The 68,066-nt window shown below is 53.9% G+C and overlaps 4 protein-coding genes across 8 annotated transcripts in view; 2 read left to right on the top strand and 2 right to left on the bottom strand.

The window, feature by feature from the left end:
* The window catches only part of DHRS7B (dehydrogenase/reductase 7B), a 9,854-nt gene extending 5,904 nt beyond the window's left edge, over nucleotides 1–3,950 (top strand). For all 3 annotated transcript variants that reach the window (XM_071571275.1, XM_071571276.1, XM_071571277.1), the window contains exons 4-7: nucleotides 1–25; nucleotides 352–444; nucleotides 1,747–1,899; nucleotides 2,231–3,950. The exon at nucleotides 1–25 is cut by the window's left edge and continues 186 nt beyond it. In XM_071571275.1, the coding sequence (XP_071427376.1) occupies nucleotides 1–25; nucleotides 352–444; nucleotides 1,747–1,899; nucleotides 2,231–2,436 (477 nt within the window). In that variant the 3' untranslated portion in view covers nucleotides 2,437–3,950. The remainder of the gene's footprint in view (nucleotides 26–351; nucleotides 445–1,746; nucleotides 1,900–2,230) is intronic.
* Nucleotides 3,951–5,229: 1,279 nt separating this feature from the next.
* On the bottom strand, nucleotides 5,230–14,294 carry TMEM11 (transmembrane protein 11). Its single transcript, XM_071571401.1, has 2 exons — nucleotides 14,211–14,294; nucleotides 5,230–6,148 (listed from the first exon to the last, which is right to left on the bottom strand). Exons 1-2 carry the CDS (start codon nucleotides 14,273–14,275, stop codon nucleotides 5,632–5,634), a joined length of 582 nt encoding a protein of 193 aa, XP_071427502.1. The 5' UTR covers nucleotides 14,276–14,294; the 3' UTR covers nucleotides 5,230–5,631.
* Nucleotides 14,295–17,043: 2,749 nt separating this feature from the next.
* NATD1 (N-acetyltransferase domain containing 1) lies at nucleotides 17,044–28,494 on the bottom strand. The gene is made up of 3 exons (XM_071570867.1): nucleotides 28,245–28,494; nucleotides 21,153–21,271; nucleotides 17,044–20,422 (listed from the first exon to the last, which is right to left on the bottom strand). Exons 1-3 carry the CDS (start codon nucleotides 28,339–28,341, stop codon nucleotides 20,306–20,308), a joined length of 333 nt encoding a protein of 110 aa, XP_071426968.1. The 5' UTR covers nucleotides 28,342–28,494; the 3' UTR covers nucleotides 17,044–20,305.
* Nucleotides 28,495–32,707: 4,213 nt separating this feature from the next.
* Nucleotides 32,708–66,397, top strand: MAP2K3 (mitogen-activated protein kinase kinase 3). 3 transcript variants are annotated; one of them, XM_071571102.1, is made up of 13 exons: nucleotides 32,708–32,837; nucleotides 52,355–52,387; nucleotides 52,656–52,725; nucleotides 54,527–54,575; nucleotides 57,458–57,571; nucleotides 58,046–58,165; nucleotides 58,625–58,741; nucleotides 58,882–58,933; nucleotides 59,471–59,598; nucleotides 60,174–60,251; nucleotides 62,318–62,457; nucleotides 63,160–63,205; nucleotides 63,648–66,397. In XM_071571102.1, the coding sequence occupies exons 1-13, from the start codon at nucleotides 32,822–32,824 to the stop codon at nucleotides 63,729–63,731; spliced, it is 1,047 nt and encodes a 348-aa protein (XP_071427203.1). In that variant the 5' UTR covers nucleotides 32,708–32,821; the 3' UTR covers nucleotides 63,732–66,397. The 3 variants fall into 3 exon arrangements, with proteins under 3 accessions (XP_071427203.1, XP_071427205.1, XP_071427206.1); XM_071571104.1 differs by lacking the exon at nucleotides 32,708–32,837 and adding an exon at nucleotides 47,487–47,839; XM_071571105.1 differs by lacking the exons at nucleotides 32,708–32,837; nucleotides 52,355–52,387; nucleotides 52,656–52,725 and adding an exon at nucleotides 54,359–54,377.
* The last annotated feature ends 1,669 nt before the right edge of the window (nucleotides 66,398–68,066 follow it).

Genomic DNA, 68,066 nt, shown 5'->3' with positions numbered 1-68,066 from the left:
TTTGGACCCGTAGCCCTCACCAAAGGTACCTGTGACCCACTGAGGCCTCTGCAGAGCAGCACAACCAAGCACAGCTTCACTCGTGTTTGTGATTGTACCTGGTGCAGTGCAGGGGGAGAGGGGAGGAAGGTTTTGGGTTATGGAAAGGCCTAAGGAGGTGCTTGGGCAGGACTGTGTGGGAAGTACCTGATCAGAGAGGATTCCTTGTTCCATGTCCTGACTCTAGTCTGGCAAGAGCTTGGGAAGAGATCCAGTTCACTTCAGCATCCCTGAATGCTCTGAAAGCTTTGATTCTTGACAGCAGCAATGGCAGGACTGTTGTCTGAATGGGTCTTTTCTGTCCTTTGCTAGCACTTCTCCCCTCCATGATCAAGAGGAGACAAGGCCACATTGTGGCCATCAGCAGCGTTCAAGGCAAAATAAGCATTCCTTTCAGATCTGCATGTAAGTACCTCCAGAAGAGATGGGAAAGACATATTTGGGGCACCAGGCTGAATAAACACTTGGCTCCTGCTTCCACATTTAGCTCTCCATGGAGCTGGCTGCGTGCAGGGAAGGCAGAGCTGTGCATCACCCTCAGTGTGCTCACAAATCATCTCTCAAATCACTCCCATCATCTCTCAAATACAAAATCTTAGTCCTGTCCTGAGGTTGTTAAGAGATGGGAAAGCACAGTATGTTTTGAGAATAGCTTGATAATCCTTTCTTAACACTTGAGAGTCGTTATGATTCCATAATTTTATGGTATTTTATCCTTGTTTGTCTGGTTAATCTATAAGAAAGTAGGAACTTCTTGTTTTAATAAGTTATGAAGTGCCACAGTACAACCAATGCCAAAATAAAAGCCTGAACAGTCATCTTGATTCAGGAAATTCTTCATGCTAAATCAGTTATGACAAGAAATACCAATGAGATTACTGGAAAAGGCCTTTTGAAAGATGGATGAGCTAAGAGGAGAGTGTTTAACACACAATACTGTAAATACTGAAAATAAACACCAGAAGGACAGGGTGATGGCAGAAGATGGGTTGGGCACAATGCTGAGTCAGGGAAACCCTGCAATGTCTTAGCCATGTGGTCTTGTAGGTCATGTGGGTCCAGGAAGTGTGTTCTGAAGAGCTCCCAGAGCCCTGGCCTGGGTCCTCACTGTGTGCAGCCTGTGCTGAGCTCGTGCTGCTGTGGAGAGGTGGTGGCAGTGACCAAGAACATGGGAAGGGAGCAAGGAAAAGGAGTCACTCAGCCATTTAATGGGGGAAATCCTGCCCTAGGCCACACTTCCCTGCTCCTGCCTGCTTGTGAGATCTGGTTTGGACTTGTGTGCAGCCAAGCTCTGAACCTGCTCTGCAAGTCCCCAGAGCTCTGCACCGTGCAGGGACTGCCAGCTCTGCCCTCCCCAGCCACAGCCTGTCTGACCACACATTTCCCACGCCAGCCCTTGGGTCTCCTTTATCAGGAGAGGGAGGCAGCTTGGGTTCACTCTGGAGTGCTTGGCAGGGCTGTGATAGTCAGCTCAGGATCCCAGCCAGCTTCCAACTTGAGTTTACATTTTACTGTCCTAAATTGCCTCTCACGCCCACTACCTGTTGCTGCCATTCATCAAACAAAACCAAACGTAGAAAATGGAGAACAGCTGCTGGGTTCTTGCTGAGAAGTGGCTTCATTGCAGTGAAAAAGCCATTTAGGGAGTGAATGTTCCTTCAGCCACGCTCCTTCTCCTTGGTGCACAGTCCCTTCCCTGTTTTTCAGATGCTGCCTCCAAACACGCTACCCAGGCCTTCTTTGACTGTCTGCGAGCAGAGGTGGAGCAGTATGACATTGATGTGACAGTTGTGAGCCCGGGGTACATCCAGACAAACCTCTCTCTCAATGCTGTCACAGCAGATGGGTCTCGCTACGGAGGTGAGATACAATTCTGTATGCAAAGCACCTCACTGAGTTACCACAAAGTGTGCTTGCAACACGTGGCCTCTGGTGGGGACACAGGTTGGCAGTGAAGGATCAAAAACCAACTTTGGATGCAGGGTAGGAACAGTAACCCCCAAAATTTATCCTTCCTAGACAGCAACTATTGCCTTCTGACCCAGCCCTGAGTTACACCTGCCTGTGCTCCCATACACAACGGGAGTAAGAACCAGTGCAAGCAGCCATGTACAGTTAGAGAACTCCTGGAGGGTACCTAAGTGTGGGTTTTCCTGCTGGTGTTGGTGCTCACTGGGCTTTCCCTTGGCAGTTATGGACAAGAACACGGCCGAGGGACAGACGGCGGCCGAGGTGGCTCAGGTGGTTCTCAATGCAGTGGGACAGAAGAAGAAGGAAGTACTTGTGGCTGGCCTGACCCCCTTCCTGGCTGTTTACCTGAGGAACCTCTGCCCCAGGGTCTTCTTCACCTTAATGGCATCTAGAGCAAAAAAGGAGAGAAAAGCAAAGGACTCTTAGAGCTCAGCTCCCCTGCGCAGACCTGCAGGGACAGGCTGAGGCCCTGCAGTTGGCTGGGACATTACTGGAGGTGCTCCTGCAGGAGAAAACCTTTCTCAGAATGCTAAAGTTTACTATTGCATGGAGAGTGGGAAGTGGTTTGCCCACACTGGTGGAAGACAGCACCTAAACCTCACCTGGAGAAGGAAGGGTGCTTGGACAACGGGGGAGAGCTGAGGCTGCAGGGGAGGTGACTCAAGGGACTGCAGCCAGGGAGGCCCCTGTGCTGGAACACCCCTCACCTCACTCCAGGCATGCTCAGATTGACTGGGCTGCTACAAATAAAACCCACCTGCTTTGCCTTCACACAGGCAGATCTTGGCTTTCCCCACACCACAGTCCCTGTGAAATGGAGTCCTGAGCTCTTGGGATCAGTGTCTCCTTCCCACCCCTTCCAATCCAATCCAGAACATGCTGCTGGAAGTGGGAAACTTCACAGACCTTCTGCTTGTTAACATGCCAAGTCATCTGATATGTTAAGCTCAAATCCACTGCCAATTTTAAGAGAGTAACTGATGTACAGTTGAAGTTTATTTGGCCTTTGTTTTATGTGTCTGAATCATGTCTTACTGACGTACAGGGACTCTGAGCTCTGCACAGCATGAACCCCCCGCAGCAGGGAAGGCAGGAAGGCCCTGAACAGGGAGAACAGCACAGCCAGGTGACAGAGCACACCTGGCCCACCTGCAGGCCTGGAGCACGGAGCAGGTGTGGCCCCGTGGATGGCAGGCCCTGCCTCCTGGATGCAGAGGAGAACCTGTGTGTGGGATGGACAGTAACCAGACAGCCCCCTAGTTCTCATTGCTTCACACCAATCACAGATGCCAATTAGGATCACATTCAGAGGGGAATGATACCTGGCTGTTGATGCTTCACAGGCTTCAGGCAGTGCCATATTCCATTCTTTGCCTGTTCTTCTCATGTGAGGGATACCAGCACCACCAGGAAAAAGGAATTGCTGCACAGAGAGTTCAGTAAGGACAGAAATAATCGTTTTTTCACTTGTAATGAAAATAAAGCCTACTAGTAGGAAAACCAAGGTCCAGACCCCTGCTGCCACCTCCATGCACTTATCAGCGTTTTCCATGTCCTGCCTCATGTTCTGTGAGTGATCATCTGATGACAAATAAATTACATTGCTATGAAATTACTCCTTTGTTCTACTCCAGCTCCTCGTAGCAGGTAATGTTAGAGGAAGGGAAGGCAGGAGGGTTTTATTTTTCTTTCCATAAATCCCTTACAAAAAGGTGCCAGGACCACAGTTTTGGTGAAGGAACTAAAAGCCCTGAGAATTACTCTGCATTGAGTGAAAAACAGCAGGGTCCTTCAGGGCCTTCTGCGGCAGTAATAGTAGCTGTGGTAGATGTGCCACTGGCTTCAAATCCATCCAGCAGACAGGACTTTGGAAACATGTCAGGATGGAAGGGCAGCTTGCCCAGCCTGGCCTAACCACAGCAAGATGAAGTAGTTGCATTTCTTCTCCTCCTCTCTGCCAAGGCAACTGTACATTGTTGCTATAAATAGATGCTCTGGATCCCAGCTTCTTTTAACCTTGGAGGGAGAGCTCAGCCACTGTACAAAGGGCCGTTGCCACCCAGAAATGTCTCTCTGCCACTCGAGCTTCCTCCAGCCCACGGGCCTGCTCAGGTCCAGCTGCCTGTGCAGGTGCTGAAAGCTGAGAACTCCCAGCAAACCCAGTTTGCCCAGCACACCCAGACAGGCTCTGTGTGCTGCTCACACCAAAGCTGCCTCAGCAGAAAGCACAAATCAGAACCATGGAGGCTGGAGGCCAGCACAGGGGGAGTTCTTGGTGCCTGCTGTGGAAATTTGGAGAGATGCAGATTGAAGGACTCAGTTTGGTGCCTGAACTCGTGAGACACCCTGCCAAGGTCTGTGTCAGCCTCAGAGCTCAGGCTGCAGCTGCCACTGGGGCAGGAGCACACCTGTGCATGGGCAGCTTTTACTGCAGGCTTTGCTCCTGGATCCCAACAGCTGAAGCTGTGCCAAGCTGGCCCTGCCAATGCCACGCCTGTTTTCCATCTGGTAGGAGGAGATTACAGACAGCCAGTCCCTATCTCTAAAAGTAACAGGCAGATCTGGCAAAACAGTAAATAACTCCCATTGTAAGAACAAGATTTTGAGTTTAGAGCTAAAAGATGAATTAATGCACAAGACTGAATTCTGAAGTTTCAGGTGATGCAGGTACAAGATGCAGTCACGAGATGCCTGGCAGCAGGAGCAGGCAGCTCCAGGAGCAGGAGTGCCAGGCAGGAGCAGTGGAATTGCACTCAGGGCACAGCACAAAGGGAGCACAGGTGGCCTCCCACCTTGGCACCCTCAGCTGCACATGGAACAAGACACTTCAGTGGAGACATCCACCCTAACAAGAACTGAGCAGAATGTGTAGCTGGAAACTTACAGTGGGCAGAGGAGTCGTGGCTGGAGGTGGCAGGGCTGGGACACCCTGACCCCAGCTATCAATGTTTAAGCAATTACTGAAAAGGATCAGCCTGAGGTAACAACTAAGGCTCCTCCAGGAAACATAAGGAAGAGGGAAAGCAACACCTGCAGCTGTTCCTTCAGCAGATGGTTGCTGTGAGGTAACACAGGCACTGCTGCCTTGTGCAAGGGACAAGAGGAGTGTCAGGTCTGTGTGTGAGAGGGAATAATAATTACCACCACTGCAGCAAAGCCTCCACCCCCTGGAAGCACAGCAGCAAAGGAAACTGTGATAATAGTGACAAGAGAACAAAAGCATTTGAAATTCTCATCCTTTAATGGTCAATGATAACTTCTGGCTGGTTCTGTGTAATACAATTAAACAATATACTTAAATGTTTCCAAAAAAAAAAAAAAAAAAAGAAAGCAGCTCTCACCCCCCCTCTTTCTATTGCTTTATTTCATTGACATTCCGCTGCTGGATTGGACTCCCCTGGCCTAACATACTGATTCTCGAGCCACCACACATCCACATCTCAAGTGTAACGAAGAACTGAAAAACCTTGGTGCACCAGTGATGTGTTATTTGAAAAATAACAGCTCTATTAAACCAAATCCTTCCCAGTCTCCACTGCTTCTCAAAGAGGAAAAAACAAAATGTTACTGTGGGAGTCTTAATACACTTGTCTTTGTGGGTTTCTCTCTTCCCTGCTGAAGTCATACAGCATAGAGTTCATAGATCTTCTTTACACAGTACACCAGGGCAGCGAGTGCTATCGTGTTGTGCAGTCTCTTTCTGTGCAGGTCGTCCTTCCTCACCAGCACCACGGGGGTGGACGAGGTGAGCGTATGCAGGGGCAGGCGCGACAGTTTATAGGCATCGTACTCCACCTGGTACTTGCAGCAGGGATCGAACTGCCACGAGATCCCGTAGAGGGTGCAGCAGGCCACGCTCAGCACTCCAGCAGGCAGGGAGATGTAGTGAGAATAATCTACTGGAAGTGCCAGGGGGGTGAAGAGGCAGGTGGTGCCCGCCAGCACGGCTGTCTTGTGCAGGCAGTTCCCCACCGTGATCCATCGCGCCGTCTCGTCCCCGATGCGCGTGGGCTCGATCACGATGTACTTGTACTGCGCTTCCAGGGCCTGCTCCAGCTCGTACTCAAACTGGTCCTGAGCATTCTCCCCGTTGTAGATCTCGTGCACAATGTAACAGTCCGTGGAGGACAAGGTGACCCTGTTAACGGGAAACTCGGAATTAAAACGACAGAGTTAAGGACGGGCTGTTTGCCCACCCGGCTGTGAGAGTGCCCCGAGTGAGGGCAGCCCCTCAAGGTCAGGCACTGCCTCTGCTCCACAACCAGCAGCTTTTTCAACTCAAGCTTCATTTCACATTACACCTGCTGTACAATAATTCATCCCAAAATAAGCCAATGTGTTTCTCTTACCTTTTCCTGACTTGGAGGATATAAAACAACTTGAGAAACAGCATCTTGTTCACAGTCCTGAAATGGTTCCCCACACTGATACCCAAACAGTTTCTTGGGAGACACTGCAAGTGTCACTCACAGCTGAGTGACCACAATGCCCCACTGAAAAAAACCACACAGACTTGAGGAGTTTTCCCAGAAAACAAGACCAACAGCTCATCCATCGAGAGGACAAACTGCACTGGAAGGTTTTGAGGGAGGCAGCATCTCCAGATGAATCCATTTGCTTTCTCCCCCCAGTAATCACCTCCTTGCCACTGATGCAGCCTTGCTATTTAGTCCTCCATAGCAAACCCTACCTAGTCAATCCATAGCAAATCCAACAAGGATGGCCAACAGACGTTGCTGAAAGGTGAAGGTAGCAGAGCACTCAGTTCATTGCAGAACAATTCACTCCCTCTCCTGATGTAGGATGCAGCAAAGAAAGGTTTTTAACTCAGACAGGCTTGAGCAGTGCAGAAAATGGTGCTCACATTACCTGGGAGCACATTCCTACTGACAGGGGGTCATGGGACTTTTATTGGAGCAGAGCTTTTAACTACCTGAAGTCACACCAACTTCCACCTTCCCTCCACCCTCCTCACCACTTAACTGAGCTGCATTCATGTACAGACTGCTAGGAAAAAGGATTATGACTGTTCACCTGCTCTGAGAAAGGGTAAAACCCATCCCTTAGGACACAGCAAAATCCTCCCTTCTAAGCAGAAATGAGCATTTCTGACATCCTTGTGCTTAACCAGAGCAAAACTGAGCACGTGGCCTCTTAAGGATAAAAATATCTCCCAGATTCCTTTAGCAGAAAGAGAACAAATCACACACACATTTGACCTGATCACAGCAGACAAAACAGCCTCATCCCAACAGCATCTAGACCCTCCTGACATCAGGAGGAAAAGACACTGCTGATGTGGAGAATGGAACGAGCACTTTTGGCTCCATTAGTACACTGGTACTTATGTGCATGGACTGGAAAATAAGGGAGAAAAATACACATTCACAAGCTGCTGTTGCCAAACATTATCCTTAATGTGCAGCTCCACTCGTGCTGCAAAGGGGATTGAGCAGTGGCCAGCTGTAATCAAGAATATTGTTAATTACAAGCTGTTGCCAGAAGTAGCTGCAATTGTAACAGCAGCAAAAGTCCACCGGCAGGACCCGAGAGGCACCACCCTCTCCCAAAGCAGAGTAATAAGCAATTCCATTAAAAGTCTGGATGGAATTTATATAACCCACAATGAAAACTCAACTTACAAGGTAGTTATTGAGTTCTCTGCAGTGCATTTCCCCCTTGGACTGTTCATGGGTGGAAAGGAAAATAAAAGTCCCCCTGAATTCTGTGTGTGCCAGGGGCTTCTTGGGGGACATCAGCCTGTCAAACGTTGTTTGGGAAATCACCATTAACTCTTTCAGCACAGGGTGTGGTGGGCTCTGAAGTTCTGTGGTGAATTTGAAGGTACTTAGAGAAAAAAAAAGGAGTTTCTAAGAAGGAACCAGCTAAGCAGGTGTTACATTAAGGACACTGCTGGTCGTAGCTTCTGCCAAGGACTCTTTTTCTTGATGTTCCAAGTACAGCTTCTCTCAAATCAAAAACTCCAGTTTCATTCCAAAGAGAGGCTCGAGGTAACTCTGCACACCAGGACTGTGAGAAACCACTTTCTAGGGCACAATGACTTCATGGAAAAGCTACTGCTGAAAGGCATTTCCAGCCTGGAAGCAGACCCAGTGCTAACACAGCCCTCCAGGTGAAATTTGTATCTCCTACCAAGGAGCACTTTCAGTGTTTTGTAATAATTAGGAACATATAGATGGGTCTGCAAAAGAAATAAGAAATTTAACCAAGAACTTCCCAGAGGCTCAGGAACAGCTCAGTGGTCTTGTCACTCCAGGATCTCCTGCCAGCACTGGGAAAACACTGAAGTGAGGCTGTTCCTTCTCTGCCTGTGCAGGAGCTGTGGGAACTGAGCCTCAAACTGCAGGAACTCGGTAACTACATGGCATGGGATTGTTCCAGGCTCAGTAACAGGACAGGTGCCATTAACCCCTCAGCCTCCTTTCTCCTTGCTCAGATCTTGCCTGTTCTTCCCTCTGAACAGCCCTTTTTGCTTTCACCACCATTGCCAAGCAGAGCCACACCATGAACACCTGTCAGAGAGCAGGAATCCAACAGACTGGCCACAGGCAGCACTGTCCAGCTCTGGAATCTTCTGGCTTGCCAGACCCTGGGGCTTTGTAACAATAAAGTCAAGAAAAGCACAATCCCCCTACGCCACAACAAGCAGAATTTGAAGTATGTTCTGCTGGAAAAAAACACCACTGAGAACTAAGCTGTACAAAGGTCTCATCCCTGAAAAAGTCTGCCCTCCTCATTGCTGTTTCTCCAAATTAGTCCTCTAAAATCCAAATAAACGTGAATCACAGTGCTGAAGCTGCAAATGGCAAAACAGACAATTCAAAAACAACAGCAAAGAATGAAAAATTAGCTGCTCAAACAAGAGGACGTGTCAAGGATCAGCAAGGCTCCATTTCTGTGGGTTATCATGTACTATTTGCACACAAGAACTGGCTGCCCCAGAGCAAGAAAAGCTGACAAGTGGTTTGATTTCAGCTGATACAGAAATAGACAGAGATGAGGTCCCTGGGGCCGGGGAGGTTCAGCCGAGGGGGAGCCAGGACCTCCCTGCACAGAGCCAGCCTCTCTGACACAGCCTTTCAATGCACACCAACAAAGCCAGGCAGAGCAAAGGGATTTGCCTTTTGGAGCTTGTCACCCACCCCCCAGCCACGACAAACACAAATGCAGAGCTGTGCAAGCAACTCTGGGCTGGCATCCACTCCTTAGCAAGTATGGGGACTTTGTATAAACTCCATTTTACTTGAAAGAATAATAAATAACCAGAGAGCACCAAGTTCCAGAAGATATAAAATGCTGCCAGGTGTTCAGAACATCAGGCTGGTTACTGGACAGACCAGAACCTAAAGGCAGTTCACAGTATTACTCAATCAAATTAATTTTCATGATCTGTCTCCCCACCCCAAAAAGAAGGACTAAGTTAACAAGTTGTCCAGCTGTTCTGTAACAATAATTCTGGACCTTATATCCAAATATTTGTTCTATTGCAGCTTCAGGCTGTTTATACTTGAGAAATTTTAGTGTCTCATTCCTGGTGCCAAGTGAGTGCCTGGATGGGGGAATGTGACAGAACTCTCAACTATTTGGGACAGCAAGATGTAAATCACTTAAAAATCACCAGTGTCAAATTTTGGTATTGCCAAAGTTATAATTAAGGAATCCATTGTTAACAGGGCTGCAGCAGCCAGGAGGGGCAGAAGTGTCTGTGTCAGCCACAGGACAAGGTTCAAATTACATTGGGATTGTCTTCCTAACATGGGAATATCAGAGAGCACCAGAGAGAGGGGCTGCAAGTGCTGAACAGCAGCAGCTCCAGCAGTTCAGACCCCCAGAACCATGGAATGGTTTGGGTTGGACGGGACCTTAAAGATCATCTCATTCCACCCCCTGCCATGGGCAGGGACACCTTTCACTATCCCAGGTTGCTCCAAGCCCCGTCCAACCTGGACTTGGATACTCCCAGAGCTGGGACAGTCACAGCTTCTCTGCCCAACCTGTGCCAGGGCCTGCCCACCCTCCAGGGAAGGATTCCTGCCAAAGTTCCAGCCCTGGGAGCAGCTCCATCTCTCTGCCTCCAGCTCAGAAGTCCTGCAAACAGCAACTTGCCTGGTAAATGGAAGTTTCGATTGGATAGTCTATGGATGGGGACATAAATAATGTTCCAAAGAGGAGGCACAATGTCAGTCCATGTGAAATGACTTTCAGCTTTGCCAGGAGCCAAGTGGCAAGAGGAGAAACAAAGGAAGAGAGTGCTGAGGACAGGGCAGGTAAAACACCCTGGGAGAACCCCCAGCATCCTCCTGCCACTGCTCACCTGCAGGGAGAAGGGCTGAGCCTCTCAAGTTTGTTCCTCTCAGCCTGTCAGTCTGCCAGACAGACTTTTGGTGAGGGTTTCAAGTCATCCAACCATCTCAGTTCTGCAAAATCACACTTAGAAACAACCTCAAGCTGCACAAAGTGCAGGTACAGTTCTGGGCAAAAATAAATTCTTTTTGAACGCCCCTATAACACACAGGTCAAGTTTTGTTAAAGTTTTTTTTAAAAAAAGAATATTCCTGGGCAACAGGATTGCTCAGAGCACCAAACAATCAGATGAACTGCAAAGGAAGAGCAGTTTGATTAGTAGTTAAAAAAATAAGAAAGGAAAGGCTTGCAGCAGTGTGATAAGATGTGTCACAAACAGCACACAGAGTCTACTCCAGCAGTGCAAGAGGGGCTTTGTGCTGGTTGTGCAAATGATCTCAGAAAAAGGAGATTCCAGGTGGCCAGAGCATGTCTGGGGGCACTGCCAGCCTCTCACCAAGCTGGAGGAAGCCAACAGTCAGGGCATGACAAATTCAAACACTAAACTTCCCTGCCTCCAACCTAAATCCTTCCTGAAACTTAATTTAATTTCAAGATTAAGGAACGAGCCGTGGACTGGCTTTAATTCTCAGTGGAAATATTCCACCTTCAAGTCGTATTCACCAGAGTGTTTCTACTCAGATGGTGCATGGAAAGCACTGACATGTCCCAGCTCAGACACCTGGGGAATTGTTTCTCTGCTGAGTGTCCTCACAACCCACCAGGCCCAGGGCTGTAAGAAGGGCATCAAAGCAGGGGAACAACAGGAAAAGCTTAGCAATAAAGCAAGACCTTAGTTCAGAAGATACACCTTAAATACAAATAGGAAAAAGGACAGGAGAACATCATCAAGAAGCCTCAACAAGGGACCAGAACATTCCCTGAACACTAAAGAAAACATCATAAACCATAACAACAAACTGCAGCCCCTGGACAACGAGGAGGTGTCAATTTAAGTCAACTAATGATTAGCCAGGCTGATGGAAGTAGGTCAATCATTGCTGCAAGCAGAGTAGCAGAAATCTGAGCAGTGCAGGTAGTGAGGGCTCTGTGAGGGCACAGAGGAGCCAGGGCAGGCAGCGGTGAGGACATGAAAGCTGCTCTTTCCAGAGTTTGTCAGAACATCTCCCAGGGGAACAAACGACATGCTGTCCACTGCCTTTTATACAAAAACACCCAGCACAATCCAGTGTCTGTTCTGCATGAAAAAGTTGTTTTGGTCTACAGATCAACAATTCCCTTTACACAGTCTCCATTAAAGAGTTTATCCAGAATGAAGAAAAACAAATATTTAGTTGGTTCCCTTCAGTGTTTTTGGGTTTTTTTTTGTTTAATGTTGTTATTTCACCACCAGAGCCAGCTGGAGTTCACAGTCAACATCCTTTGAAATTCATGTCCTTACATTCACTCCTAGTGAGGAAAGCACTTTCTGACCAACTACAGACTTCTCTGTATGAATAAAGCTGTTTATGAAGGGATTCAGTCTCCCCAGATACAGTTTTATATATATTTTTAAATGAAAGCTGCTCTAGTCTCACAGCAGACAGGATTTTATTCAGCACTGAGTCTCCTCCCACCACCTCTGACACAGAGATGCCTTTTAGACCGTCTGGCTGACAACTACAAACACTCCTTGGAGCAGCTCAGTTGGGAGGAAAACTGGATCAGCATATCCAGTTCAAAGGAACGTGTCTCTGGACAAGAATCCCACCCAGAGTAAGAAAACTGTTCAGTCTATAAAAAGCAGATGTCATCATGTGATGACACCACGTCTGTCAGCGCTGCCCGCACCCAACCTGGGCTGCAGCACCAAACCAGACAGGCAGGTGTGGCCTGGGAGCAGCTCTGATGGAGAGAGGCAGAGCCCAGTCATGCACATCTCCTGCTCTGCAGCTGCCAGGAATCATAGAATCATAGAGTGGATTGGGTTGGAAAAGACCTCCAAGATCATCAAGTCCAACTCTTGATCCAACCCCACTGTGATCACCAGCCCAGGGCACGGAGTGCCCTGGGCTGGTGATCACAGTGAGGTTGGATCAAGATGTGGTGGATTCTCACTCAGTGCCACATCCACAGAAACACAGAATCATAGAATGGATTGGGTTGGAAAAGCCCTCCCAGATCATCAAGTCCAACCCTTGGTCCAACTCCAGCCCCTTTACCAGATCATGGCACTCAGTGCCACGGCCAAGCTCAGCTGAAAAACCTCCAGGGAAGAAGCAGCACCTCCCTGACATCACCCCAAACCTACTGGAATTATCACTCCCTGTCACACTTGGACAGTGACACCTCAAAAACCACCATTGTTTAATGGAGATTGTGGATTGCTGCTCAGGGCTGGATCTGTTCTCTTCCATCTCCTTCTCACTGGCAAAGGAAAAATAATAAATGCAGCAGGTTCATGAAGGGACTCGTGTTTATGGATATTATTTCATCCTAAGATCAAGAGCAATCACAGCTTTGAAAACAAGATCACCTCAAACAACAATTACATCATTGTACAGTTCACAGATGAAGTTACACTGTTAGAACTCACTTTTAAGTCTGCGTCAGTTTTCACCCTGGAAAAATAATTTTTATTCAAGTCATTAAGTGCTATTTTCCATGATTTTTTTTATCCTTTCCCTCCTGCTGGGAGGACACATGAAAAATCCCCATGAAAACTCCCCACCTCCCGTGCTGGGGCAGTGCCAGCTCTGGGTGCAGAGACAGCTTTGCCCCTGTGGTATTCTTAGTTGTTTATGTGAACCACAGTGATGCAGAAATTCCATTGGCTCTTCCAGTTCAATTACTTTTGAATTCCCTGATCACAGGCAGCATTCCTGCAACTCATCTTAGCGCCAGAATTTTAAGGGCTACTTGTGGCTCTCCTTTGACTGTGTAGATTCCACACCATCAAAGCAAACAGTGTTGAATTACAGCGAGGGAACAAAGCGAAGGAAAAGCCACAACAAAAATTAAGAGGGGATATCACGGTTTCTAATTAGAGGGATATCAGAGTTTCGAGGTGAGGCAGCAGGACAAAAGAAAACTCGGAGAACGCTGCAGCAGCTGCCGGTTACATCAGTCAGCCCTGGGGCAGGGCAGGAAAATGCCAACGTCAGGCACTGCGGGATAAACCCAGACATTTTCGGCAGGTGGAGAACTGTGCACACAGGTTTTCATGTAGTTCATGTCTTGAGCTGTGCCAGGGGAGGTTTAGGTCGGACATTAGGAGGAATTCCTTGACAGAAAGGGCGATTGGAAGGGGCTGCCCAGGGGATGGTGGATCACCGTCCCTGGAGTGTTTCAGGGCTGGGAGAGGCACCGAGTGCTCCGGGCTGGTTATCGAGGGGGTGTTCGCTCACAGGTTGGACTCGACGATCTCAGACGCCTTTTCCAACCTAACTGATCCTGTGATATTTCCCTCTTGTCTCTTTTCCCCATTTTAAAGCTAACGATGCCCAAACCTCCCCCGCCGCTCCGCGGGCAGTGCCGGAGCCCGTCCCGGCGGCGGCTCCGGGCGGTACCGAGTCCCGGCACAAGGAGGTCACCCTGGAGGACTCGCCGCTCCCTCCCCGCCTTTAAAAATAGCCGTGGACGGAAGGAGCCTCCCGGGGCCGGCCCTCCTCCATCTCCGGGCCGCCAGCGCCGCTCCCGCCGCGGGCAGCGCCGCCGCCCTGGGCCCTCAGCCCGCGCTGACCTTCCCGGCCCGCGGCCTCCGCCCCGGGCCCGGCCCCGCCGGGCGCCCCCCGTCCCTCTGCCCGGCCGCATCCCGCCCCGCCCGGCCGCGCTGCCCCCGCGCTGCCCCCGCCCCGGCCGCGGTGGGTGCTGCGGTGCCGCCGCCGCCGCCTCACCTGTCCCGGCCGCCGCCGCTGCTGGTGCCGCCGGGGCCCCCGCGCCTCCTTCCCCACGCCGCCATCTTGGACACACTCGGCTCGCAAATGTCTCCGCCGGCGGCCCGCGGCCGCGCCGCGGTGCCTGATGGGAGATGTAGTGCGCGGGGCGGCCGCGGCCGCGGGGAGAGACGGGGCCGAGCGCGCAAAAGGACTACAGGCCCCGCAGTGCCCCGCGATGCCGCACGGCCGCGGGGGCTTCTGGGGCGTGTAGTCCCCTGAGTCGGAGCGGGGGCGGTGGGGCCGGGCGGGCACCGCGGCGGGACCCCCTGGAACACCCCCGGGAGCAGCCCCGGGAACACCTCCGGGAACACCTCCGGGCACCGCCGGCGGGGCGGCCCTGCAGGGCTCGGCTCGGCCCCGCCGCCCGGGTTCTGCCGCCGGAGCGGGCCGGCCGTGGGAGGAGCGCGGCGCCGAGTCCCGGCCTGCCCCGCGGCCCCGCCATGAGGGCCGGCACCGCTCGGCCGCCTCAGCATCGCCTCGTGTTCCTGCTCCGAAGCAACCAGGAGGTTCCCTCCCTGCAGGATCCCCTCGAGCAGCGCCTCGCAGAGAGGAGAGGATGGGCGGTTTGGGCTGAATTTCGCCCCTGTAATCAATCCCGAAAGAGGAGCAGGGAATGGGGAGGTGCCCCTGCTGCGTCTCTGAGGAGGAATAAACCACAGAATCACGGGATCACTTAGGTTGGAAAAGACCTCTGGCATCATGGAATCAATATAAAGTTTATGACCAGATGTTTCTCTAGAAGCGAAGTGCAGGTGCTGCCAGAGGTTTCCCAGCTCCTGTGGATGCAGCAGAAGGCGATGCTGAAGGTTCTGTGGGGCTGTCCCAGGCCCCCCCTGCCCTCAGCCTCTATGCCAGGGTGCTGGGAGAGTTCTCTCCAGGATCCTTGTGCCTCTGCAGGGCCCCCTCTTGCTCCCAGTCTGATTCCTCCCAGGAGGGGAACCTTTTTGTTGGGAATTCCCTTAATAAGTTTCCCAGCTCTTGGGGACAGGCCTGTCCTTGGATCTCGGCACCTCTCAGGAGAGAGCAGTGCTGGCTCTGCTGCTCCCAGTCCTCAAAAAACCCTCTTTTTGACAACATGGGATGTAAGGTGACAAAAGAACCAACCCCTGGCTGCCTCCACCTTCCCAGCAATCCCAAGGCTGCTCTTCCATCCTGCAGGGCCCTCCCACATTGCTGCGTTCAGCTGGGATTTGGGGGGCAGCTGTTCTGCTGGAGGTCCAGGGTGCATTTGCAGGAACAAGAGGTGTTTGGGATGCGTGCCCAGCCCGGCAGAACGTGCTGCACTGCTGGGACAGGCCGGAGCATGGACCGTCTGGAATGTGGAATGTAAACAGAGTGTGTTCCCAGCAACAGCCCAGCTACAGCCCCAACCCCACCATGCTGTCCCTGGGGAGCAGCACAGCCCACACTCCTCCTGCTTTTCAGCTGCAGCCCTGGGGCCACTTGTCACTTTGGATCAAATTTTAACTGTAAATAAGATCTCCTTCTCCACAGCACCCTCCCTGGCACGCCGAGTTATCCAAACTCCAGCCTCTATCTTGCACTCAGCTTTAGGAAGTGGCACAGATGCTGTGCTGCATCCTGGGTGCTGAGTGCTGGGGCTGTGCTCCCAGGAGGGAAGTGCTCTGTGTCCCTGTGAGTCACCTGCCTGCCCACCTGGCTCTGGACAAGCACAGCAGCTGGAGATTTAAATATTTTCACGCCTTAATGTTTTCAAACATCTTAAAAATACAGACACAAGCACTGAGTGTGGGCTCACCAGAGGCTGCATTGCAGAGAACTCCCAAAGGCTGGCCTGGAATCCCAAGAACTGATGGGTGTGAGCTGACAAAGGAGAGGACCCAACAGTGATCCTGCCCACCCCAAGCTCTGCACAGTCATCACGGGGCAGCCAGCCCTGTGACCTCAAATAAAATTCAACAGCTTCACCCCTTGCCTATGTTCATTTGCAGTGGGAGCATGTGGGGCTCACCAGGCATCTGGCTCTGAGGTGTTCCATGATGGGAGAAAGGGATTCAGGCACTGTCCAGCTGATGGAAACGCTGCCTGCAAGCCACAGGAGCGATGGCCAACACCAGGCCTGGGACCCAGACCCCTCTGTCCTGCTCCTGGTGAGGGTCTTACCTATTAGAAGAGTAGGTGTTAAGTAGACCAAGGTGCAGACCTGACAGTTTCTGCGCTTTCTCTCACCTCCTCCAAAATCACAGAGTCATTTAGGTTGGAAGGACCTCCAAGATCATCAAGCTCAACCTCTGACTGATCCCCACCTTGTCAACTAGACCAGAGAACTGAGTGCCACATCCAGTCATTTCTTGAGCACCTCCAGGGATGGGAATTCAACCACCTGAGGACCTGAGGTGCCCCCTGAGCCCCCTTTTCTCCAGGCTGAGCCCCCCCAGCTCCCTCAGCTGCTCCTCATGTGATTTACTCTCCAGACCCTTTCCCAGCTTCATTGTCTTTCTCTGGACTCACTCCAGTACGTCAATGTCCTTCCTGAAGTGAAAGATGCTGACAGAGGCACAGTGACTACAGTCCCAGAGACCTGGGGTTAGATTTGTTAGGGAATGTGAAAAACCCTCTTTCTATTTACATAGAAAACAAATACACACCAAAAATCACACCCTGGGCATGGGCTGGAGAGCAGAGTGGTGTGACAGGACCTGTGGAACAGACTCTCAGCTGACAGGACCCAGCCCAGAGGTGACAGTGACAGAGCTGGGGGTGCCCAGTGTCCCCTGGGTCCACAGGCACCTCCTCCCACCTGCCCCCAGCACGGCACAGCCACTGCTGGTCAGTTAAACCACACTTTTATTGTATTGTATTCCATGCATTATGTTCATGTCTTACAGTATGACAGAGGGAGGGATAAAGATAAATGTTAAACATAAACAAGAGCAGAAAGGTCATTTGTAACAGGTCCTGAGAAGGAAAGGCACATTGTAACCACCGAATCCAACAGAACGGAAACCTTGGACAGAGGAAGACAACGCTGGAGAGTGGACGAGGGAGGGGGTTTCAAGTTGGGTGCTGTGGGAGCAGGTTTGAGAGCAACCTGCATTCCCCCACCCACCAAGGTCTGTAGTTCAGATGGGTTTGGGGACCTCAATATTCAACCAAACCACTTTTCCACACTCCTGTTGCCAGGGAGAGTTCAAAATTCCCAACTCCTCCAGGCTTAGTGAGCACCAAGGGGCAGCACAGGACTCAAAGCTCCTTTCTGCAGAGACCAGCTGGGAAAGGGCAGCTGGTGGGGAGGCAGGGAAGGGCTGCCCAGCACTGAGGGATCCAGAGCCATCTCCTGCCCAGCAGTGCAGGATCCCAGGAGCACCGTGGACTGTGGGCATCGCTGGTGACCTGTGGGTATTGCTATTCACCTGCATCAAAGACCACAGAGAAGGGAAGGCAGAGGATGGATACAGCAGAGGAGCGTTTGGCACAGACACTGGCACATGTCTCTGCCAGCTCAGACACTGGAGGGGTTGTAGCACCTCGAAGGGAAGCAGCAGCAAAACCATGTGCTGTGCCTGATTTAAGGCAGCGATTGCCACTTGAGATCCAGCGCTGGGAAGCACCAGGTTCCTGCTGGAGCAGCACAAAGGGCTCCAGAGCCAGGCTTGGATGCTGGGACACTGCTGGTGCAGTGACCACAGCACAACCTGCAGTGAGCTGGCACAGTGTGGAACTTGGGAACTGCCAGAATGTGGAAATGAGCACAAAACCAGGGCAGAGGCTCACATGAGGCAGCCAGGCACACACCTCTCCCAAGCACCCAGCCCCACTGTGACAGACACAACAGGGTCTTGTCTTGGCTTGCAGGGGAAGAGACCTTGAGAGCTTCACCTTGAGATCAAGAGCAGGGACGGTTCTGTTGTCATGGCTGTACCAGAACCAGCCTTGCTCCTCTAACTACATGTTGAAGGGTGTTTTGCATGTTAAAGAAGGAACATTTAGCAGCCCACATTTCTCACTGAGCCCCTTCAGTTTGTTACCTTTTCCCAGTCCCTCAAAGCCATCCTGAAGGTCACAGCCCAGATGAAATAAGGAGCAAGAGGGCAGAAACACGGGGCAGCAGCAGGGCTGAGCCCAAGGCCTTTCCTGAGCAGCACAAGGCAGAGGTGTGTCTGCTGCTGGGCACAGGTCCCTCCCCAGGCAGGAGGAGGGCACGGGCAGGGGTCTCACAGCCCTGTGCAGGGCAGGGATGGAGTTTGGGAGGTTTTACTCAAGCCTGAGAGGGCCACGTTATGCTGGTGATGGGCAGCCCAAAAGCACAGGCAGGCAGCAGGGCTCTGCCTCAAGCTGGTGACCAGGAGGAACAGCTCAGGGCCTCCCTGGCTGAGATCAGGCACGCGGTCTCCAGCTCTGACCATTCCAGCCAGGAAGAGAAGGTTTGTAGGTGCTTCTGCCTTTGCCACCATGGACTTTGTGCTGGGCTCTGAGAGAGGGCTGAGCTGCCTCTTGGTTGGGGCTTCAGTTACTCCGTGGCACAGATTGTAAACTTTAGTCCTTGCTGTGCTAAGCTAGGTCTGGATTTGGCCTCCAGGTGAAAGGCTCTCCACCTCCTTCTGCCTGGCTGCAGCCCACAGGGGCTGCTCAGGGCTGGGGGTGTTGGAAGCATCATCTTCCCCACCACAGCCCTGTCCTGGGACACTGCAAAATCCTGTCAGCTCAGTGGGAGATGCCCTGGGGTGTAGGTCAAACCCTGGAAAACCTGGGTAAGGCAGGACAGGCAGCAAGGTGGAACCAGGCAGTGTCCTGCCATCATGGTGTTACCTCTACATCCAACTGTGGCAATGCTGAGCTGTGCTACAGGGTCCTCATCCATGGAGGGAACAGCACAAAGTGAGGGTGTTCCTGCTGCTGGCTGAGGACCCCCAGTGTTGCCAGCACTCTGAGTTGAGAGGAGCCCAGTGAGCAGACAGGTAATGCCCTGAGCCAGGGCTTGTTTCTAAAGGCTGTAAGGAGAGGCCATCAGCATCCCTGTGGAGGCAGGTGGCTCCTGGAGACAGGCCAGGAGTGGGTCCTGGAGGCCTTACCCCTGTTGCTCTCAGGATGCAAAGATGGCTCTGATCTGGGGCTCAGATGGGGATGCAGAGCTGGAGTCGAGGGAGATGGGGGGAGCCTTCCTCTTCAGCTGCAGGAAACCACTCTGGTGCCCTGGCATGTCCCCTCCTTGCTTAGGCCAGGGCTGCCTGTGGGGGCTGGTCTCTTCTCCTGAGCAGGCTGTGTCCACACCAGCACAGTCAGCAGCGATGGCAGGGAGCAGAGATGGCAGTGACAGCCCGTGACCCTGAGGGATGGCACTCCAGAGCTGTGAACAGGAGGCTGGGCAGGAGCTGCATCTCTGGGGAGCAGCGTCTGCAGCTCAGACATCTTTCTTCCTCTGCACAGACTCTGCCACAGCCCCTGCAGCTGAAGTGTGCTCCTCACAAGGCTCCTGTCCCTTGGCTTGGAAGTGTCACTGTCCCAGTGTCTCCACAGCTGGTGCAGCAAAGCCCCCGAGGTGCCACCACAGTCCACATGTTGTCATCTGTACTCCACATGGGCTTGGGCACAGCTCAACAGAGGCTGGAGGGGATGAACCTGCCACAGGGCTGGGGCTCCTCCAGCACCTCCCTTTGTTCCACAAAGCTCAAGCCTGCAGCATCTCCCCCAGCTGCCAGAAGGAAAGGGGCTGGTAGCCCACGGCCACCCCTAACCAACATCCCCCAGCAAGTTCACAGTTGTCGCCAGGCAGAGAGGGGAGAACGAGGTGCAGCACAAGTCATCCCCTGGTCTTGTGATGGAGTTTGGTGGAAAAATCATCCTCTTCCATCCCCTGGCTTGGGAAAAGCACTGGGGGACACCACGTGTGCCCAGAGCCAGCCTGGCCCAGGGGCTGTGGCCATGCTCACACGTGGGCAGAGAGGAGGAGGTCGTGCCCACACTCACACCACATGGACACGCTTAAAAAAACGGGAATTGCGAGTGTGGGAGGGGTTTCCTGAGACTGCAGAGAAGCGAAGGCCGCGTTGGACAGTCAGGGACAGCTGTGCTGGTGTCGGAGCAGTCCTGCCTTAAGGCTGCAAGTGTTCCAGGTACTGCGGCAGCGGGTTCTCCTTGACGTACTTCTGGATGTACCAGCACGTCAGGTGAGCTTTCAGGTCCTCCTCCACCACAAAGTCCAGGGCTGCCTGGAACCAGCCAGGGAGAACACACAGGTTACAACCAGCACCCCCAGACTGTGCTCTCCTCTGAAGCCTCGTGGGGGTCTGGACTCTGTACCTCTCACACAGATGGGGAAGCAGCAGGTTGCCCTCAGGTACCCCCTGTGTAAGGCAGGTGGAGGGAGAGGGTTGTGGGGAGAGCACAGCCCTCCTGCCACAGGAGTCCCAGTTTAACCTTCAACACATCCAGCCTGGTGTGAAGGTGACACAGCCCATCATGTGAAGGTCACCTTTGTCACCCGTTTGCCCTGACTTAAGGGGCCAGGGAGCAGTTGTGACCCCAAAGCATCACCCCACAGTCCCTCCATCACTGTGTCTCCTCAGCTCTCCCTGCGTGGCTGCAGGGCCCAAGGCAAGCCAAGGGCTCACGAGGGCAGTGAAGGTTTGAGAGGAGGGGTCCAGCCCCTGGCGGGCAGTGATCCATCAGCCCCTGCATGGTGGGCACAAGGAGGAACAGGCTGAGCCTGGGTGAGTGGCTGGACGAGCTGGGCACTCACCCAGCCCCTCTCACCACCAAAACAGGAATGTCTGACCCCAATTTCCATCTGCCCCACCAGCCGCCCCATCTCCCATCGGAGCAGGGCTCCCACAGGGCACACACGTAATTCCAGCATGGCGGGGCCTGGCTTCAGCCAGGATCTTTACCCACAGCAGGGATGGCAACAGCTCTTGCCCTTCTGGGTGTCTGGGGTTGTACCTTTGCCAGGTGCTTGGCTATTCCTCTCCCTCGATAGGCATCTGGCACTTCCGTGTGCTGCAGGTCCACGATCCGCTTCCCCACGTACTCATAGAGCAGCACGGCCTTGTCATGGCAACCTGGGGGTGTGGGAGAGGGGTGAGCACTGGGGTGTCTCTGGGGAGTCACAGCAGGGGATGGGAGAGAAGGGTGAGGATTGGGGTGTCTCTGGGGAGTCACAGCAGGGGATGGGAGAGAAGGGTGAGGATTGGGGTGTCTCTGGGGAGCCACAGCAGGGGATGGGAGAGAGAGGTAAAGATTGGGATGTGTCTGGGGAGCCACAGCAGGGGATGGGAGAGAAGGGTGAGGACTGGGATGTCTCCAAGGAGCCCCAGCAGGGGATGGGCAATGGGCAGCTTTGAGATGGCTACAACAGCCCTTGTGCCACGGGAATGGCTGTGCCGGTGGGAGACTTTGCTTTCAAGTGACACCTGGATGTCCTTGTTGGTTCCCCCAAGGGGTGAGCAGAGCCAGGTCTGCTCAGCCTTTCCAAGCCCCTGGAGCAGGGGCAAGGTTTCTGCTCAGCCCTGAATCGCTGCTGCAAACACAACATGTTTAGGGTAGGAAAGCAGCTGTGGGAAGGGGTGGAATGTGTTGATGTGAGGGAGGGAGCAAAAAGAGCAAGGGGGAAACCAATTTCTTTGTCCTCCAGCAGAGTTTTTTGTTGTGGCACATAAAACAGGCCAAGACTCCTTGGTTTGGTGTTGCAGCGTTGTCTAGACACGTTTTGGAGAAGACGCTGGAGAGATGAATCCCACAAACACACAGGAAAGTGCACACAGGTGTGCAAGGGGGTTTGTGCACACAAATTTACATGTACACACACAGGTTTCCTGTTTCAACACCCTGACCTTTCTCACAACAGCTCAGTGACAGGAAAGAAGAAGTTTCAGTACACATGTGAATGAGAGGAGAGCTCATAACAGCTCTCTGGCTTCATCTGCAGAACCTGAACTTCTGCCTTTGATGCAAAACTAAACATTTCATTTCCAGAGGGTTTCTGTATTTAAAAGTGAGTTTCAGAAATACAAATCCAAGAGACAAGCTCAATTAAAACCTTCAATGGTTTTTGGAGGCTGAAGGGCTACAATGCCCACTTGCATTCAGTAATTGCTTTAGCTGAGCTCAGTACACTCTATTTCATTGCATTTCAGCTGACAACTCCAGCCCAGTTTGCCTCATCCCTGTATTCAAGACACACAAGAAATGAGCCCATTGGAATTTTTTGTTTCAAGAGAAGCAGCTCAAGTTTTTGTTCCTACTCCTTTAATGCAGACATTCAATTCTGCACTGGATGGAAACCTTTGCATTTCCAGCCCGAGTTTATTCCTGCTGGTTTCTACCCGTTCGTTCTCATGCCAACATTGTTCTTGGGTGGACATAAATAATTTCCCTCCCTGCCATTTCCCCAAGTATTTATAGGCATCAGTCCTGCCCTCTCAGCCTCTAGTTCACAAAAAAGCCACATTCTTTCAGCCTCCCCAAACACAAAAAAGGGAGAATTGCAGCATTTTTCCATGTAGATCCAGATACCCAAAAAGAGCCAAGGGAGCAGGCAAAGCCCTTCCCCAACAGCACAGAACTGTCTCCCTTGAGAGAAACCCACCCAGGTCAGGGCATGAGCAAAGCCAGGTGCCCTCACCCTCAGCATATTTGGTGGCAGCTCTCCCAGGGGTGGCAAGGCCAGAACTGGCAGCACTCAAGGCTGTAAAATGATCTTATAACAGCAGCTTTGACACGCTGCAGCCTTTCCATCCCACTCTCCTCCCAGGCCAAAACTTTCCACAGCCTCTGCCTGAAGCTTTGAGAAGTTTAAAACTAAATTGGTGACAGAGAAATTTTTTTAAAAATACACTTTTTTCTATATTATCTGTTTAGAAGTATCACATGCACAAATGCATTTTAAAGCAGAAGGTAGCACAGTGTTTAGAGGATCTCAGACCCATCCTGGGCAGGCTTTTCCTCGATATTCCCTGTACCACAGCAGCACCACAACCCCAGCCAGGACAGGAGCTGCAGGGTGCCCCCAGCACACAGATGGACACACACACAGGCCAAAGGATTTTACACCCAGCTCTGCAGAGAAAGCCACTGCTGTCAGTGCTGCAGGAAAGCTGTCCCAGTTCAGAAAAACATCCCCTTTCAGCCAAGTGTATAATCACATCTGTATGTGCTCAACTCAGTGATGGGACCCTGAGCCACACAGTGCATGGAGCCAGGGACACTCGTGCCACAGGGTTTGGTGTGGGCCCTGCAGGTGACAGTGACAGTGTGGGAGAAGCCAGTCCTGCTGTTACAGGGGCTGCTCCCAGGAAAGCTGGGGGTGCTGGAAGCAGTGCTGACCCCTCAGGGGAGAACCCAGCCCCAGTTTGCTGCATTCCCCCTCAAGGGCAGGGCACACAAGCAGAAACCCCACAAAAACATGGCACAAGAAATGCCACGTGCTGACCTCCCACCTGCCTCATCCCCTTGGACTTTGGGATGGGGATTTTATCAGCCTGCACAGACAGAGCTTGGCAGCCCGAGAGGTGCCCCAGGAGCCTGCCCATGGTGTTTGACTCGCTGACACTCCCCTGCGAGGCCACAGGGAGGGAGATGAGTCAATGCAAATCAGCACAGCAGAGCCAGGAGCAGGGAGAGGCTCAGCAGGGGCAGCACAGCTGGTGCCCTGCTCTGCCCATCCCTCCCTCCAATCACAGGGTGCACAGGGAAGGGGAAGCTTTGAACTTGCTCTCCATGGAGGGTTTCCACCAGGACCAGTCCTGGATTCCCATCCAAGCAGAGCAGGGGGCTCTGGGCAGCAGAGAGGCCCCTGTGCCACAGGCTCAGCTGTGACCCCAGGCTGGGTGGCCCATAAGCCTGGGGGGAAGAAGCAGAGAGCCCAGCCCCATCCTGAGCTGAGGAAGGGACACATCAGGCATCTGCAAAGCTCCAATCACCCTATTCCAGCACATCCTTCGCTGCCCCCTCTCATGGCATACAAGGAGTTCCTGCCTAGTGAGGGGATGCTCTAGCACGGCAAGACAAATCCCTCCAGCCCTTTTCCCTTCTCTCTGTCCCTCTGTGCCAGCCCCAGCCCACAATACACCTTTGGGTGCCCAGCACTGGAGCAGGGCAGGGGCCTGGCTGCTGCCTGCAAGGCCAATTTCTGCACTCCAGCCTTTGGAGCAAACCCTGAGCTCCAGCCTCCTCAGGACACTGCTGCAAAACCATTCCCCGAGAGCAAGGGAGGGAACGGACGCCAGCTCCATTTCCCACTCTCCGAGCCAGGAAAGCCAGAGGCAGGAGGCAGCTCAGCTCCTCTGCTGCTGAGCCAAAAAGTGGGGAAAAAAGCAAAAAAAGCAGAAGCTGTGTGTGGGGTGAGCCAGGAAGACAAGATGTCCTGAGGAGCTTGTGCATCCCAGGCTGCAGCCACAGGCTGGCCTCGCTCCCCAGGGAGCTCCTGGCACGTTACTACGGAGAGAAAACACAACAGAGGACAAGAGCCAGAGCAGAGACGGCACAGCCCTCACAGAGGGGCCTCACTCGCAGGAATGGCAGTGGGGAGGGCTCTGCTTTGGAGGAGTTTCCTGTTTAGGAGCTCTCCAGAGGCGACTGTGGCACAGGAGTAAGCGAGGACCTCTTTGATGCAGGGTCTGGTGACAGATCCCTTGGTCCCTGCTGCAAAGTCAGCACTTTTCACCTCCTGGAAAGGGAAATCAACCCCAGCAGGGAGGAAAGCTCCAAGGCACGACCTGCTCCAGTTTTTCCAATAAACCTGAGCAGGGGCCAAAGCAGGAGCTTCCAGCCACTGGATCCTGCCCAAACCCAGCCAGGGGGATTTGGGAAGTTTGGTGTGCTGCAGCCAGGTGTTGGATGAATGGGAGTCTGAGTGTGTGAGAAGTCCACGCATCCCCAAGGACCTGGAGCCACTCTGTGCATGTGGTGAGCCTGTCTCCCAACTGGAGAGCCTGATGGGTTTGATGGGCATCAAGAAATTACAGTGGTTGCTGCTAAAAGCAGTTCCCTTGCTACAAACATCTGTGCCAGCAACTGGACTGACCATCTGACACTTTGGGGTGGAGGGATTCTCTTTGGGCTTCTTGTTCTGACCAGAAATTTCATCTTGGACCCAAAAAAACCCCAACTATTCCTGACCAGAACAGCCTATATGATTCCCATGGAAGCTTCCAGCTTTGACAAATTGATGTTTTCCAACAGAGTTGCTGCTCAGGGAGGTTTCTGGCTGGCTCGTGCTGTTAGTCACATCCTAAGTGATTACAAATCCAGTTGGGCGTCTTTCTGCTCTCCTCTCGAGGGATAACAAAGCTCGGTGAGGTCTGGTTATAATCAGCTTTACTTTCAGCTTCTAAAGGCTCCTGCATTTGGGATGCAAGGGAAGAGGGAATGTGTGCCAGAGAAGCAGCCATTTCTGTCAGAACTGAGGGGAGAGGGGGAGAAAAGAGCAGAGGAGGGAAAGAAAGACGGGGCAACCCCAGAAACACCAAATGCAATTCATCTTCCTTGTGCACAGGGAGGAAGTCCTGACAGGAGGTTACACAGGGGCACAGAGGCAAACACAGGGTGATGCTGAAAACAAACACTTTCACAACTAGTTCACAGCTTTCACTGTCACAGGCCTCTTGCTACAGGGATTTCCAGAAAAGAGGTCACCACGGAAAGTTTTCTACTCAACATCACTCTACCCGAAACCACCAAGCCCAGAGAGCAGCTCTCAAAGCCTGGCCCCTTGGTCCCCAAGCCTGATGCACCCCTGTTTTCCCAGGATATCACCCACACTTGACATCCAGCAGAAATGAGGACTGAGACACCAGGGAAAAGCTGACCCTGGAGCCCACATGCTGCTTCTCATCTCTGCCACTCTGCAGCAACATGGGACAAAAGCACTCTCAGAGGGGGTCACATTGATGCCAAAATGTGTGTCTGACCCATTTCTTGTCATTCCCCATGGCTAGTAGGGAAAACCTGCTGGACATTCCACACCACTGATGCTCACTGTGCCAGCAAACAGGAGCAATGAACAGAGCAGTGCAGGAAATAAACACCCAGCCACGCACTCCCACAGAGATGGTTATCTCCTGACCGTCTTCCAGGGCTTGGCTGTTACCAGCAAACACCTCACAAGAAGGAGAGATGATCACCCACTCCCCACGGGTGTTAGTCAGCCCAGTGGCACGGATACTGTCACACCAGGATGCTGCTCTGTCTGTGGCTGGTCCTGAACTCACCAAAAAGGGCTCAATGTCTCTGAACCCACAGAAAAAACACAACCTTGATCATGGGGATCCACCTACAACCCAGGGCAAGACCATGGCAAGGCTGGACAGGGCTTGGAGCAACTTAGTGGAAGGTGTCCTTGCTCATGGCAGGGGGGGAATGAGATGAACTTTAAGGTGCTTCCAAACCATTCTGGGATTCTCTGGTTCTCTGATCCCCTCCTGAAGGAGGAGGCTTTGTGCTGATTGACACACAACTCCCACCACGGGTCCCACACTTTATTCTCTCACTCTCAAAGTTCACCCTCTCCAGTCACGACTCCTCCCTGCTCAGCCACCAAATGCTACTCTGCCCACGGTGTGGCTGGCAGAGGTTTTATCCAAAAAACCACAATAAAAGATCATGTTTCCCTAATAACTGTTGGCTCGTGGCTCTCCCCTCTCTGTCCTGCACACGGGAACAACACTGTGTGACAGCTCTGGCCATGGCAGTGGGGACCTGTCACCTGGGCCCTCGTTTGATCTCTGTCTAAAATGAGCAGTTGGTGGAATTGTTTTCTCTGCACCCAGCACAGTCTCCTCCTCCCCTGCTCCTCCAGCCTGCACTTTGTAATTAGTGGTTGAAATGAAAATGGGGGGTGGGGGGGAAGAGAGTCTAAAATAAAATCTGGACTATTCCTGTTGTTTTATCGAGAAAACCTCCTGCATTCCCTATGATTTCTGAACTACCCATTTTATTTATTTAAAAAAAAATAAAAAGCTACCCTGCAATTTCTGTAGGGCAGTGAGACAGCCTGTTTTACTCAGAGTGGTTCTCAGCATGACAAATGGACAGGGAAGAGATGTTGGGATCGTTGAATATTTGGGATTAACCATTAAGAGGATGGGGCATAGCACTGCCACATCACCCAAAGGCACCTGCTCCTGGGGGGGGCAAAGTGGTACCCCCAAAACTTGCCTGTGCCAGCACTGGGCTCCAACACCAACCCCAACCACGGGAGCCAAGAGACCCCCAGACCTCCTGGGAAGAGATTTTAGGGGGCAGGAAGGATGGGGGGACCTGCAGGAACCAGGGAGGATGGAGTGGGGGGGCTCAGAGGGGTATTGGGGGGCACTGGGGGGACAGGGCAGAGTGAGCAGGGGAAGGTGCTGGGGGACATGGCACGGGGGGAGGAGAGATGGGAAACGGAGGAAAATGGGGAGGAACGGGAGAAAAACAGGGAAATGAGAAGGACGGGGGAAAGAGGGGAAATGGGAGAAATGGGGGGAGTGATGGGGGGAAAGGTGGGAGTGGCACAGGGGGATGAGAGGAAGGGTGGAGGGAACAGGGGAGGACGAGAGGGAGCACGGGGAGGACAAGGGGGGGACAAGGAGGAGAAAAGGGGGGGAAGGGGGGACAAAAACGGGGATGGGGGGACAAGGGGGGGACAAAGAGGGGGACGGGGGGGACAAGGGAGGGACAAAGAGGGGACAAAGGGGGAAGAGGGGGACAAGGAGGGGGACAAAGAGGGGGGCAAGTGGGTGAAAACGGGGGGACAAAGGGGTGAAAAGGGGGGGACAAAAGAGGGGACAAGGCGAGGACAAAGAGGGAAAGGAGAGGACAAAGGGGAGAAAGAGGGGGACCAAGGGCGGGACAAACGGGGGTAAAGGGGGGGACAAAAGGGGGGACAAAAAAGGGGACAGCAGGGGAACAAGGGGAGTACAAAAGAGGGGACAGCAAGGGAACAAGGGGGGGGGACAAAAGGGGGGAGGACAAGGTGGGGGGAAAAGAGGGGGTCAGTAAGGGGGGTCTGGGGCGCCGAGCGAGGCCGCGCCAGGGGCAGAGGGCCCCGCTCACCGTTGAGCCGCACGGTGAACTGGCGGCGCTTGCGGTCGTGCTCCACCTGGATGGGGCAGCCCTGCTCCAGGAGGCCGAGCGGCGCCGAGTGCGCCATGGCGGGGCCGCGGGGCGGTGGCGGTGCCGATGGCAGTGCCAGTGCCGGTGCCGGGTCCGGGTCCGGGTCCGGGTCCGTGTCCGGTCGGTGTCGGGCCGGGCCGCGCCGCGCCGGGGCTGCACCGGCCGCAGCACCAGCCCAGCTGTGCGGCACGTGCCGCCCGCCGGCCAATGGCCGCGCCGCGCTTTTGTTTTGGTACGGCCGCGCGCCCCTTAAAGCGGCGACGCCCCGGAGATGGGGGGGGGGGCCCACTGGCAGCGCCCGGCGCCCCCGCGCGGGCGGGCACGGGGCCGGTTATAGTCCTGTACTGGCCCGGTACTGGTCCGGCGCGGGTCCTGCACTGGTCCTGTTATAGTCCGGCACTGGTCTGGCACGGGTCCGGCATTGGTCCGGTTACAGTCCTGTACTGGTCCGGTACTGGTCTGGCACGCGTCCTATTATAGTCCTGTACTGGTCCGGCACAGGTCCTATTATAGTCCGGTACTAGTCCGGTACGGGTCCTGCACTGGTCCAGCACTGGTCTGGCACAGGTCCTGCAAGGGTCCTGTACTGATCCAGTACTGGTCCTATACTGGTCCTGCACTGATGCAGTACTGGTGCTGCACTGGTCCATTACTGGTCCTATACTGGTCCTGCACTGATGCAGTACTGGTCCTGCACTGGTCCATTACTGGTACTATACTGGTTCTGCACTGATGTAGTACTGGTGCTGCACTGGTCCTGCAGTTTTCCTGCACTAGTCCTGCATGGGTCTCGTACTGGTCTAGCATGGGTCCTGTACTGGTCTGGCACTGATTTGGCACTGGATTACTGGGGCTGTGCTGAGAACCAGCACAGGGCATTGGTGCTGACCCGTTGTGCTGTCTTCACTATGGTAGAACCTGTACTGGGTTCTCTACCCCACCTGTACTGGTGCTGCTGGGCTGGTGCACTGGCCCTGCCCTGCTGTGCTGATGCTCTGCTGTTGCTGCTCTGCTGCACTGGTGCCAAACCAGCCTGTGGGAGTGGTGTCCCAGTGCTGTGCTGTGTCCCAGGCCACAGCCCCTGTGTGATGCTCTGACCAGGTTGCTCCAAGCCCTGTCCAACTTGGCCTTGGACACTTCCAGGAATGGAGCAGCCACAGCTTCTCTGGGTAACCTGTGTCAGTGGCTCAGCATCCTCACAGAGAAGAATTTCTTCCCGTTATCCCATCTAACTCTGCCCTCCGTCAGTGTGAAGCCATTTCCCCTTGTCCCGTCACTCCAGGTCCTTGTCCCAAGTCCTTCTCCAGCTCTTTGGGAGCCCCTTTAGGCATTGGACGGGGCTCTCAGGTCTCCCTGGAGCCTTCTCTTCTCCAGGTGAGCCCTCCCAGCTCTCCCAGCCTGACTCCAGAGCAGAGGGGCTCAGCCCTTGGAGCACCACATGTCATACACACATCACATCTCTGATCCAAAAGCTCTCAGTGGCAGGAGCTGAGCCTGCCCAAGGTGTCTGTGTGTGGGACAGGCTAGAAGCTGCCTGTGCAACAGGAAGAGCAGCAACATCTAAAATTAACCTGGAACTAGTAATAGTTCACCAGCAGCTGCTCTGCACCTAAACACCTTCATGTGCAGCCTGGGCTTTGTTTACTCATTCCTTCAGCTCCTGCTGCCCAGTCAGAGCCCTTCAGCTGAGGAATTCCAATTGGTTAGTTTGTGCTGCTTCATTAGTCAATGGTGGAGTTGTGCTTGTTGGGGTCTCCTCCTGTTTTCCCACTCCCATCGAGTTCCAGTGCCCACAGCACCCACTGACCCTCAGTGTCTGCAGAGAGAGGGTTTCCTTCCCCTCCTGCTCCATGAATATCAGTGGGGAGATGTTCTCCTCGTTCTCTCCCTGGCATCCTTTGCTCCACTGTGCTCCCACACCATATGGTGGTGCAGGAAGATACGAAACACCCAGAGCAGGGGGACACAGGGAATGCAAACAGGCTGCAATGGCCAGGCCAAGGATTGCTGGGATTTTGGAGGGAGGAAGGATAACTGGGGCAGGTAGAGAGTGGGGCTGAATCCTGCACCCTGATGTCCTCCAGTGCACAGGGATGCTCAGGAGACAGTCACTTTGCTGGGAAGCATTAGGAGAGAAGGGAAAGGAGAACCAGTTTTCACTGACAGAGGCTCCTTATTTGCTCCCTTGGTGATTATCCTGATCCAGAGATTGCACATCCAAAGGTTTACCTACAGCCCCCTGGAAACACAGGGAGGCTTTTGAGAGGTGCCAAAACTCCAGCACTCTTGCCAAAATTTCCAGGAGCACTGGATCTCCACGGGATGCTTTGCTTTGCCTTTGGATTTGGATGCTAAGTGTATCCCAGTTTCCATGTGGGCTTCTGCAGCTCTCCAGTGCTGGAAGGCCTGGGGAGCAGGTGACAAACCTGTGAGGTGCTTGGTGATTCAGGGCAGGTGAATCAGAGCCAGGTGGCTGTTTCACCCACCCCTCTATCATAGAATAGAATCATAGAATTGATTGGGTTGGAAAAGACCTCAGAGATCATCAAGTCCAACCCTTGCTCCAACTCCAGGCCCTTTACCAGATCATGACACTCAGTGCCACGGCCAATCTCAGTTTAAAAACCTGCAGGGATGGGGAATCCACCCCCTCTCTGGGCAGCCCATTCCAATGCCTGAGCACTCTCTCTGCAAAGAATTTTTTTCTGCTCTCCAACTTCAATTTCCCCTGGCAGAGCTTGAGCCCATCGTGCCCCCTTGTCCTATTGCTGAGTGTCTGGGAGAAGCAGCCAAGCCATGCCCTGGGATGCAGGAGGAGGGATGGTGCACATTGTCACGTGCCTGGGGACAGCAGGGTCGTGCCCTGTGCTGGCAGAGACCCCCCAGGTGCTGCCAGCAGCAGGGCTGGGTGTCCCAGCCAGTCCCACCGGTCCTCACAGCCCCACATTTGCAAAGATGCACCCCCAAAACATCCCCAGGCACTGCCCCAGCTCAGCTCTGTGCAGATTAGCCCATCTGGGGTTCAAACCTTGTTGTTGACTCCGAGATCCATATGGATAAACGCCAGGAAGGTCACTGGGCTCCCCCTCCCGCTGGCCCAGCCCGGCAGTGACATCCACACTGTTGCATCAGCGCTAATGACCCGCGGCTGGACTGGAGAGGAGTTTTTTTGGAAAGACTCCTCCTTGCCTGTGTTGAAAGACTTGAAAGGCGGTGAATCTACGACGTCTCTCAGGAAGGTAATTGCTATCCCTATTAAAAACCTGTAATTTATTCCCCATTTGAACTCTTGGAGCTCCACTGGGCAGCTGCCAGACCTTGTGCCATCGCTGCTGTGTCCCGGGTCTGCTCGAGGCACATCCCAGTCCATCCAGCTCCTTCCCTCGGCAGTGATTCCCTTGAACTGCCTGGGTTTGAGGAAGTTTTCCCAGCCCTCAAACTTACCCCAAATGCTCTGCAAAGCCCAAAGCTGAGAACTGGCAGCAGCAGAGCAGCTGTGATCTCACCAATGCTGTCAGCAGTTGCCACTCTCCAACCCCTCCTTTGTGTCTGTATGGATCACACTGGGGATTCCAGCCAGAAAATGGTACTTGGAATCTCCTTTTTGCTTGTTGAACTGCATCTCTCACATTCTGTCCAGCACTTCTGGCTGCAGCCCAGCTCAGGAGTTCAGGGGAGCATCCTCACCCCACCCAGGGATGTGCCCCCACACAGTCCAGGGCTGGAAGGGATCTGTTCTTCAGTGGCTCAGGAATAAATCATAGAATTACTATAATAATATCCTGACTTGGAAAGCACCCACAAGGATCATCCGGTCCAGCTCTTGGCCTTGCAGAGAACACCTCCAAAATTCCCCCCCTGTCCTTGAGATCGTTGTCCAAACCCTCCTGGAGCTCTGGCAGCCTTGGGGCTGTGCCCACTGCCCTGGGGAGCCTGGTCAGTGCCCACCACCCTCTGGGGGAAGAGCCTTTTCCTGAGATCCAGCCTAAACCTCTCCAGACACAGCTCCAGCCATTTCCTGGCGTCCCTGCCCATGTTCCATCCGGACCCACGGAGTTCGGGACCCACGGACGATGCGATGAGCTGACCGTTCTCAGCTGACAGCACCAGCCCCCCAGCCCAGCATCGCGACGCCAGGCGCGTGGGGCGAGGTGCGGCCCAGGACAGAGCTCCCGGGGCGATGCTCCACGCCCCAGAGTGTCGCGCGTGTCGCGGCAGGGCCACCGCGGTGACGGGGACAGAGGTGCCACCCTCTGGTACGGTGCAGCGCCGCCCGCCCGCCCGCCTCACTTCCCCGTTGCAACCGTGCCCGAGAACCGCAAAGCTGTTTGCGCGCGGACGCCTTAGCCACGCCCTCTCGGCCGCGCTGGCCAATCGCGGCGCGGGGGGCGGAGCCCGGCGGGCTGTGTTACCGGCGGGGCCGCGCCGGGCGGGACTCGCGGGCTCCGCTCAGCCCGGGCCCGCCGGGCCGCGATAGACACGGCGACAGCGACAGGCACAGCCACGGCGACAGCGACATGTCCCTGCCCAAAGGTACGGCCGGGGCCGGGGGGTGTCCAGGGCAGCGGGACCAGGATCGGGACCGGGGCGGGGCCGGGACCGGGACCGGGACCGGGGGTGTTCGGGGAGCGGGACTGGGGCCGGGATCGGGCCCGGGAGGTGTCCGGAGAGCGGGACTGGGGCCGGGGCCGGGCCCGGGGGGTGTCCGGGGAGCGCGGCTGTTGTAACCGCGGGGCCGGGGGTGTTGCCCAACCCGCCGGGCGTGGGCTCCCCTCGCGGCTTCCTCTGCACGGGCCCCGGGGCCGGTCCTGCATCCCCCGGGACGGCGGAGCCCGCGTGGGTGTGGGCGGAGGGGCCGCGGGGGATCCGCGGGGAACGGTGGGCGAGGCTCCCGCTGGCGGGGGGAGAAGCGCACGAACTGCCGAGGGCTGTGTGCGGCTGCGGGAGCCCTGTCCGGCGGGACGGGCCGCTCCGCGGAGCCGCAGGTGAGCAGAGCCTTCGGCTTGGCTCGTCCGGATGGGGAGGACAGGGCTCGTGTCACCCCGTGTCACCTCGTGTCACCTCCTGTCATCTCGTGTCACCTCGCGTCACCCCGTGTCACCTCGTGTCACCTCGTGCCAGGGTTTGGGGCCCGGTGCCGGCGTGTGCCGGGAGCGCCGTGTTGGAGTTTCGGCGCGGCCGGGGAGCGTGACCGTGACCGTGTGTCACGGGCGTTATTTGTAGAGCATGGCCGTGACTCAGGTGGCCTGTGCCCGTCCCGAGGGGAGTGCTGGCCGGCTGGCATCGCTCTGGGATGGAGGGACGGATGGCATCGCTCTGGGATGGAGGGAGGGAGGGATGGAGGGAGGGATGGATGGCATCGCTCTGGGATGGAGGGATGGATGGCATCGCTCTGGGATGGAGGGAGGGAGGGATGACATCGCTTTGGGATGGAGGGAGGGAGGGAGGGAGGGATGGCATCGCTCTGGGATGGAGGGAGGGATGGATGGCATCGCTCTGGGATGGAGGGAGGGATGGATGGCATCCCTCTGGGGTGGAGGGATGGATGGCATCGCTGTGGGGTGGATAGAGGGAGGGATGGATATCATCCCTCTGAGATGGAGGAACGGATAGATGGCATCGCTCTGGGATGGATGGATGGATGGATGGATGGATGGATGGATGGATGGATGGATGGCATCGCTCTGGGAGGGAGGGAGGGATGGATGCTTTGCCCGTGTCCCGGTGCCCCCGGGAGCCTGTTGGATCGGCGCCGTACGCGCAGACCGGACGGAGGAGGGAGCACACGGAGTGCGGCTGCTGCCTCTGTCTTATCACTGGAATGAAATGCGAGGGGTTTTCCCTGTGCGGGAGTGATGGGCTGGAAGGTCGGAGTCAGGAGCCATGTGAGCAGATGAACGCACCGCGGCGTGACTTTTTTCCCCCCCCCACTGCTTTTAAACGCTCCATGTCTTATCCGGAGGGAATGTGGACCTGAGTTTCCTGTTTGCTGTGTAAGCAGGGGGTGAATCAGCAGCGATTTGCGGAGCTGCTGACTCACAGGTAGGAGCACATGCCTCCAGCTGTCCCGAGCTGGAAGGGATCAACCGGGCTTCTTAAAAGGCTCTGCCTGGCACACCTGGGCCCAGACCTTTCCTTGGCTGCCTGTGCATGACCAGTGGATGTGTGGATGGAGGGACGAGGTGAGCCTGGCCCAGGGACCACTCCTGCCCTGTGGGAGGCGAGGCCCGAGCTGGGCTAGGAGGATTTTGGGGGAAGCAGCGTGGCTGATGCAAAAGGTGATGCCTGTGGGAGCACCTGGGAGCGTGGTGCTTTCCTTGGAGGAGGTTTGGAACTGCTCTGTGTCTCCAGGTTTCTGGTTGCACGGTGCTGTTGGTTGTGATGAACTGGTTCATTCAGTGAATTAATCCTGCTGTGCTTTGCTGGAGGTGTCACCCATGTGCTGAGTTCTCCTGAGCTCTGCTCAGCACCAGCAGCTGAGTCCCCATCTGACCCGAGCTCCTTTGCCTCCATCAGGGCAGCAGCAGCACAGGGGTCCATCCTGGGTGTGTGTAACACACCTGCCTCTTCACAACCCTCTCCTCTCATCCTGCTCACCATCCTTGTGCCTCCCCTTGGTCTGCACCTGCCTTGGCAGTGCCAGCTCTCCGGGTTTTCTTGCAGCCACACAGGGACATTCGCAGGTCCAGGTGTGTCCCACCCGCTGCTGGGACTGTGGATGCTGCACTTGGGGCACCTCCTTCTGCCTCTCCTTTCAGGCAGCCTGAATTTAAGCTAAATTTCCCTAATTTTCCTTAGGAAATTTCAGTGAGCAGTCTCAGGTTTCCTTTCCTGCTTCTTCTCAGCCTTGTGTTGATCAGGGCTGTACCCAGAGTCTGCTGTGTTGAAGCTCTGGGTTGGCTCTTTCCATGATAGATCCTTTCAAAACTCACCTCCTGTCACTTTGCCTTAGTCATGGGCTTGTCTCCTGCCTCAGGAGTTTTTGGGGATGTGCGTGGCTGGCAGTGACACGTGCCACAGGAATGGTGCTGAGCCAGGAATGGTGCTGGGCCAGGGCTTTGCCTGCTCTGCACTAGACATGCCTTGTGAGATAAACACCTTCTGGGGATTGTGTGGAGCTTAGTGAGGATTTTGGCTTTCTTCCTTTTCCCATTGCTCCTATCTCCTCCATCCAAGTTATCTCGCAGGATCAGGTGTGTGGGAGAACATCACTTGTGTTCTGTGTTATCTTTCACTGGTGTTTGCTAAAATATGCAAAATGTCTCAGGTCACCAAAGCTCCCTGGAGCTGTGTCTCTTGGAATGGGTGTTACTGAGGGAAGGAACTGGGAGCAAAGCTCTGGAGCTGCCCCTGTGTCCTTGCAGAGCTGTGCAAGGGACACAGCCTGTAGCTGCTTCTTGCAACACGTGCCTGGGTATGATTTTCCAGCAGGGTCTGCCCCATTTTTGGTGAATGGATGCTGTGAGGGGAGGGTGTTGTATCCAAGTGTTTGAAGCGGGAGGGGATAAAGCCTTGAGGAATTTGCAGCCTTTGGGTGGGTGCAGAAACATGGCAGGGGGTGTAAAGTCTGAGATTCTGTGGGTACAAATCCAGGCTGTTGCCTTTCCCCTGGGCCTCAGGGTGTATCTTCTGCCTGCCCTGAGTGTGAAATCCGTGTGCCTGTCCTGGTGGGTGTTGGCTGTGACTTGAGTGGCCCCTGATGTCTGGGAAGCCCCTCCTCGAGGGACAGGCAGGGGTGTGCTGGTAGAGAACCACTTGTTCCCCAAAATCATGGAGTTTACTGGAAAAAGCAGCCATGGGGAAGAAGGGCAGATGTGTGTGTGGGATCAGGAGGGAAAAGACCTGCTTGACCTCCCCTGGGCTCACCCAGTACTGATGCCAGAATGATTCAAAGGCAAGATTGTCCTCTGGGAATAGAGGTGTTGTTGGGGAGAGAGATCAGGACCCGACTGGAGCCAGGCTGTGTCTCTGGGAAGGCAGCTCTGGCTTTGCCACTGAGGCTTGGGAAAACCAGCAGTGAGGAATGCCAGGACCTGGGGATGAACTGGTGCTTGTTCTGGTGGCACATCTATTCTGGGTGGGTAAACAGGCGGTGGGGACGTGTCCCTGCCATGCCCTGGCTGTGCCCTCTGTGGGAGCACACCACTGTTACACAATTCAGTCTGTGAATCCTCTACTGTCTCGTGTGCCATTCACACTTTTCCTGCTGCCATCCCCAAACCAGGCAGTTCTGCCAAAAACACACGTGTGGGTCATGACCTGCAGAAGAGGATTTTGGCTTTGGGCAGAGCAGGCTGGTCTCCCCAGGCAGGGTGTGTGTGTGGTTGGAGGGGTAGGAGCTCTAATCCCACAAAGTCAGGTTTTTATTTAATTCTAGTTGAAGCATCAGGGAGCTCAAATCCAATTAATTCTAACGATCCTAGAGAGAACACAGTGCTTTGCTGCTGCCCTCCTCCTCCTTGTGCTTTCTCCCACCACAACAGTGGGCGCCTGGAAAATATCATGTTGGGTGTGATAAATATTTAGCAGTGCTTCAGCAATCACTTGCCCTCCCTGGAGGGATCCTTCCCTGCTTGTTTTTTCAGTGGATAATGTTTCTCCTTCAGAGTTGCTGCTTTTATTTTCCAGCTCAGAGCTGCAAAGGTGGTTGTTGCTGGAGGAAACTCACCTGTGCTTTGTACAAGTTCCCTTTGTGTGTCTGGGAATGGGAGCAGCTTTCTGGTGATTTTGTCACCCAAAGTGCCACCTCTGCAGTCGTGGGGCTCTGTGGGTTTTTGGATGGAAGATGTTTTTTTTCTGCTCGTGTTAATAAGGCTTTGCTCAGGCAGAGAAAAGAGCTGGGAGAGGAACTTGTGTTGTCTGGGGAGCTGATTTTACTCCATCAACAAAAACTTTGGGGTTTTACTGGCATGACTCAGGATGGCTTGTGGGCACATGCAGAGCTGGATGTACCAACTGCTTCTTGCTGACAAACCTCTGTAGAACAGGTCAAGTGTTAGTCAGCAATTTTGAGTGGGGGAGAGGGCAGAGAGGTTTTTTTTGGAGTGGAAACTGGAAGTTTTTGTTGTATTTTCCACCTGGGGGTTATTCCATCTCTCCACAGCCCCTTGTCTGTGTGGGGGTGATGCTGTGGCAGTGTTGTGAGTCCCAGTGTTCATTGCCCAAGGAACACTGGAATTACTGGGCATGGTGGTGCTGTGTGGCCCCACTGGGCCTCAGTTTGCAGTGGGCACATCTGCTCCTTTTTCTGGAGCTGGGACAGCATTCCCTGCCTGCTACTTTCTCTTGCAGCCTCTTCCCTGTCTGGAGCAGAGTTGCTGCAGGTGCAGGATGTGCTGGGTTATAATGTGGCTTAGGGGAAGGGCAGAGTTTGGGGGTCCCATGGTCCCAGTGTAGGGGAGGAAGGGAATCATTGCCTAACACTGGGAGAGGTCCTGGACCTGCAGTGGGGTGAAGGTGGGGGGAGTTGGACCCTCTCAGCACTCACTGACCTGCCACAGCCTCCATCCTCCTGCCTCCCTGTGCTCAGGGAGGGGCACTGCTCACTCAGCCTGTCTCCTGCTCTCAGCCTTAATTTCCTAATTTCAACTGAAATTATTTTTTTAAGATAAATTTCCATTAGAAAGGTAACTTGAGTGTAAGAGGATGCAGGATGAGGAGGAGACAACACTTACCAGAAGTTGTTTGTGGAGCATTCAGCCTTCCTCTCTGCACACCACCACCAAAGAAAAATCTGGTTTGGAAAGGAAGAAACCTCCGGAGTGCTCAGTACAAGTAATTTCCCATCAGAGGCTGTTAACCTTAGCTGTGGTTTGGCACTGGCATCAGCTGAACTGCTTGTATCTGATGGAGCTCTCTGAGGAAGGTAGTGGTGCTTGGACCCTCTTTTCTCTGGAAAAAAATTCTTTGCAGAGAGAGTGCTCAGGCATTGGAATGGGCTGCTCAGAGAGGGGGTGGATTCCCCATCCCTGGGGGTTTTTAAACTGAGATTGGCTGTGGCACTGAGTGCCATGATCTGGTAAAGGGAATGGAGTTGGACCAAGGGTTGGACTTGATGATCTCGGAGGTCTTTTCCAACCCAATCCATTCTATGATTCTATGAATCTGTCTGTTGGACACTGAGTTCCCCTTGTCATGGGTGTTTGCCCCTGCCATGATAGTTCCTTTTAGGAAACTCAAAACCTTCTTTTAATGGTTGTGTTTGATTCAGAAAGGTCAGGGAGGTTTCCAGTCAGGAATTCATAAATCCCTGAAGCTGGGATGGGGTCCATCTCTTTGGTGGTGCCACATGCCCTGCCAATGATGGGACTGGTGATGCAGGACAGAGGGGCAGCAGGGGAAGAAGTTGTCCTGCAGGGCTTGGCAGGTGACAGTCATGTGTGTGACAGATCATAAACACGCAGGGCTGGTTACGTGGATGGGCTGGGGGTGGTTTAGGGGAGGATGACGAGGTTATCTGGGGAGTGTCAGCTTGTCTGGGCTTGCAGGCCAGTTAGATACTGCTTTGTGGGGTGTGTGTGTATAAATTCCCTCCCAGCTGGAGTCCCACGGGCAGGGCTGACACAGCAGCTGTGCTGCAGGGGTTTGCTGCCGTGGATGTCTGCACTGCTGTGTGTTAACAGCAGCTTGGAGTTGGCAGCATTTGACCTGGCTTGCTGGAGGGCATCTGGCACAGCTGGAGCAGCTGTTCCCTCTTGCTGCACTCTTCCCTCCCTGCAGGAGACTGTTTCCTCCTTAAGGCAGTGAAGGGCAAATATTCTGTGTGATGGAGGCATTTTCTGCTGTAGGATGAAGATCTTGTTTTATTTGGGGTAGGAGTGGGAAAGTTGAGGCTGGAGAGGGAGATGATGGAGCAGGAGCAGCAAAGTGTGCAATCCCCGGGATGGCCCCTCTGAATCAGTCCTGGATGTTTTGGGCATGGCTGCAGGGGTGTGTTGTTCTGTAAGACATGAGATGTCTTTGCAGCTCGTCACTAGAAATGACGTGGCTCTTTGCTGAGAGCCAGATGTGCTCACTGGCGAGGCTTTTGAAGAAAGCTGCTCTGCATAGTTAAAAATCCATCACCGCTGCAGACCGCTCGGTTTATCTCCTGACAGGCTGCCAAGTTGCAGCTCAGCCAGAAATGAGGTGATCTTGTGCTGATACATGGCTTTGGCTGCTCTTTGTCATCTGCCAAACACCTCTGAGAGGTGCTCAGGGGGAGGTGACAGGCCCAGCCCCACGTGGCTGTTTGTAAAGCCCTTTACCTGCACCCAGAAGATCCCTGCCAGCACAGGGCAGGGCAGTGTGAGACACCTCTGTGTGTGTGCACGTGGGCTCAGCTGATTTCTGAGGTTTCCCTGTTCTCCTCACAAATAAAATCATCCAACCCTGTGTCAGATCTGCAGCTGGGAGCACCACGGGTGAAACAGTGACTGCCATCCCTGTGGGCAGTAGCTCAGTGGTCAAAAAAACTGGTGTAATGGTGCAGAAAGGAGGATGAAGGTGCCAGGGGTGGGAGGTGGGTGGTGGTGCTGCTGGAGGACCACTCTGGACCTGTCCCAGCCTCTGTGCTATGCTCTGTTTCTCTCTTGAGCAGATTTCCTTCAGTCTGGGAGCAGTTCCACACAGCTTTAGAAATAGAGATGTGGTGGATGTTTTAGATCTTCTGCACCTCTCAGTGTTTGCTCTTTGTTAGCATCTGCAGCCCATTTCCTCCAGGTTTTTCGTTGATCCCTGTGATTGTTTGGCTGTGAGCATCAGTGGTGAGCACCAGATGCCAGAGGATGGCTGGCACTGCCAGGGCTGGGGTTGTCCTTGGTGCCCAGGATACCTGCAGGGCTGTGCTGTGGTTTTTTTGCCTCTTGTGCTCTGCAGATTCTACTTTCTTGCTCAAGAGCAGCTTTTTGCAAGTATTAATTACCCCTGTCACTTCCTGGTTTCTTGAAGGACACCTGGGTGGTGCCAGTGAAGAAATCACCAGGCAGAAACTGTGGGTGAATTTGTAATTTCAACCCTTATCAGCCCTGTGTGTGCTTTGCTACAGTGCTAGAAAACCACTCAGCTTTTCCCCCAGCAGCTCCCTCTGCGTGCCATTCCTTTGTGTACCTTCCAGGTACCTGCAAGAGTTTACCCTGAATTTTGGATCTCCTGTTTGGTAACTGTGGGTTTCCCCATGGGGTTTTACAGCCTCATCTCAGCGAGGGAAACCGTGTGGGATGTCACAGGGACTGGAGCCAGCGCTGCCTCCTTTGATCTGACGCAGGGCTGAGTTCCACACTCTCCTTACAGCTCCTCTCCACATGTCACACTGCTCCTTCCCCCAAAACACGGATGTGAGCTCGCTCTTCTGGCATAAAAGGGATTCTTGGGAATTGTTCCTTGTTTAGATGGAGCCCTCCCTGAATGTGCCCCAGGAGAGCTGCAGCCTGAGCTGCTCTGAGTCACTGCCTGTGAGCTCCGGAGCCAGGACATGAGCCGGATGCGCCGGGACCAGCCTGTCTGCGAGACCTCTGTGTTCCTGGGACACAGGGGCAGCTTTTCATCCAGCTTTACTAGGAAAAGCCTCCAACACTCACTTCCCCGAACTCTGGAAAAACTGCAGCGCCTTAGGTGGATAGGAGAGAGTGACAAAAGGAAGGGAAAAGAGATAAATCCCACCCAAAGGGAGCAGCTGAGTGAGGCCGTGCCCTTCCTGCTGGGGCCACAGTGTTGAAACTCCACCGAGCTGTGGGCACATTTCCTGTGGAGCCCCTGCTTTGCCCTGGCATGAATGAAAGCTGCCCTGTGGGTACTGGGCAAATCCACCACAAAACAGGTGTTTTCCCCACACAGAGCTGGTGCAGGCTGTGATGAGAGCCTGTGGATGTGGGATGCTACAGGGGGATGCTGTGTGGTGGGGCTGTCGGTGTGCTGGTGGTCCAGCCTTTAACTCAGGGGGGAGATTTTTAAGCTTAGCAGCAAGGAGTATAGAGGAACAAAGGAGAAAAATGTTTACAGGTGATTTCTGCAAAATGTGGATTTTAAAAAGTATATGGTGCTTATCTATCTATCTGTCTGTGTGTCTGTGTAGGAGATACATATATATATCTTTACCTTCCTAAACCAGTGAGCAGCAGGAGCTGATCTCATGGACCAGCTGGACATGGGATGTGTCCTGAGAATGTGGATGTGTAGTCTGTCCCCTGGGGCAGAGGAACAGTGATGGGAGGACAAGGGGTTCACAGGGCAGGTGGTAGGGATGGTGTGGTTGGTGCCATGGAAAGAGGTGCCAGTCTGGCTTGCTGGGGCTGAGCTCTCCTGGGGGTTTTCGGAGCCAGTTCTCCCCTTCCTACCTCAGCCCTTACTTGCAGCCCCTGTTGCAAGCAGGTCACAGGGTCCAAAGGGGACACCTGCCACTTCTCTTGACTTGGGAGCATCACTGGTGACTAAGATTGGTGCTTTTTGGCCGAGTGCTGAAGTTGGAGTGCAGTAACAGGCTTTACATGGAGATAAGGCTGAGCAGTGGCCTGAGGGGAATTGGACAGTCTCAGTATTCTCTGGCTGCTCTCAGCCTGTGTTTTTCCTCTGCCTCATCCAAGCCTGGGCAAGAATCCTGGCTCCTCCTTCACCATGGGAATGGATTTTTCTGTCTATGGGGTCTCCAAGTGGCTGTGTCTGCTTTGCCTGAACTCCCTGGTGAGATGAGCCCTTTGCATTTGTGACTTCTGCCTGGTTCCCTGGAACGGAGAAGGACAGGGGGGAGAGAGGCAGGGAAGGCTTTAAATGTGCACCAAAAAGAGAAAGGAATTGGCATGGAACAGCAGGAGATGTAGGGAATTGTAGCCCAGCACTCACATACTGTTTTCCACAAGCCACCAGAGCAGTGCCCTGCTCCAAAGGAAATAATCAAAGATGTTCTCTGCTCCTGCACCCCAAGAGGTGGTGCTGGGGCAGTGCTGGAGAGCAGAGGTTTTCCTCTGAAGATGCACAGGTTTTGTCCACCTGAGCTGTGGTGGCATCCTGGGAGCAGGGAAGTGCTCCAAGTCCTAGAGGGATGGTGGCACTGTCAACCCTCTGCCTGCCCCATTCCCCAGCACAGATGCTGGACTTGAAAGACCTGCCTGAAGCCTCTGGGCCAGGGAAGCACCTGGGTCAGTCTCTCGTTTCTGCCTCTCTCTGTGGACATTGAGGCTTTCCTTGTTTTTTTTCCCCTCCATAAGTTCTGTTTTCAGAGCAGGTGCCTGCTCTGTCTTACATCATTTGCAGAGATGAAATCACTCTGTCCCTGCCCAAAGTAAACTGGAGGGAGGATGGTAGAAATCTTTTTTTCTAACCTTTTTTTTTAAGAATCTCCTTAGAAGAAGAGGGCAGAATACTTTGCTTTTTTAACAAGTTTACAACGTTTTGAGAACACTTGGAAGTACTTGAATTACGCCAATTTGGATTGATAAAGTGTCTGTTGACTCTGGAGTTGAGTTACTGCTGACAATTACAAAGTCAAATGACTCTTTTTTCTTTCCCACTGTGCCTCCTGTCAAGCTGATCTGTTCCAAGAACGGTTTGAGTTTTCTTTCCCATCAGAAAACCGTCACCAGACGGTCACATCAATTACAAACAGATTTAATTTTTTTCCTGGCTTTCCCTATGGAGTGAGAAGTCAAAGGGAGGAGTGATGCTCCGGGAGGGCTGGGTCCCTGCTGGCACGAGGTCAGCACAAGTGGTGGTGGTTCTGCTTCTTTCTTTTCTATTTATTTATTTGTTTTTAATAGCATGCTTCTTGCTCTTCTCTAAGCAGTCTCCTTTGCCTTTTCCTGACAATCCCAGAGGCAGGGCTGGGATTCCTTCCAGACCTTTGTCTCGTGGCGACTCGCCAGTGTCTGCAGCCAACTCGGTGCAGTCTGTGCTGGTCCCACGGGGTGGTTGATGGCTGGGGGTTTCACACTGGCCCTGTGTGTCCCTGTGCTGTCCAGCTCCAGGATTCCTGACGATCCATAGCTGGGTTCATTACCCATCCCAAGCATCTTCCCAGTCTGTTGTTAGTGTGTTCACATTGCCATTGTGCTGCAGCTGAGCTTGGAGGAGGTGCAGCCTCAGCTGCTGCTTTGGTTTTTCCTGTGGGAAAATCCAGTTGGAGCAGTGGATGCAAAGCAGGCAATGTCTGAAGAGGCGCCCCTGTGACTGTCCCCACCTTTGCACTGGGGTTTTGCACAAGTTGTGGCTCCTGGTGTGTGTGTGACACGTCCTGTAATGTCACTGTGTGAGTGTCAGCCAGACAAGGATTTGCAGCTTCCTGAAGGGAGTCTGTTCTCTGGTCATGTGTGGTTTCTTGGAGTGGAATCCATGTGCTCCATCATCACAGGGCTGGAGGAGAGCAAGCTGCCACGTGGGGACAGAACACAAAATGAAAGGCTTTTCCCAGCCCTCGGGGTTGTGCAGGTAACCTAAAAATACAAGTGGAATGTGCCTGGGCGGTGACATCCTCCCGGAGCTGCCGGCAGGGCTGTGTTATCTGCCCACTGCACCGAGCCCGGGCGTGGCTGGGAGCCCCACAGGTGGCTGTGCCAGCGTTGGCTCTGGCTGTCCCTGGCCTTGGCTAATGTGCCTGTCCCCATATTTGGCTAATGTGCCTGTCCCGGGTCCTGAGAAGAGCAACGAGGCTGGAGAAGGGACTGGAGCACAAGTGCTGTGGGGAGAGGCTGAGGGAGCTGGGGGTGTTTAGCCTGGAAAAGAGGAGGCTCAGAGGTGACCTCAGCACTGTCTGGAACTACCTGAAGGGAAGTTCTGGCCAGGTGGGGGTTGGTCTCTTCTCCCAGGCACTCAGCAATAGGACAAGGGGGCATGATGGGCTCAAGCTCTGCCAGGGGAAATTTAAGCTGGAGATCAGAAAAAATATTCTTTGCAGAGAGAGTGCTCAGGCATTGGAATGGGCTGCCCAGAGAGGGGGTGGATTCCCCATCCCTGGAGGTTTTTCAACTGAGATTGGCCATGGCACTGAGTGCCATGATCTGGTAAAGGGACTGGAGTTGGCCCAAGGGTTGGACTTGATGATCTCGGAGGTCTTTTCCAACCCAATCAATTATATTCTATGATTCTGTGATATTTGGCTAATGTGCCTGTCCCCAAATCCCTCACTGGGCACTGGGAGGTCTCACCCTTCTCCCTTGCATTGGTCTCACCCAGGTTTGGTGGCACTGTTGGTGTGACATCCTGCTCTGCTGGAGGACACGAGTCCTGCACAGTGTTGTGATTGGTCATCCCCAAACACTGTCCGAGGGTGTGAGAGATAACCCTGCTCCCTTTCCTACTGGATTTGGTCCAAAGGCTCTGCTTTAAAACAGAGCTGCAGAGTTTCCAGGCTGTGTGTCCTGTGCATGGCTTGGGCACAGGGGGCTTTGCCCTGGGGTGTGTGCCTTCTATGTGGAAAGGTGAGTGCATCCTATGCTTAGGGCAGTGGCTGCACTACAGATGTGGCCAGGAGAGCTGCTGCAGTTCCTGGCTGGAGGGTGAGATGTGATGGGCATCAGGCAGTGTGGTACTGGGATGGTGCAGCCAGCTGGTGCTTGGGCTTCTCCCTGATGAGAGGAAATGAGCCATTCCATGAAAATCACACCCTTTCCCTGGTTAGGCAGTGTCTCTTCTTTTGGAAGAGGTGAAGTCATTAGTTTTGTGCTCAATCCCAAACACACACATGCAGAAAGCTCCTTTCCAACCCCAAATGGGACATTTTGCTTTGGCTGCTCATGGCAAAGCAGCTCATCCCCATCCCTGGTCCCTGAGCAAAGCAGCTCATCCCCATCCCTAGTCCTGGCTGCAATGATGACCTGACCTTAACCAAAGTGGGCTTGGGAGAGGCTGCCTGAGTGCAGGGGAAGGGTGGGGAGAGGGGCCTGGCGCTGGCAGGGCACTGTTTGAGCTCATTGCTGTTTTTCAGGGTGTGCTCTTCCATTTACTCGAGCCAGCCCACTGGCAGGAGGGATGGGAGCCATCCTTGTCCCTGGCTCTGCCAGGGTGTGCCAGACCCTGTGCCGAGTGCCTGACTTCTCCCCATGGCAGGATTTGCTCCCCCAGCTTCCCTCAGCTGTCACAGGGTGACATCCCAGCACCGAGGTGTGGGGAGGCTTCATTAACACCAGTGAAACACCCCCTGCCTTTTGTTCCTTCGGAATTACCTGTGGCCTAGAAAGGAATGGATAATTAAGGGAGAAAGGTGCATATTTTTTGAGGGCGAGCAATTCCTACTGTGCTGACAAACTTTTGAAAGGGCTGCCAATGGTGAGGCTTGAAAGGATGCCTGGGTTTATTTTTGTTTGTTTTGTTGGTTTATTTGTTTGTTTGTTTTCTAAGATGCTTTTGAGATGTCGGGAAGCTCTTGCTTTACCCCACCCCTGGTCCTGGGGCGCTGAAACCCAACAGAACTAATTCAAAGAAAAATGTTTCCCATCCCACTTGCTGGGTTAGGGACTTTCTACTCCAAAGCAGCTCTGACTCAGTGGGTGTCTGAAGATGCTTGGATTGTCTATGTCTGGGTCAGGGGGAATTAATGTCAAGAGAGTTTGGGATGGGAGGACAATGCAGCATTGCTCTGTCCAGGAGTGCTGGGGATGGTGCTGGTGGCTCTCAGTGCCATCTGCAGTAGCAGCTCCTGCGTCAGCATCCTTTATGTGCTGATGATCTGTGCCTGAAACTATACCCTGGGAGTGGAAATGAGCCTGAGAAAATACCTTCCGCAGCCCTTCTGGGGCTTACATAAACACTATTTAAAATTAGAGCCACTCATTATGTTGGTATGTGCATTTACCTTGACCTCTGACTTTTCAGCCTGCAAATGTGCATGGCCCAGCACAGCCTGGAGTTGGGGGAGAGAGAGCTCAGGAGCAAAGCACCAGCAGATTTTCTATAATTAGTGCAAGGTAAAGAAGCTGGTACAGTTTCTGCCCTCCAGGCTGTCAGGGAAGTTGAAAACAAAACTGCAGCCTGTCAAAGCTGAGCCTGGCTTTGATCAGCAGCGACAGCTCTGGCTTCTGCCAGGCTGGTTCTGAGGAAAAGGGGAAGAGCAGCGAGACTTTGCCACTGCTTTTCTTACACGTGTTTGCACAGAAACGAATGCTTTTATTTCCCCACTCTCCCTTGCATTTCCCAGCCAAATCCACGTAGCCATTTATATTTTGCCACCAGAGATGCCTTCTCGTCTGGGTTGTCACCCTGCAATAGCTGCCAAGCTCCGTGCTGGTATTGTCATGGAACAATATTTCTACTATTTGTTGTGGTAATAGTTGTTAGTGGCAGAGCAATTAGCGTGTCACCTGCAGCACAACGAAATGTGACCTCTTTCCATCCCGGCGCGCGTGGGCTCTCCTCTGCCCTGCTGGATGGTGCCAGGGCTGTCCTGGGGCAAGGTGTGCTCTGGTGGGATGCTGGATGGTGCCAGGGGCACTCTGGTGGGATGCTGGATGGTGCCAGGCTGTCCTGGGGCAAGGGGCACTCTGGTGGGATGCTGGATGGTGCCGGGGCGCTCTGGTGGGATGCTGGATGGTGCCAGGGCGCTCTGGTGGGATGCTGGATGGTGCCAGGGCGCTCTGGTGGGATGCTGGATGGTGCCAGGGTGCTCTGGTGGGATGCTGGATGGTGCCAGGCTGTCCTGAGGCCTGGGGCGCTCTGGTGGGATGCTGGATGGTGCCAGGGTGCTCTGGTGGGATGCTGGATGGTGCCAGGCTGTCCTGAGGCCTGGGGCGCTCTGGTGGGATGCTGGATGGTGCCAGGGCGCTCTGGTGGGATGCTGGATGGTGCCAGGGCTGTCCCGGGGCCAGGGGTGCTCTGGTGGGATGCTGGATGGTGCCAGGGCTGTCCCGGGACCAGGGGTGCACTGGTGGGATGCTGGATGGTGCCAGGGTGCTCTGGTGGGATGCTGGATGGTGCCAGGCTGTCCTGAGGCCTGGGGCGCTCTGGTGGGATGCTGGATGGTGCCAGGGCGCTCTGGTGGGATGCTGGATGGTGCCAGGGCTGTCCCGGGGCATGGGACATTGGTGGGATGTGGGATGGTGCCTGGGCGCTCTGGTGGGATGCTGGGTTTGGATGAGTCAGTGTGTCGGAGGAAAGCGCGTCCCAGCAGGATGCTCTGCAGCGATCCAGCGCTCCCGGAGCTGGCTCTGGCTCTGGCTCTGGCTCCCCACCAGTTTCCTGTTGACGTCACCTGCTATTTCGCTGCTGCAGTTTTTACAACTGTTCAGCTTTCAAGGGTAATCGGAGCTCGTGTCCGGCCAAGCTCGGCAGCTGCCGATGCGGGAGCGCGGCTCTGCCTTCCCTGACTGCCCCCAGTCGCTTCCACTGCTGCTCCCAGCCTTGGGGACCCCCGGGAGCTGGGGACGTCGGGCAGGCAGAGCTGCGCGGAGCCAGCGAGCGCTTGGGGCCATGCATTCCCACTGAAAAGAATCATCAGTTCTTGCAAAGAAGTGCCGTGCGCTGGATCCTACGGGAATTCTTTTCCCCTCCCTCTTCCAGTCCGCCCCCATCCCTCTCTTCTGCCAGGCGTGCCGTTGCTGCGCTTCATTTCTGGGAAGCCATGGACAAGAAGCAAGGTAGATGTTGCAATTTCCAAAACACGTGCTGGGGGAGAGCAAAGAACTGGGTTTGGTGCTAGAAGAGGCTGTGCAACTTTCGGGGGTCAATCCATGCGGTTTTGTTTCTTTCTCTTTGCTTGGGAGGGGGTGTCGGTATTTGCAGCTGGAGATTTGTTTTTAAAGCACTGGAAACTTGCATGTTTTGTGTGGGGTTAAAACTCTGGCGTCTTAATTGAAAAAAAAAATCTAGCGTGTCTAAAGGAAAAAATGCAGAGGGTAAAAATGCATAGGGTAAAGCTGGCTCCGGTTGGAGTTGCATTCCTGGGACGCAGGGTTTTCCAGCAGCTCTTGCATGCTTGTCCCGCACCAAAAAGCCTGTTGCGTGGGAAAAGTGGGTGCCCACGACCCCGCAGTCAGCAGCTGTGATTCAGCACAGGCTCACAGGTTGGTTCAGGGCTGCAAGGGGCTTTTTGTGCAGCGTGTTTTTTCCTCCTCCTTGCCGGCAGTTTTTGCAGAAGTGAGGAGTGCGGCGCTGACCCGCCCGAGCCCCCTCTGCAGCCGGACCTCGGCGGGCTGATGAGTGATGGCTCTCGGCAGGTTGAGAGCCCTTTTTCCACTTCCACAGATAGCTTTTTCCACTCTCATCGGTGGAAAATAGCACAAAGTGTGCCTGCGAGGAGCTGGCTCTCATGACCAAGCACCCAAATTCCCCTCTCTGCTTTGCACCCTGCCTCAGATGTCTTTATTCCCTTTTTGTTTTCTTCATGCTTTTTTGTTCCAGCTCTTTCTTTGCAGCGGGGCTGGGATCCACCCTCCAGCCTTCTGCCTTATCCATGGCATTTGACTCTCCTGCTCTGACGGAGCAGAACCGGGATGCATCCCAAGTATTTCTCCCAGCACTAAGGAAGCCGAGCAGCCTCCCGTGCCTCAGCCGTCCCCAGGACTTCACCTGGGGCTGCAACCCTGGGGAGGCAGCGGAGAGGTTTCATTTCAAAGGTCGACTCAGGCAAATAGTTTTATTTGCAGTTCTTTAGATTGTCCTGCTCGTTTCTCTCCACCCACGCCAGTGGAGTGGGAAGGATAAACCTCCCGGGGAGAGGTGCAACTTAATAGGGCTGAAGTTGGTAGTGGCAAAGATGAGGATTCCGGTGTAGAATTAAGCAGTTCCAGGAAGTGTCTGTGGTGGTTCTGAACTGCTGGAGGTTATAGCATGAGAAAAAAAATTGCTAGGCTTTTTTTTTTCTTTAGGAGGAAATGGTGCCTTTCTTAGCATAAAGGATGCAGTTACGTGCCTGCAGCATCACGTGGGTTACAATTTCAGCCGCACGAGGAACTTCTGTCAGCTAATTTTCCCCTGCCCGGGGTGCAGGGTGCTGTGCCCTGTGTGTCCATGGCTGGCAGCCCCTTCTGCTGCCCAGAGCAGTGCCCTGCCATCCCATGGGCTCGGGGCTGGCAGCAGAGCCCTGGGTTTGCAGGGAGAACTGTGACATGTCCCCAGTCTGCCTTCTCGTGCTGCTGTGCAGCCTGTGTGGAGGGAGCTTTAGAGGGGAGCCCTGCTCTGTGCTTGCAGACACCCTCTGGTGAGAACCCCGGGGAACTGGAGTGTTCTCAGGTGACAGGCAGTTGTGCACATTCTAGCAATTCCTCCTGCACCGACCCTGCAAATGTGGGAGAGGCAATTCTGGGGCCCGCTTGTGGGAAGGAGCTGACAGCAGCTGCCTGTGGGGGCTAAAGGCAAATGCTGTCCTGGGACTGAAGGGCTTGAATTGCAGGGTCATGTTGTACCCATCCCACTGCCTTTCTGCTTCTTGCTTTTTTTCTTTTTTTTTTCCTCCCCTCCCCAGTCTTTCCTTCACTCTCATTCACTCTGAACAAGGCACTGGCTTTCCTTGGAGGGCTGTAAAGGCACTGGTGCTGCAAACAGCGAGAGAAGCTTCAGCAAGAAGGAGTTCAAGCCAGGCTGCAGGGGCTGAAAATCTCCTGGCAAATTTTAGGAAAGCCATAACAGGCAAATCCAATGTCTGCCTGAGCTCCCTGGCTGCAGGGCAGCATCCAGGCTGCCTTTGTTCCTGCAGGCATGGGCTGAGCTGGGTTTTCCGCCAACGTAGGTGGCCCAGGCAGAGCTGGGAGTGGTGGCGAAATACCTGCAGTTTAATCAGTGCTTTTTCAGGTTGGAGCTGGGAAATGCTCTTTGGGGCTGGGCTGGATGGGGTGGGAAGGGGGAAGTCGAGGGTGGTAGTTTGGGGGCACAGGGAAATGGGCTGTGATGTGCAGGGCCCCTGTTGGAGCAGAGTTCATGGCAATGCACGGAGGCATTAAATGTCTCCCCTGTATGGAGCAGGAGGTTTGGAGCAGGGATTCTCCATGTCCCTTGCTGCCCCTCTAACCTGTGCTGCAAATCTGCCTGTCTGCGAGCTTGGGTTTCACCACACAGTGCCCCCAATGATTCATGACTCCAAACTGGGTGCTCCCAGTTCCTTCCAGCCCTGCTCTTGCAGCTGGGGCTGAGGAAGGGCTGATGCCTGTGGGATGCCTGGCTCCAGGAGCCCCTGGACCCTGGTCCTGCCCTGTGAGTCACCCACAGCCTCGATGCCAGGGGAGCCGGTGGCACAGAAGGCGCTTTGTGCAGGGTTACTATGGCAACTGGGGAGAGGGAGAGCAAACAGATGGAGCAAAATCCCAGCCAGGACAGGGGTATTTCAGTGTTTCTGGTGAAGTTCTGCTTGGTGACTGCTGGGGGGCTGCGTGTCAAGCAGGAACTAGTCTGAGTTTTGGAGCAGGTCATGGGAGAGAAGTGGTTGGTGCAAGGCTCCTGCTCAGCACCAATCTAAATCCATCACCTGGGAGAGGATGGGATGTGTGCCCATGGGAAGCTCCCCAGCTTGCCTGGGTGCAGAGGGACTGTGGGGACTCCAGTTTTTAGGCTCTGTGCTTGACCTTCCACGCTGAATAGCAAGAGGCTGGCTGTGGAAGAGGAGGCATTTCTGAACCCATGGACAGCATCTTTCCTTTGGCTCCATTTTGTGTTTGCTCCCACTGTTACTTGGCTGGGCATTTTGCAAAGTGCCATCAGTGGATATGTGGGGCTATTTACAGTGCCCCTTCCAGCCCTGCCAGGTGGGCAATGAGCACGGGATGCTTTGCGGGCTCACAAATTAGAAGCTGTGATTGCCATGACATGGTTGGGTTTCCAGGGGTGGTTTCCATCCAAGAGGTGTCTGAGGTGGAGTGACTCGCTGGCTGATTTCACTGAGCTGGAAGTTCACATCACACACAGGAATTGTGCTGATCCCAGGCCTTACAGGCTGACTCTGATGCAGGAAAATTGGCACAAAAGATGTGGGCATGGACTCATCCATGCTGATTATTCCCCCTCAGCAGGGAGGGATGCTGTGGGTCCTGCAGTTGGGACTTGCAGGATGTTGCAGGCCAGCTCTAACCTGCAGACTCAGGAAGCTTTGCATTTGGGGAAGGACAGGACTGGAAAAGTGAGTTCTAGGCAGCTGTTTTATCTTGGAGCTGGCAGGGGACAGGGATGGGGGCTATCAGTGCTGAGAACATGCTGGACATGTGTTGTCCTTCTGTCTTGCTGCAGCTGCAGGAGCTTTCACATGGTGCTGTGTCTTCTGAAATTTCCAGCTCCTTCCCTCTCCCCTCCCTTCCCTGGCAGCCTTTGGAGTGCTGAACTTTGTCCACATGCCTGCTCCTGAGAGCCAGGCAGGTAGGAGCTGTCTTGAAGGGCTGTCCAAGGCCACTCTGAGCAGTCTGCTCCCATCCTGGTGCCTGGAGCACACCTTGATTTTCTTGCTTTTTAACGCATCTTCCAGCTCTGTGCAGCCAGGAGCACCTTCAGCTGCAAAGTGTAGCTGTCCTCTGATCTCTCCTGGGGGGATCAGGACCTCAATGCTCTCAGCTGCAGCACTTCAGCACCTCGGGGTCTGGGTGTTTTCCCAGTGCTGGGGTGGTCATTTAACCTGCAAATGTCTGGCCTGTTTCCCTCTGCAGCAGTGATGTTGTTATCCCAGTGCTGTTGGGAGAGCAGGAGGAGCGAATCCTCTTGCCAGTCATTCCTGCTGCCTTGTCTGGTGGGGCTCAGCCTCTGCAAGCCTGGGTTTGTTGTGAGTTTACTGTTGGCTGACAGCCAGTTCCTGTCTGGTTTTCCCCTATTTTCCCTTAGTTGTGTGTAGGGTGTCCCCATTCCTTCTGGGACTAACCCCTTGGTCTTGCTGGAGGTCTGGTGGCCATTGCCTTCCATGCCTGATCCAACCCTGGCTTTTCCAAGGAAGGCATGGCTGGGGGTTGGGGGACAAGGAACCTGTGGACAGGGAAGATTTTCGGGAGCCCTGTGCATCCCTAATGGCGTGGGGACCTCTTGTGGCTGGAGAATCGGGGATGGGGCCAGGCTTGGCTGGGCTCCCAAAGCCCAGCTGCCTCCCTCTTCTTGGCCCTGCGTGGGCCATGGGGGACACATGGCTGGTACCCGACTGGGCTGGGGAGTGAAGGCTGAGCTGGTGTCTCCTTTCTGTCTTTCAGATTCCAGAGGGTCTTTGGAGCCACACAAACCAGGTAAGTGCCTCACAGAAATCCCAGCTTTAACCCTGAAGAAGGTTTAACTCTCCAAAGAGGGGAGACTGTTAATGGCCATGGAGGGTAAAGAGTGTTTTTGGGATGCAGTGCTTGGCTGCAAGATCTGGAAGACAGTCTCTGTCACCTGGTTGTTTCCTGGTGAGGGAGTCCAAACCCTGCATTCCCTGCCTGGTGGCTATAGGGAACAGGGTGCTTGAAGGAATAACAGCAAATACCCAGTTGCTCACACGTGTGTCTTCTCTTCCAGTGAAAGGCAGGAAGAAACCAGATCTGAGGATAACATGTCCCCCCATTAAACAGCCTGTCGCCAACACAACGTAAGTATCTCTGCTGCTTGCAGATGTTCTCCAGAGCTGGACTTGGCACTTTCTCAAGAGAATGGCCTGTGAGGACTTCAGAAAACCAGCTTAGTTACTCTTTTTTCTTAAGCTCTGGCTTGTGGGTGATGAGAAGGGATTGCACATCCAGGCACATGCATGGCATGTGTCTCTCTGGGAGGTGCCTCTTGATTTTGAAATGATTGAAAGGCAAAGGCTTGGAGACAGCAGAGAAGGTCTCCTTAGTCTTTCTGCCATGGCTGTGCCAACGCCAGAGGGCTAAGATGTGGTGGAGAGAGCAAATCTGCCCAAGGGAAGAAGAGGGGAAGGTTTTTAATGCGGGGGAAGAGAAGAAGTGCCAACAGCTGGACCATGGCAGGATCAGGGGGTGAGGATTGGGGAATGCTTTGCATGACATGAGTATCAGGGATGTTTGGGTTGTTGGCAGCTCCTTGCCCTGGTCTGAGGAAGACACAGACATCTTACATTGTTGTGCTGTGTGGTGCTGGTGCTCAGCAGAATCTTGGGGCACTGGAATTTCTCCCTGCCCTGTTTGCTCCCTGCTGCTGCTGCTTGTTGTGCCGTGGGGCAGAGCCCAGGGTAGCAGTGCTTGGTTTGACAAAGAGCAGATGGCTAAAATTCCTCTTCCATGATGCTCTTCCAAAACACTTCAGGCTGTGTCTCCAGCGCTGAGCCTCGTTTGCTCCAGAAACCTGTTCTAGAGAACTCTCCCAGCTCCAGGAGAGCAGTGAAAGCCCTGAAGGGGAAATATCACTGCTAAAAAGCCCATGTAGAGAGGGCAGATCTGCTGCAGGGGGAGGCAGGAGAACTCCCCCAGTAATTAATGCTGTGCAGCCTCGCATGCAAGAGCCAGCTCCTTCCCCCATGGGTGCATCTGTCTCTGCTCCTGCCACTGTTTGAATTTCCCCTGGAGAAGGCCTCACGTTGGAGTCTGCAGGGTGTTTGCATGCCCTGGGCAGGTGCAAGCTGTCCACAGCTCCTTTTCTCTGTTCTGTTCAAGCTGCAGTGCAAATATTTGCACAGTGCAAGGCTTTTGCTTCGAGTCTTAAGTACTTCCTTGAAGCTGGAGGTTGCTGCGTGCCCTGATGGGAATTGAGAGTTGGGCAATCTCTGCCCTTGGCAGGTCCCAGGGGATGGGGAGAGCAGAGAAGTGAGGCAAGAGGGACAGAACTCTCATGATGGCTCCAAAAGTACCATGCTGCCCGTAATGGGAGGTGGGCAGCAATGAGGAAAAAGGCCATAAAGGATGACTTTCACCTGCCTGGTGTTGTGCAAAGGGTGACACCAAAGTGCTGCCTGCTCTGCCTGCCTGGCACAGGCAGTGAGTGCACACAAGTGACTCACAGGTGAGGAATTACCTGTTGTTCCCTCAGTGTGTGTTTTGGGCTATGTGGCTGTCCTGTTACAACACCTACCTGTCAAAACATGACAGCAAGAGCTGCTCTGCTGCAGGAAGGTCTCACCCCATGGGGCTCGGTTCCCTGGGTTTGTCTGCTGAGCAGGGATGGTTCTGTAGCCTGGTGCTTTGATGCCTGTCTCACCTGGCTGACTCCCCGGGGTTCTCGCTGCCTGTGTGCAGTGAGTGCCTCGTGGGTGTGGGCTGAGGTGTTCCTGGCACGATTAAAGCGTCTGTGAGTGTTTGGAGGGGGCTGGTTTGAACCCACGACAAGGCACAGCGAAAAGCAGCAGCTGAAAGTGCTCGAGGGAATGTGAAACCTGGCTCTGGCCAAGAGGGTTAGTGAAGCTGAGCTTTCTCCTGACTCTCTCTCTTTCCTTGCAGGCCCCCGAGGAACTTGGACTCCAGGGCGTTCATTACCATCGGAGATAAAGTACGTGCCAAAGGGATTTCTTTTTTGCTTGCTTCCAGTTTTGTTTGCCCTGTTCATGGAGAGCTCTGTGGATCATGCCTGGCAACCTGTCAGATCAGGCCTTGAGGTTGCAGAGCACACTGTGAGGTGGATGGTGCCCTTCTGGGGCAGCCTCGTGGCATGGAGCTTTGCAGGGATGAGACATCCCACAGCAGGACCTTTTCCCTGTAGAATAATGGGGTGTCTCTGTGTATTGAGAAGCTGAATGTGTCACCCTGTCTGCAGGATGGCTCATCCCTGACCCTCATGCACTTGCTGACTGGTCTGTCACCTGCAGGCAGTACCTGTGAGACAGGTGGGTGCCATCAAAGGCCATGTGGGCAGTTTGTCCATTGTGGGAGATCACAGCTATTCCTTTGACTGCCTCACCACCCACTGAATGGGTGGGGAGAAGTTCTGCCTGTCTCATCCCTGGAAGTGTTCAAGGCCATGTTGGACAGGGCTTGGAACAACCTGGTCTAGTGGAAGGTGTCCTGTGGAACTGGATGATTTTTAAGGTCCCTTCCAATCTAAACCATTCTGTGATCACACAGCCCGTCTGCCCTAAATCGTGGTGGCTTCACTGTGCCCACAGACTGCCCCAAACAAATTTCCTTTGTTCTGCATACCCACTGGTCTGTGCTACTGCCTGAGGCCCAGGAGAAGCTGGGCACAAAGCTTCTCTCCAAACCCTTTCCTATTGACCTGATGAAAAACACTGCTAGAAATAGCCACTCTCTTTTATTTCATTCCCTTGTTAGGGGCTCTCTTGGGGCTGCAGAAACTGTTTGCAAGGGAGCCAAAAGTACTCTGCATTGGATCAGCCCTATATGTAGTCTCCTCTAGGCTGGGAGATGGCTTGGCTGGTGGGATCTGGGTCCCTTGGCCTCAGTGCAAGGTTTTAGGGTTAGGGGAGAGGAGGGGAAGCTTTGGCTGGGTCCAGGGAGCAGTTCTGCTGCCTGTGCTGTTTTCTGACCATTGTATATTAGTAGCTTGGGGAGGAATGCTCTCTGTGACAGCCTGGGCATGGTGTGTGCAAGGGGACAGTGCTGCAGCTCAGGGAAAGCTCTCTGGAGTCAATTCTTTCCTGCTTCAGTGTTTGCAGGAAGGGTCTGATCCAGATGTTTTGCAGTGACATGATGGAGATGAGGACTTGGGCAGAAGGGCAGCTTTAGGCCGTGGGGGTGGATGATGACCTCAGGTCAGCTGGATCTGTGCAGGCCATTCTGTGCATCCCATTGTCCTGGGAGGGAAGCTGCAGCTCCGTCAGTGCATCCATCACCTCTTGTTGCTGGGCAGGGCAATGCTGGTTCCTGGAGTGTGCTGGGAACTGCCAGCATCTGGGGAAGCCTTAGGGCAAATGCCAGGAAAAGCAAAACACAATAACCTGGAACAACTGCAGAACACATGTCCATGGAAGCACCACCAGATCCTTCCTGGAGGCCCCTGCAGGCACTTGGAGCCTCTGCCAGCTGCCCAGGCTGGGAGGTTGGACATGTCTCCCTTATCCCTGCTCTGCTCATTCCAGGATCCACTGTCCTGCCCAGGAAAGGGCCGGCACCTTCCTGTGCTGGGCAGTGCAGAGCTCGGTGCTGAGCTCAGGCACAGACCTCCCTGCTCTGCCTCACAGCCACATCTGGCTCCAGTCAATGGTGGCAAGGTCCATTGGAGCTGGTGGCTGCTGGCCATGCTGTGGCCAGTGCCAGGTGCAGCTTTGCTGGCCAGGAGCCCGACAGCCACATCTCCCAGCTTGCCTCCTCAGCGCCAGAGGCTGTTTCCTCTCTCCCTGCCCTGGGCGTAGCTCGCAGGCACAGCATCCGGTGCTGGGCTGTGCTTGTTTCCCACCCTCACTGCCTTTGTGGCTACTGGGGCAATTTGGCATCCTGGTATTATTGTTGTTCCCTGGGACTGGAGGAAAACTGGAGGCTGGATAAAGCCTGGCTAAAAGGAGGGCTGTGACTTATGAGGAGCAATGAACTCAGCGTCCAAAAATAGCCCATGTCTCACCGGGTTCGTGCCCTGCCCAACAGAGCCAGCAATTACAGGGGAATGTGTCTTTAGGGAAGCTTGTTTGTGGGTTGTGCAGGAGCTCACTGGCTCCCTGATATGTTGGGCACTCACTGGGCTGAGCACTGGCCATGGGTTTTTTGCAATTTTAAGCAAGACTTAATGGAGTTGTACTTGCCTGAGCTCCATTGTTAGTGCTAACTCAGTTTTACTTTGCTGGCTGCTTTCTGGTGGTGGGAGGAAGTGTCAAAACCAGGTAAAACCCATCTAAACTCCCCAATAATTAGGAATCAAGTCATTGTGTGCACCGTTCCATCTGGCAGAGGCTTTGCACAGGTGTTGTTAGACACATAGTTGTATTTGTGACTGATGACTTTTGGGACGTGGGGAGAAGTGAGGGATCCCTGGCTGCACACAGGGATTTGGAGCTGTGGTGGAGGCTCCTGACTGCTGCCCATGTTGGCACAGGAGCTGTTAAAATCCTGCAAATAGTTCAGCAACTGCAGAAATACCCTTGAGTGGGTCATCCTGAGCAGGCAGTGAGGCACCAACCTTTGGTGCCCTTTCCAGTGGCAGTGTGCCCTGGCTTAAAGGATGAAAGTCCTGATCTCCAGCTGCAGAGGGGGAATTAAATGAGCCTTGGTGAGTATGGGGTGAGAGGGTCTGGGCTCTGATGCAACAGAGACAAAAATACACCCATGTTCTCTAAGTGTGGTGCCTCTGGTACGCACAGGAGTGGGTGGATCCTTTTGGTTCCATTGCTTGGAGATGCCCTGAGTGAGCTGTAAATATCAGATCTCTGCTGATGTCCTTGCTAAGTGTACTTGTGCCTGACTTTATTTCTTCTGTCTTTAAAGAACTTCGAGGTGGAGGCTGATGACCTGGTGGCCATTTCAGAGCTGGGCCGCGGTGCCTACGGTGTGGTGGAGAAGGTGCGGCACGCGCAGAGCGGCACCATCATGGCTGTGAAGGTGAGCACAGCCTCTGGCTGGGGGCATGGAGGGCAGGATGTGCAGCTCCAAGGGAGTGGAGACACTGCTGAGCTCCACTGATTGTGGCAAAATGGGGACAGGCTTATCTGGGTTTGGCAGCCTCTGGTGTTCCTGGTGAGGTTTGGCTGGTGAAGGGTCTGTGCTGATACCAGCTGTGGGGTTGATAAGAGGCTTTGTAATGCAGACTTGGTGCTTGCAGTGCAAGGTTGGGATGTCAAAGTGCCTGTCCAGGCTGCTGGCCTGGTCCTGCATTTGCCACAGAGGTTACCAAGGTTTAGCATTCCTTGAGGTTCTGTCTGGCAGAGGGAATCTGGGCATCTCCTGGGTGGTACTGGCTGCAGAACAAGCATTAAATGCTTGCCCTGGCCCCAGAACTGCATGGCCTGTGAGTCAGACTGAGGGATGATGTTACTCCACCTACACCAAACCTTCCCTTTCTCATGTTTGTCTCAGAGGATTCGAGCCACTGTGAACACTCAGGAACAGAAGAGGTTATTGATGGACTTGGACATCTCCATGAGGACAGTTGACTGTTTCTACACTGTCACCTTCTACGGAGCCCTCTTCCGTGAGGTACTGAGCTGGCGGATGCCTGGTGGGCACCTGGGGGCTGTGTGACTGTGCTGAGGGCATCAAACTGTGCCAAAGCCCCTCTGTGCTCTCCAGCCCAGCTGTGCTGCTTGAGGTGCTGCCGTGATTTAAAGTCAAAGGCTTCCCTTCTGCAGGCAGCATTGACCACATCCCATTCCATCCCATATGGCAGATGCCTGAGTGTGTTGTCCATGGCCTGGGCTGACTTTGGAGCAGACCCTCAAAAGGAGGCTTTGGTGGCACCTGGACATCTGTGCCCATCACTGTCCAGTGCAGAGCCTGTGTGCTGATGGTGTGGCCAACAGCAGCTGCATGGCAGGGCCTTTGTCTTCCCCTCTGTGGAAAGGGCAGTGTCCATTTGTCCATCCATCCCCACCACTCTCTTCAGCTCCCACAGACTTCCAGGAAATTCCCTCTCAACTGCTCTCTCTCCATCTGCAGGGTGATGTGTGGATCTGCATGGAGCTCATGGACACCTCCCTAGATAAATTCTACAAGAAAGTTCTGGAGAAGAAGAAAACCATCCCTGAAGACATCCTGGGGAAAATGGCTGTGTCTGTGAGTGCCTCTTGTGTTCTATGTGGGTTTGTGCATTCCCTGCCCTTGGTGGAGGTCTCTGAGGCCCATGTTGTGTTTGCAGGGGAAACCTGGTGCTGTGTGTGACTAATGGATGCTTTTTCCCTCTTCTTTGTCCCCAGATTGTACGAGCTTTGGAGCACCTGCACAGTAAACTGTCTGTAATCCACAGAGGTAGGTGCTGGATGGGTTAGTGGCTGGAGATCTGACCTTGGAATAAATTAGGGGAGGACTCCTTTCCAGGAGATAGGTGGTGTGCCCCTCTGGAATGCCCAAAGGGGGATCTGCTGGTACTTAGGGCAGTGGTGCACAGATCTAAATGCCCAGGGCTTGTCCCTGAGATGCATCCCTCATACCTCTGCTTGCAGGATGTTGTTCTCTTCCTCCTTTACAGAAGAATTTGGTAGAATTGGGCTTTTAAGACTGTTCTGGGCACATAAATCTTTCCTGAGGAGCTGGGCATTAACTCTTCCACATTGCATTTCAACCTTTTGACCTGTGTTTTTAGAGAAGAGGCTTTTTCTGCCAGGAGGACATGGTTATAGTTTATCTGGGAATGACATTTACTGAAATAAGACTAGTGGGGTTTTGTCTCCCTTGTGTTGGGGCTGGTCTGGTTCCCCCTTAGGGCAGCAGGGAGTTGTCCATCTTACCTCAGACTCTTCAATACTCCTGCAAAGACCCAATTTGCCCTCTTGTATTTTCTCTTAGATGTAAAACCTTCCAACGTGCTGATCAACAAGGAGGGACACGTGAAAATGTGTGACTTTGGGATCAGTGGCTACTTGGTGGACTCCGTTGCGAAGACCATGGATGCTGGGTGCAAACCCTACATGGCTGTGAGTGCAATCATCTGCAGCCTTCAGCCCTGACTCAGAGAAATCACTCTTAGTTCACCTCCATCGTGAGACAAAAACCAGAGAGTGCTCTGCTCTCCCTGGCTCAGCAGAGCCCTCTGAGCATGGGATTACCCTCCCTGTAAGCCCTGCTCTGTTAATCCTGCAGTGGACTCTGCCACCTTCCATTTGCAGAAGGATAAAAGACTGGCTGGTGCTGGTTGTGGTGGTTGGAATGGCTGCTCCTTGTTGGATAGAAAATGCTGAGATTTTCCTTGACAGGATTGTTTAATTTCATCCTCAAGTCAGGATGAATTTCCCTTTGCCCTCTGTGGCATCCATGTGGGTAGTTTCTGCTCCTGGGGCAGGATTGTGTTGCAGGGATAGTACAAGTCTCTCTCTCCTGAGAAGAGGGAGAGTTGATGCGAGTTGTGTAGAGCCAGATTTAACCTCAGACTCTGCCTCCATGGGGACATAAACCAGGGAGATCCACCCAGCCTGGGTTTTGGATCCTGTAGGGGTTTGTACTTTGGGGAAAACGAGAAGAAGTTACAACATCTTCCATTTTGCTATTACAGCCAGAAAGAATAAACCCAGAACTCAACCAGAAGGGTTACAACGTGAAGTCGGATGTCTGGAGCCTTGGGATCACAATGGTAACACCAAGGGCTGGGTCCTGCAGCTGCAGCCCTGGGCTTGGGGTGGGGTTTGGGCTGGTGGGACTGTACCCCTGCTGTGAGCAGTGGCAGCTGGGTGGGAACCCACCAAACAGGGCTAAATTCTGAGTGTGGTAGCTCAGGGCATGAAGTTAAACACTCAGGGCACAGGGTGGGGGCTGCCCTGACACACAGGGTGTCTCTGCCTAGGACAGGCAGCTCTGGGCTGGGATGTGCTGCCAGTGTTGCCACCACCGCTGTGGCTTTTTCTGAGTCACCTGGAAAATGTGCCAGGACATCATCCATCTTCTGTCCTGCTCTCCCTTCTTGCTCCTTCCTGATGGATTCTGGAGTGTTAATCCAAGGGGTTCCCTTGTACCCTCTGCTTGGTTCCACAGTTACCTGTGTGCAGTGCCAGCTCTGGAAAGCTCCATGTGGCTCTGAGCTGTGCTGGTGTGGGGTCAGGCTCCCAGGGGACAATACATGGATGGCAGTGGATTTAGTTGGGCTGAAAGTCTGCCTTTTAAAAGCTTTGCAGTTCCCTGTGTGCTGGCTGGAGAGGTGGTCAGTGCAGCAGGGTTTGCTGCAGCTTGGGCACAGCTTTCCTGCTTTATCCTTCTCCCACATCACCAGAGCCTTGCAGGGGGATCGGGACAAGTCCTGCTGTGCCGAGAGCTGCTGTGTGTGGTTTGCAGCAAATCCTGCCTGCAGGGTATCTCAGAACAGCCAACAGGAAGGGGAAACACTTTCAGTTCCAAAATCGCAGCTGCTCAGGATGGTTTATCCACCTCCTGCAAGAAATGGATCTTGCAGAAGGCAGCTGAGATCCTCTGGCGCCAGAGGACAGAGGAAATCCCAGCTGCTGGCTCTGAGGGATGCCGCCTGGAAACAGGGCTCTGCTTTCCAGGAGACTCTGGGGTAGATGATTCTCAGGAATTTTTCCTCTGCCCTCTTAGCCATGGCCTTTGTTTTGGGTGCTGCATTCCTTTGCTGCACAGTTCTCCTGGAAACCCTTCCCTCTTTCCCGGCCAGTCTTGTCCACAGTGCCAAACCCAAGCCCCTCTCCTTGGTGTCCCCATGCCAGTGCAGAGCTGGGCTGGCTGGCTGGAAATGTCATCAGCTGCAGGAAGCAGTGGGATGAGAGACTGTGAATGATGGAATATTCAAACCTTCCCGAAGCTGAAGGGGAGAGGGGACCTTGCTGAAAGCCAGCCAGCCTGCAGCTGAGTGGAGCTGTTTGATTCCCTCTCATGTCTTCCTGCTGGATTGGCTTCCTGGGGTTGGTTTTTTTTATTGTTTCTGAAGGAGTTGGATTGATTTCAGACTGGATAGTTTTTGGGCCATTGAGTTGCAGGGCTAATCCAGGCCTTCCTGGAATGGCTTCATTCAGTTTTCCAGCAGCAGGAGCTGAGCTCCCCTGACCTGAGACAGAGGCAGGTGAGGGCACTGGGCTCTGCCCCTGCTCTGTCCTTTCAGGTTTGTTATTCCTCCCATCCTGTCACACTCTACCAGGCAGCTCTGGAGGTTCTGTTGCCCATTTTGAGATCCTTGACATGAGGAGAAATGCCCAGGAGCTGTGACAGGCTTTTTCCTGCTTGCATGGTTGTGGAACAGAGGTGACTTGTAGGAAGGACCCAGTAATCGAGGTGGTTTTGGCAAAGATTTTGATAAGTGATGTTATAGCATTTAATTTGTCTCGGGTTTGTGGATTTTTTTGTGTGTTTAGCTCATACAGTTCTAGCCCAAGACCTCGAGGCTGCCTCAGGGCCAGCAGAGCACTTTGGAAGCCAGTGCAGAAACTGTGTGCTGTTACTATTATCTTTTTAAATAATCCCATTTTACATATCTTTGGTGGCTTCCTGTAAATGCATTAATATGCCAAGCCAGCCTCAAAAGGAAGTATTTTTGGCCTGTGGGTCTCTGTGTTTAAAAAAAAAAAAGGTATGACCCAAATTGAAAATGGTTTGTAAGGAAGGAGGGTTTGCATTGACTCTGAGCTGGCTCAGACAGGCTGTGTGGGGCTGTGCTCGTCCTGCTGTCTCAGGTTTCCCTGTCTCCATCCTCAGATTGAACTGGCCATTCTCCGCTTCCCATATGAGTCCTGGGGCACCCCCTTCCAGCAGCTCAAGCAGGTGGTGGAGGAGCCCTCGCCCCAGCTGCCTGCTGAGCGCTTCTCCAAGGAGTTTGTGGACTTCACAGCGCAGTGGTGAGTCCCCAGCAGGGACTGGTGGCTCCTGCCAGCCTGGCTGACGAGGGGCCCTGAGCCATGGGGGTTGGAGTGAAACATGGGGCTGGGTTTGACACCCTTTTGGAGCTCATTTCTCCCCACCTCTGTACCAGGGCTGGTGCTTGGCATGGCAGGAAGCGCTGCCCAAACTGGTTTTGCTCTCGGCCTGACTCACCCAGGCTGGTTGGAAGGCACAGATGTTTCCCTTCCCCTTTTGCTGTTGCTGCAGCTGAAATTTTGGTGGTTTCTGGCCAATGAAACCAGAACGAACTCCTGGCAGCCTCTTGGTGCCTCTGGGTGAAAGCTGGTTTGTGGTTTCGTGGGAAGCTGTTCCCCTCGGGGTGTTGCCCGCTCCCTGTGTGCTGCTTGGAGCTGCCAGGCAGTGCAGTGAGTGGGAAACCATCTCCTCTCCTCCCCAGTTGTTCTGGTCAGTGTGGGGTAGACTGCAGAGCTGCTTGGCTTTTGCTTTTCATGGCAAAACACAGAGTTGTCCTTTCCCAGTTACCTGCCTGGCTGCTCTGCTGGTGGTTCAAACCTGCTCAGCCAAGGAGGGAGAGGGACGGGTGCAGCCCACAAGAAACATGTCATGTTGGTTGGGAAGGGGAGATCCCCCATGACAGACCACATACAGCAAAACAGAAAGATCCTACAGCCTTTCTCTCCTGCTTTTTTTAATTCCAGCTTAAGGAAGAACCCAGCTGAGAGAATGAACTATTTAGAACTTATGGTAAGTGTGGAGCTGTTTCTGCTGGTCTTTATCCAAAGCATTTCGAAAGCCAAATCAGTGGTCCAGCAGGTTCTAGGACATGGGACTACAGGATGAGTGGGTGATTTTTCATGCATGGAGCAGGGTGGGTGTAGTGTGTCTAAGATGGAAGGGTGTGTTGATTTCATGGGTGTTAAGGTCAGGGTTTATGGGTGTTTTCTCTCTCTGTGTCTGCTCTTGGAAAGTTCAGGCCTCAAAGTGTGGCAGTACAGCTGCCAGGGTGGGATGTCTTGCTGGGGTTGAACCTAGAAATGCTGAAGGGTGTTGCCCATGGCAGCCTGGGGGGTAGGTTGGTGTCTGTTCCCAGCACCTCCCCAGCTGTGTGAAATCCACATCCCCCCTGTCTGCACCTGGGCTTGTCTGTCTTCGGGTGTCAGCTGATGTTCTCTGGTCTCATTGGCAGGAACACCCATTCTTTACCTTGCACGACACCAAAGAGACTGACATGGCCTCCTTCGTGACAGAGATCCTCGGGGAAGACTCCTAACTCCTGACGGGAGCTCAGCCCTGGCTTCCTGCAGTCCCCTCCATCCCGCCCCGCAGAAGAGCCTTGAGGACTCGAGTTGATGGTGGTTTGCACACATGGCACCTCCCCAGCCTGGGGGCATCTCCGGCCCCACCCGGCCTCACAATCGCTTTTCTCTTTGCCCTGTGAAATCCCCCAGGATGAGCCTTTTGAAGCCAACACCTTTCCAGCTCAGCCATGGAGACCTAAGGCTCAGGAGCTCCCTGCTGATGGCATTGTATTCCTCCTGGGGAGAGGACTGTGCCCGTGGTGCCTGAGCGGGCAGAGGGTGCCAGAGGGCATCTCCCCTCCCCAGCAAGCAGCCTGTGCACAGTGCGGGGCCTTGTGTTTCTTTGCTGCCTGGGGAAGGCAGAGAGAAGCAAAGCTGCTGTGCTTGCACCACTCCTGCCTGCCCAAAGCCCCTTCCCCGGAGTCTGGTCGCACTCGCCTTCCTTTTGTGCCTGGCTCTGTTCCCAGGGGCCTCCACAGCTTTGTAGGGGGTTGTGGGGCTCCCTGGGTGTGCTGCTGTTCATACCAGAGGCTGTTCTGGCTCTACACCTTAATGACCCTTTGAGGCAGCATCAGGTTGGGCATCCCCCTCTGTCAATCGATACACTGCTCCCTTGTTGGGGGGAAAAAAGGGCATTTTTCCAGGAGCCCACCTTGGCACAAGCTGCAGCCAGTGCTGTTCCCATGCCTGCCCACAGGACTCCATCCAGCACTCCCTTCCCTCGTGGGCACAAGGTGATGGAGAGGCAGCAGGTCCCTGGTGCAACCTCTCTCCCCTCCCTGGGCTGGGAGGACACATCCCCACTCTGGGCATCGCCCTCCACTGCCCTGGCTGCTCCACCTACCCCCTGCCTCCTGGAGAAGACTCTGCTCCAGCTCCCTCCCAACCTGGAGCTGATGTAAGACCTTGCACTGTGACACCCACTTGTTCTGGAGGCTGAACTCACACTCCTCGTGTCCCAAACTGCCTCCACCCCCTCCAGCTGCCCAGGTGTCAGCGGGGCCCAAACCCCAGTGCCGTGCCCGGGGCTGCCTCACTTGTACATTTGATGTCTATATATAATGGACTTTGTAACATGTTTCCTAGTTTTAATCTAACTTGCTATAAATTAAAGCCCTTCTGTGTGGGAGGAGGGAGGAGCAGTTCCTTCTCTCCTGACAAATCCACTGTGAAACCCTGATGTGTTTCCCCAGGCTCCCAGCCTGAGGAGCCAGGGGAGCAAGAGGGATTTCTGGCTTCTACTGTACATGATCTCGGATAAATGCACCGGCTGTGGATTCTGGGTTTTTTAATAATTGAGTTTTTCAGAAGGATTTTTTTTCTTTTCTAATATATTTGTGTGTGTGTATTTGTGCACTATATATATATATATATTATATATTTTTAAATCAATGATGAATGTGTGAATATCTATATGGCCAGCAGATTTGGTGAATGGATAGCATTTTTCTGGCTAAATTTGGGCAGATGGGGAAGGGGTCACTAGAAAACACCCTGGCCTAAGATGATTTTTTTTTAAAAGAAATACATCTATTTTTTAACTGAATCTTTTAAAAGCATTATTCCTGAAATTCAAGCCCTGGAGGTCTGGATTTCAGGGTGCATTTCCAGCGTTCAGGGTCCCCCTCAATGAAGAATGATGTCCCCTTAAATTCATTGCTCCCACCTCCTGCAGCCCAGGGTTTGAAGGGGCACTGGGGGACCCTCTGCCTGGGAACTGGGGTGTTCCACACCATCTATCCCTGCCAACTGCTCCCAGGAAAGCTGCTTTGGGGCAAATGGCTTTCAGTCCTTCATGTCCCCATGACAGTAATGCTTTTCCCTCGTCATCCCCCTGATCCCTTTCTGAGTCCACAAATCCTGAGAAAACCAGCCTAGGTGGAGCTGCACAAACCTTATTTGGCTTTGGTTCGATCCTGACCCCCCCCTCGCCCAGCTCTGGGTGGAAAATAAGGAAGTGATTGATGTTCTCCCTGTCTCCCTCCTCGTCCCATTCTGCAAACCACCCGATGCTCACCTGTACCCGCTCCGTGTGACAGCTTTGCTGCTGAGATGTACAATTGTTGGTTTTTTTCATAGTTGGTTACTTTGGATTACTTTTGTTTTGATGTTGAGCTTTTATTTTTCCCCCCCTTCTTTCCTTGTTTTGACCCCTCTCCCCTTCCTTTATCTCGCCCTTTTTTGGTGCTTTGGGGTATGGTGGGGTTTTTTGTGTGTTTGTTTCTTTTTTTTTCTTTTTCTCCCTGCATTTCACCTCCTGGAGAGAGTCACGATTCCTGTATTTTGGAAAAGTGGAGCAACTGCCCTTTCAGACAGGAGGGAGATGCCTCTGGGGTGGGCTTGGGCCCTTGTGGATGAAGTGAGGCTTTCCTGAAGAGGTAAACACCACCTCACTGTGCCAGCTGCTCTGTTTCATTTGCCAGGGGTCTTACCTGTCCATATCCCATGTCCCTCCTCACTTCCCTGTCCTGTGTTGTTCCCTCTGTGCTGGCAGTTCCTGGTGGGGGAACCAGCTTGGCTTTAAGATGGGCAAGGATTTTCTCTCACATCAGAAGCCTCTCTCCCCTTGTACTGCTGGGAACAGTCTGTACCCCTCAACTCCAATCCTTGTTTTCAATAAAATTCATCCTCAAACCTGCTTCTTGTCACCTCTTGTTGCTTTTTTAGCATCAGCTTGGGCTGCTCAGGCTCCTGAGCACCCCGAGGAGGTGGGTCCTAATTAGGGGACCCCCTCGATCCCATCAGGATCCCTGGGGCAGCCCCCACGGGACTGGGGGAGTGGCAGCCTGGGGAGGGCTCCTACTGCCTCTCTACTTTCTCTTCCTCCTGGAGGGTGATGCTGGTTCCAATCGGGAGGTGGAACAACACAGAACCCCCCACCAAAGCATCATCTCAGGAGTGAGACCCCTCCGGAGCATCCCACCCCCGGGACTGGTGCCAGGGGGTACCCAGGGCTCTGCTCCCCCTACGTTGGGCAGGGAAGGAGGGTGAGTGGGTGCTGGGGAGTGGGTTCCTGGGCCGGCCAAGAGCGGGGGAGGACCCAGGGGTTGGGGGGGTCCCAGGGCAGCAGGAGCTGCCCGCGGCCGCGAGGGGGAGGCAGCGCCCGGCGGGACGAGCCGGGACCCGGCGGGACGAGCCGGGACCCGGCGGGACGAGCCGGGACCCGGCGGGACGAGCCGGGACCCGGCGGGACGAGCCGGGACCCGGCGGGACGAGCCGGGACCCGGCGGGACGAGCCGGGACCCGGCGGGACGAGCCGGGACCCGGCGGGACGAGCCGGGACCCGGCGGGACGAGCCGGGACCCGGCGGGACGAGCGTGGCAGGGTCCCCCTCTTCACATCCCAACCTGCTGTGACCCTCCCCCGTCAGTACCCCCATCCCTCCTTCGGGGGTGCGCGGCCGGGATGAAGGCGGGCTGAGTCGGGGCATCGTTCCCAGGGGCGGCGGAGCTGCAGGTTTGGGAGGGGTGGGCGGTATTTCACCCCTTCTCGGAAAGGGCCAGGGAGCAAGGGGTCGGCTCCCTTCCCAAATATTTGCCCTGTCAGCCCTCTCCAGGCAGGGTCAGGCCGGGGACACCCATCCCTCGAGCACCGGGGTTTTGGTGGCGATGGGGCCAAGGGGGTCGGTGATGCTGGAGGGAGCAGGGACCCCAGGAACACCCACCCGCGTGGCGTGGGGACACTCTCGGAGGGGGCCCGACCTGCCTGGAGCTGGAGGCCGCTCTGTTCCAATTACCAGCTTAATGGCTACATCGAGACCATTAAAAATGCATCAGTGCCTCCGAGGGAAGAACTTCAGGAGAAGTAGAAAATTCATCACTTTGAGTTCCCTTATTAGGAGAAAAGGTGGGGCTTTTTTGCCCCCATTTGTCTCAAACAGAGGCAAAAAGATGTTATTTCTGCCTGGTGACTTCCCCATGGGACTGTCACGAGGTGTGAACAGGCAGTGCCCAAACCCGGGTGAGAAGGGCACAGATCCTGCTGCAGAGACTGGAAAACTCAGCACATCCAACACGGAGAGGGGACATGGGCCCCAACAGGGCTGCAGTGGCTCAGCCCTCCTCAGATGAAGGGCCAGCAGCTGTCCCTGCCCTGTGCTGAGCACGTTTGGTGGGAGCAGCCCCTCCGAGAGGGCAGAGCCCCAGCACGCTCCCCCAGTACAGGGTGAGTGTTTGTACTGGTCATACTGGCCCTTTGCTGAGCTGGATCTTCAGGAACTGAAGTGATCAGACAAGGAGCAATGGGTTCAAACTGAAATAGGGGAAATTTAACTTTGATAAGAAGAAATTATTGGCTGTGAGGGTGGG

Source organism: Pithys albifrons, chromosome 16 (genome assembly GCF_047495875.1).
Source record: "Pithys albifrons albifrons isolate INPA30051 chromosome 16, PitAlb_v1, whole genome shotgun sequence".
NCBI classification, from domain to species: Eukaryota; Metazoa; Chordata; class Aves; order Passeriformes; family Thamnophilidae; genus Pithys; species Pithys albifrons.
Note: the sequence above shows the minus strand (reverse complement) of the source record. Positions and strands in the feature narration are given on the sequence as shown.

Coding starts and splice junctions, on each gene's coding strand:
- TMEM11 (XM_071571401.1), bottom strand. CDS start 14,275: ATGGCGGCGTGGGGAAGGAGGCGCGGGGGCCCCGGCGGCACCAGCAGC. Junction 6,149..14,210: donor AGCGGCGGCGGCCGGGACAG/GTGAGGCGGCGG, acceptor TCCCGTTAACAG/GGTCACCTTGTCCTCCACGG.
- NATD1 (XM_071570867.1), bottom strand. CDS start 28,341: ATGGCGCACTCGGCGCCGCTCGGCCTCCTGGAGCAGGGCTGCCCCATC. Junction 21,272..28,244: donor GTTCACCGTGCGGCTCAACG/GTGAGCGGGGCC, acceptor CCACACCCCCAG/GTTGCCATGACAAGGCCGTG. Junction 20,423..21,152: donor TAGCCAAGCACCTGGCAAAG/GTACAACCCCAG, acceptor GGCTGGTTCCAG/GCAGCCCTGGACTTTGTGGT.
- MAP2K3 (XM_071571102.1), top strand. Junction 52,726..54,526: donor CAGCCTGTCGCCAACACAAC/GTAAGTATCTCT, acceptor CTTTCCTTGCAG/GCCCCCGAGGAACTTGGACT. Junction 58,934..59,470: donor ACTGTCTGTAATCCACAGAG/GTAGGTGCTGGA, acceptor ATTTTCTCTTAG/ATGTAAAACCTTCCAACGTG.